This window comes from Thermobia domestica, unplaced genomic scaffold, assembly GCF_964235325.1.
Source record: "Thermobia domestica unplaced genomic scaffold, izTheDome1.hap1.1 HAP1_SCAFFOLD_190, whole genome shotgun sequence".
Taxonomy (NCBI): domain Eukaryota; kingdom Metazoa; phylum Arthropoda; class Insecta; order Zygentoma; family Lepismatidae; genus Thermobia; species Thermobia domestica.
Window position 1 is genome coordinate 6,967 of NW_027655920.1, and position 72,089 is coordinate 79,055.

Genomic DNA, 72,089 nt, shown 5'->3' on the forward strand with positions numbered 1-72,089 from the left:
AGACAATATACAATGTTGATAGTAACAACACTTTACATATGTTAGTATTCTTGGTATATTCCACTACGCTATACAACAGTTGCTTATGTATCAGTTATTTTGTCAGTATTTTTAAATTGGGAATTTGTCACTTTTAACAGAAATTAGAAGTTTATTATACAATTTTATTCGTATCTGGAGTGTATCGAATTTTTATTTTTTTGTTAACCTAATATTTTGTATATAAATATGACATTGGTGTTTTCTGGGAGGAGGGGAGAGAAATTAATTTCAAATTAATTTAAAATGACATCGTTTTCATCTTTATATTAATAAGTAGTACATATATGATTGAATTAATGCTTTATTTACAATAACTTCTAAAATAAATTATAGCATAACCCATTTTCCCGTTTCTCAATTATTTGCCTATTTCTAATTACTTGAGTGATAGACTTTGCGCCCTAAATATACTATCTCAAGTCTAGAGAAAGATTACATTCCTTACGCTCAACAGAAAAAGAATTAGATACAATCGTTTGATCTGCTGTAAAGGTACCAAGTCTCCTAGACTTGACTTGACAAACGTGGGCTTATATGATGTAATAAGCCAATGCTCATTAATTACATCGAAAACCCCTTTACCCGGCGGTCCCAGGGAGGGCTTGGACCTCTTGAATCCCCGCACTTCAAATAATACGCTTGTAGCCTTCAATACATTCCTATTGTATGTATATTAATTTAATATAGATTTTAATAGTTTTACTTGCGATGCTATCTCACGCTTACATTTGAAATCTCTAGGTGAACGGTCAAAAGACAAAAATACATGGTGTATTAAACGACATTTTTATTCGTGTTTCAAACACAAAGGTCTATTATAAAATTGTTGGAAAATTGCACTATCAACATTAATGTATTTTGTTGAGTTGAATTTCAGTTTAGCGTCCCTTTCAGCAGCGAGGCTAGATGAGACGTGGACCTACTGATTAACGTGGAATCCGAACCACATGAGCTCCCGCCGGGAATCGAACCCGGGTCTCCCGCGCCAAAGGCGCGTATGCTAACCGCTTAGCCAGGGAGGAGCTCAATGCATTTTGTTGCCACAACGGATCGTTGAAGTCATGCCCTATGTTTTTCTTTTAAGCGAATTGTTGAGATATATGAGAGAAAGGACCGACGAGTAAAACATCAGCTAGTTTATGGGATCGAGTCCTGTTTAGAGCATGGTTTATGATTTTACTGTCTCATGTTTGCATTATTTTTACCTTACACGGCAGGACCGTGGAGTTTAAAAAGATCACATTTAATCCTCCTGTTTTTCAGGTCAATATGTTGTTGCGTGTGGCAACATACAACCAGACACGCGCCAAATTTTTCTTGGAAGGATCCAAAGTCAAGAGATTTGAGCTGATCCATACCGGTTGGATCCTCGTGAATGCATCCCTGGTGCAGACAAAACACAAGTAGATCTATATCATTCAAAAAGAGTTGCGAACTTTTGATGTGGAGGGTCCGGACACAGTGACCCTTCCGCCGTGGATGCCCTGTATGTGATATCTTTCCATACTAAGTGTAGGGATATTTTTCTAATATGAGGAATATTTGACATTAGTTAGTTTTTTTTTTTTTTTAATCACCAGTGAGACCCCGGCAACACACTTGGAACATATACTACAATTGCCGCATTTACGGAATGTTCCAACTAGTAGGTGACTTGTACTGCACTTACTAGGTTCGGTTTGGTTCGGCATCTTTTTGTGAGCATTGCATACTTTATCCTGATACCATTCATTTGACACAGGAAAAAAGATGGTACACTGTTTTCATCTACGAGACGATGTCGGGATGGTGTCTGTATTAAAATAGCCCTGACCAGTCTTCTTCCATCTTTTTCCAACAGCATAAGCCAAGATGCCAGTTTGCTGTACTTAAATTTAATTCCTTTTTCTATCTATCCTCTCGTCCTTAATGATGACGTCAGCTCTTTGGAGGGTGGACATTGAATTTGCATGTGTTCCTTAATCTTCATTTGCTCGTTCCTTCCATTCTTCTTGGCTCAGGGTACTTGAAACTACATACATACGGGATTTGTCTCGTTTTTGATAGGCCTATATGACGTAAAGTAATCATGAAAACAAAATTCATGTTTTAATTAAATTCTCAAACACAGATTATCACAACCCACAGTTTCAGGGAGATCAATTAACCTTGAGGGAGGGATCACTCCCCTGATCCCGTCTGCAACGGGTCTGATGCTTCTCCGGAATATAAACCCGGAACCTCGTGAACGATGTCCTTATCTCCTAGACTTCATGACTGCCGAGGTCGACAGCCAACCAGTTTTTAGTATTCAGATACAAAGCGCCTATCTTTCATGGTTATATACGGTGTTATAATAATAATAATAATAATAATAATAATAATAATAATAATAATAATAATAATAATAATAATAATAATAATAATAATAATAATGTGATGGATTGAAATTAGAGATAGCATTAAAAGTTCAGCAATAGAAAAATTGGGACACGCGGAAATACGTAGGAACAAACCATGGTTCGACCAAGAATGCATTAAACTAGCAGAGAAGAGAAAATAGGCAAAATTACGGTGGCTACAAAATCCGAATGAAACAACTACACAAAATTTCGCAGATATCAGGCGGGAAACTTCCAAAACTTTTAGAACAAAGAAACGGGATTTTTTGAAAGCTAAAATTAAGGAACTTGAAGATAATAGTAAAAATAAAAATATTCGGGACATGTATAAGGGGATCAGCGAATTTAAGAAAGGCTATCAACCTCGTGCTTATATATTAAAGAAATCTGACGGAACAGTTCTCACTGATACGGATAGCCTCTTAAATAGATGGAAAGATTTCTTTGACGATTTGCTGAACACGCAGCCAAAAACTAATGTGCGTGGAGAAAAGGAGATACACACCGCAGAACCGTATATTCCAGAATCCAATCGAATAGAAGTGGAAGCCGCTATAAAGAAATTGAAGAAACACAAATCTCCGGGTGTAGATGAAATTCCGGCTGAGTTAATTTTAGCTGGAGGCGAAAAATTGTGGAACAAGATACACAAACTCATTCTCCTTATCTGGAACAAGGAAGAATTGCCACAAGAGTGGAAAGAATCAATCATTGTTCCAATTCACAAGAAAGGCGACAAAACTGACTGTAATAATTATCGAGGCATTTCTCTTCTGTCAACATCCTATAAAATCCTTTCAAATATTCTGTTAGCAAGATTGACCCCATACGCATATGAAATTATTGGAGATTATCAGTGCGGATTTAGACGAAATCGATCAACTATCGACCAAATATTTACCATTCGCCAAATACTCGAAAAGAAGTGGGAATACAATACCCCGGTACATCAACTGTTTATTGATTTTAGAAAGGCTTACGACTCGGTTAGGAGAGAAACATTATACAACGTTCTTACAGAACTTGGAATACCGAGAAAGCTAATTAGATTAATTAAGATATGTTTAAGTGAATCCCAAAGTAAAGTCCGGGTAGGAAAATTTTTGTCCACGAGCTTCCACGTCGAAAATGGCCTGAAACAAGGAGATGCGTTGTCGCCATTATTATTTAACTTTGTGCTGGAATACGCCATAAGGAAAATCAAAGATAGCAACCAGGGCCTAGAGTTGAACGGCATTCACCAGGTTATGGCATATGCTGATGATGTAAATTTAATAGGGGATGATAGGAGAACAGTAGAAATAAATGCAGAGATCTTATTAAACGCTTGCAGGGACATGGGTTTAGAAGTAAATGCAGAGAAAACTAAATACATGGAAGTGCTTCGGGACCGTAATACGGCAAATTGTGGAGGCGTTAAAATATTAAATAATGCTTTTGATAAAGTGGATACTTTCAAATATTTAGGATCAATATTAACAGACGAAAATCATATTCACGAAGAAATTAAATGCCGACTAAAAGCAGGGAATTCGTGTTACTATTCGGTTCAAAATCTCTTGTCGTCGCGAATTCTGTCAAGGAATTTGAAGCTTAAAATATATAAAACGATAATCATGCCTGTTGTTCTGTATGGTTGTGAAACTTGGTCGCTTACTCTGAGGGAAGAACATAGACTGAAAGTATTTGAGAACAGGATCCTGAGAAGAATATTCGGACCCAAGAGGAACGAGAATGGGGAATGGCGGAAGCTTCATAACGAGGAACTACATAGTTTATACGGTTTACCCAACATTGTTAGGGTCCAGGGCCGGCGAGAGGGGAGGGCAGGAGGGGCCAGAGCCCTGGGTCCCATGGCTCCAAAGGGGGCCCGACGGCCGAGGATAAAGAATTACTAAATGCCGGGTCTAAACAAAATCATAAATAGTGAATTAATGAGGTTTTTTTTTTATCCAGCGAATAGTAAACATAGGCTAAATTCAGAATTCTTATTAATCACTTATTTGGAGATATAGCAATATTGTTTAACATGTAAATTAAACGCATTAATGGTCTAATGAAGAGTTCTAAATAAGCCTTAATGTTCATTTTAGTGTATTTCCGTCCAAAGTGGTAAGAACGTAAGAAGTTATAAGGGAACATGCAAGGGGCCCGGGATTGCTCAGCCCCGGGGCCCGCGACCGCTCTCGCCGGCCCTGTTAGGGTCGTCAAGTCTAGGAGGCTTAGGTGGGCAGGTCATGTAGCTAGAATGGAAGAAAGTAGAAACGCTTTCAAAGTCTTGACTGGTAGACCCATAGGAAAACGACCATTAGGAAGACCTAGGCGCAGATGGGAGGACAATATTAAGATGGATCTCGCAGAGATAGGAATACAAAGTAGAAACTGGATGGAATTAGCTAAGGATAGAAGTCAGTGGAGAGCTTTTGTGACCGCGGCACTGAACCTCCGGGTTCCATAGGCCATAGAGTTAGTTAGTTAGTTAGTTAGTTATAATAATAATGTTGTATCATTGATAATAATTATATTGTCTATGTAGGATACTTGAAGAGAGTACTTGAAACTACACACAGGATTTGGCTCGATTTGACTCGTTTTGGCTCGACTCGACTCGAAACTCGAACCAAATTCGAGTCGAGTTGGAGGAAATTTTTCGAGCCACGTTCTCGAGTAGAGCTCAAAGATATCTGTTTCGAGTCGAGTCGAGTTTAAAAACAACTCGCTTGAACTCGCTTGTGGCCATCCCTAATAATAACAGCCATTAGAAAAGATATGAGGTAATTCCAATTATTACTCTTAATATTTCACGTAAAAAATGTAAAATAATTTGATCGAAAATGAAATTATTTGATGATTTTTGTTCCTCCTCTTCAAAATTAATCATGACACTTTGTACGTCATTTTATCAGGTCTTGGTAGTCCTATAAATACACTAGAGTTTATCTGAGCTCCCACTGGCTAAGCAGTTAGCATACGCGCTTTTGGCATGGAAAGCCCGAGTTCGATTCCCGGCAGGAACTCATCTGGTTTAGAACCCACGTTAAATTGTAAATCAACTTCTCGGATGCCTCGCTGCTGAAAACAACGCTAAACTGAAAATGAAATCAAACTACGGTCTATCTCTTCCGGTTGTTTAGCGGTATTTATGGGCCAGTACTCTGGACAACCAGAAAAGCGGTATTTTTTAGCCGAAACAATGAATGATAATTTCTAGTTGTTACATCCATTGCATTTCTTTTTAACTTGGATTACAGGAGGGCTTATACAGACGTCGAAAAAAATTTACTAAACTACGTGGCAAAGTTATTTTGACTTTTCTGTTTAGAAATCTACACGAGAGTATATATTTTATTACTCATTTACTCCAAAATGTATCCACTCTGTGAAAACGTTGGCAGAAATTCAATTATTCTGTTAACTAAACATCTTACCTGACATCTATTAAGTACTTGAATTCTGATTGTAACCTGAAAGTAAAGCTTATATCCACAATATTAGTTTATGATGGAGCTAAGATAATGTAATGTTATTCAAGTCAAAAGCACTGAAACATGTATTATTTTAAATTAAGAGGCTAAATATCAATTGTCATGCCTCTAACCTTAAGGAATTTCGATATATGGCAATCTTATTTTAATAATCGTAACCATGACACTTTTTTGTTTTCTTTTTCCTTGAAGATATAGGTCTATACTCCTTTTCCCATCTTCCCTGTCAATTTTCCAAAAATAATTATTAAGTGGGACCTAACATCACAAAATTTATGCTCTGTTCAAATTTTAAATTTTTATTTTATGAGGTTTGGCGTGAACGATCAATCAGTCGGTGAATCAGCTAGTCACGATTTCTTCTTTCACATATAAAGTTTATCCTTAAATGAACAATATCATATAGGAATCTTTGTAAACATATGCTCTATACTGAGCTGCTTAAAATTCGGATTTTGAGCAAAAACTCCGTATATAGGTTTTTGAAGGTGCAAGATATTACTACTTGTAGTGCACCTCAACTTCAGTGCTTCTTTCAGAAATAATGTTCCGGGCGGCCACACTTAGTATTCCGTGGAGCGCTGACACTATTCTATTTATTATAATATTATAAACGTATTATTTTGTTCATCTCTCAGAGCTACTCAGAGGTACTCTCTCAGAGTTCCGGGACGGCAGTGCCCCCTCCCCCCCAAAAAACAGGTCTGGAAGAAACACTGCTCAACTTTACCTTTGTCAAGTGGGATTTGTGTGAATGCACCAACAAAAGAGAGTCTAGAACCCTTTAAAGTGCAGAATTCGTAATTCTGTTATAATTCCAACATAATAATTCCAATATAAATAACATCAATTGTGTAGCTCACGAGACGAGACAGATATAAGATTTTATCGTCTCGTAAATTTTGTATAATTCTCGTCTCGTCTCGATTCTCGAGGAATTATTTCTCCTTTCCCATCAATTCTCGAAATATTTTCTCGTCTTGTCGAAAACTTCTCATTTCGTTTCCTGAATTAATGTACAAAACTTAAGGCAAAATATTTTCTTGATTTCGTCTAGAAGTTATCAGAACCCTTCCATGTCACGAGAGGTATGATATAACAATATTTATTATTCGATTGTATTAGCCTATATAATGACTTCCATATCTGTAAAGGTGGATAATTAAATCTTCACTGTCCTTGTACGATCATTTTATCTATCTATAGTTTTATACCAAGATTCATATAACACTAAAACTGTGTTGAGATTGGCTTAACTAGAGTTGCCTACAGATTCGTGAAGTCTCTAGTATCTTCTCGATTCTCGAATCGAAATTGAGACAAAAATTGTTATGTTGGAGCCTTGGTGGCTTAGCCATAGGACGTTTATCTTTGGTGCGTGGGGTCCCTGTTTCTATTCCAGCCTTCGCCAAGTGAACTTTGTCGTAGACAAACACTGTGTGCGAAAGTTTTCTTGGGGTTCTCCTGTTTCTTCTTAAGAGTCTTCATCCCGGCGAAATTAAAATACCGCTAATTTTACAGTAATTATGTCATATCTTCAAATAGATAAAAGATAATTGAAATATGGAACAAGAGCGCCCTAGACAATATTATTTTGCATGAGGTACCGTTATCACAAGTCACCAAGTGGCTTTCTGTTTTCGGCTGTTTAGAAACGCGAAAATAAATGCCGATTTTCAAAATGGCTCGAAATCGAAAGCAGATAAGTGAGTCGTGATAACGGTTTCTCATGTAAAATAATATTGTCTAGGGCGCTCTTGTTCCACATTTCGATTATCTTTTATCTATTTGAAGATATCACATAATTACTGTAAAATTAGCGGTATTTTAATTTCGCTGGGATGAAGACTCTTAAGTTCCTTCCAAAAACTGTTACACCATTATATAATCCATTTCATCAGCAGTGTCTCCGTTAGCTTCGGTGCATGAATGTGGGAAATTATACAATTAAAAATTCATGTTTTCGTTTCTGAAATTATTTGAATCATTTCTAAGCCCTCACAAAATTACTCATGATGCTTTGTGCGTCGCTTTACTCCACTTTTGCCATATCTTTGAACATTCTACAGCCTTTTCTTTAATGTTTCAGAGAATGTACGGTTTGAACAAACAAAAGGTATAATAATACAGAGAGATATTTATACTAGTTCAAATAATCATATTCGTTGCATTCGTATTTTAATTCTAAATAAAGAACTACATATGCAGATGTCGATGAAAATGTTATTATACTACTTCGCAAGTATACATATTTTAAGATCTTGTGTTGATACTTCTACAGCAAAGAATTTTTTCCTACGTATTTGTTCCAGAATGTATGAACTGTGTGTCAATGATTATAGAGAATTCAATTACTTTATTGACTAAAAAGTTACCTGCCATCTGTTTCGTACCTGGGTGCTGAGTGTAATCCAAAAATATATCCATAATATTAATATATAGTGGACCTAAAATAGTGTAATGTTATTAAGGTTAAAAGCTCTGAAATACGTCTTTAACTAAGACAAAAAGCCGAAATGCCAAATATCATGTGTCAAACCTTAACGAATTTCGAGATATGGAAATCTTTAAACAATTGCGATCCCTACTTATTTTTTCTACCCACCTTTTTTCTTCCCTTCTAGGAAAAATAAAAAAAGCTGCAAAAAATGTGGAGGTATTCCAAACACCGAATATCATTTCTCTAACCTTAAGAGATGCCGAGATATGACATCTTATTTTAATAATTGTAATTTCCATCTCGTTTTCCTTCCCATTTCTTTTCCTTCCCTTTTAGGTCATATATCAGTAAACGTTGACTCATATGATTATTTTAAATCAGAAGTCTATATACTAAATTTCATGTCTCCAACCTTGAGATATTCCGAGATATGACATATTACTATCCTTCTCTTCCACTCTAACCTATCGAATTTCCAAAAATTCTTAATTAATTGGTCCTTACATCACAAATCCTATGCCCTGTCCAAATTTTAAGTTTCTACCTTTAGCGGTTTGATAATCAATCTGTTAGTCAGGTCGTCTTATATACAGAGATTATCCCTTAAATGAACCTCAACTTCATCTGTGTCAAGTTGTCTATATATGCATACACCAAGGAAAAAACAATGTAGAAGCCAACAAAGTAGGCTCAAAGCACATAATTAGAATACCAAACGAGAAAAGAGAGACATGATTTGGCCGTCTCGTCTCGTAAATTTTGTATATCTCTTACCTCGTCTCGATTCTCGAAGAATTATTTGTCCTCTTCCACCGATTCTCCAAAGATTTTCTCGTCTCGTATCAAAAATGTCTCGTCTCGTTTTCTAAATTGTTGTATATACAAAATTTAAGTCCTGATTTATTTCTTGGTTTCGTCTAGAAGCTATCAGAATTCTTCAGCGAAGGGTGTGACATAACAATATTTAAACTATATTTATTATTGGAATATATTGTGTAATGGCTTACATATCTTTAAAGATGGATAATTAATCTTCATAGTGTCTGTGCAATCATTTTACGTATCTGTATGCAATGTCATTACTTTATCATTATGCTATCGTCTTAGCATTTTGCCATGAATAATCTAACAGTAAAACCGTGATTGAGGTCTAAAACTTAACTGAACTAGTGTTCCCCACGAGATTCATGAAGTTTCTAGTATTTTCCTGATTCTCCTATCTAAAACAAGACAAGAATTGTCGTGTTGGGCCTTGATGGCTTTTTAGGAGGGCGTTCATCTCTGGTACTTCGGCTCCCTGTTTTGATCCCAACTCGCGCGAAGTGGGCTTTGTCATCGACAAACACTGTGTGCGTAAGTTTTTTCGTGGTTGTCCCATTTCCCCCAGCTTCCTTCGATACACTATTATAACCATTTAATCTCATTATCACTGTCTCCCTTACACCCGGTGCATAATCATGGGACGTTAAACAAGAAAAGAATGTTATTTTATCGTCTACTCTCGAATTTAAAAATGTAGTTTCCTTCTCGTTTTCAAGACGAGAATCGGAACGAAGAGAGAAATTTTAACCCTGGTTTTCTCATCTCGTGGGCAGTATTACAAACAAACTAATAAAGCTCATAATAAAACACACTCCTATCAAGCGCTTGGTTATGACACTGGCAAGATAAAAGTTTAGATCAGTTACTTTCAATTGATAGATGCGTAAGGTAGCAGTATGCTTTTATGACCAGAAAAACCAACAGAAATAACAGGGAGAGTAATCCCTATTAAGGTGAAAATGATAGTAAAATATGCTTGATTATGATGCTCAGATGACAAGAATTCAGTGCAGCCACTTCCAACTGAAATACTATAAATCCTATTGGGTGTTTATAAAATGATTTGAACAACTTCCAAAGTATTCGAAACATTTCTGTCCCTCTACCTCAAAATTAATCATGACACTCTGAGTGGCATAGTATCCGGTCTTTGCACTTCTAAAATATAGACCCTATTTCGGTCTATCTCTTGCGGTTGTCTAGCGATTCGTATATATGGACTTATTATGCTCTGCACAACACACAAACAGATTTCTAAATATAAAGAATGAGTAGTAATTTCCAGCCATCACATCCATTGCATTCGCATTTTAATTTCAAAAACAGGATGTGAATGTTATGTTTATTGTCTAGTATCGAATTTAAAAATGCAATTTGGTACTCGTTTTCGAGATGGAAATCGGGACGAGGCGAGAAATTTAATCTCTGATTTTCTCATCTCGTGGGCTTCATTACAGGCAAAGTATGAACATAAAACTTTAATAAAAGAACCCCTATTAAACTCTTGATTACTGGCAAGATGACAGTTTAGAGCTGTTACTTCCAACTGATCGATATATATTGTAGTAGTACTGTTTTGCTAACGGAGAAACGACAGAGGTAACAGAGAGAGCAACGCCTATTAAGAAGAAAATTGATAATCAAATATGCCTCTATCAAGCCCTTGTTATACTAAGATGAAAATTCATTGCAGCTATCTCCAACTGAATTACTATAAATATGTGATATTGTCACATATTTATGATCTACAAAATTATTTGAACCATATAATAATGCATGCTAAGCTAACAAAAAATCAACATGATCCCGTCAATAGGGTACTTTAGACTTATCTTAGGAACTATAATTATATATATATATCCGCCGAAGTATATATGTAATTTTAACAAAGCTTCATTCTGAAAGATTTGAACAAATTTCTATTGACTAAATGGTGATCATAGGTAATCTTATCCATAGAATTTAGATATTGTGAGTTATCTATCATGAATACTTATAACACCCATTAGAGAAGAAACCTTTTGTTATTTCAGATAAAGTTGTAAAATTATTTGACAGGAAATCATAGTATTTAAGTCAACATAAACGTAAACGAAACTACGTGACTGATTATCTTATTGTCATATCCATTGCATTCATATTTTACCTTCAAATACAGAGTAGCGTGTAAAGATGTCAGAGAAAATTTTTTAAGCTACTCTAAAGGTGTTATTTTGAATCTTGTGTTACAATTCTGCAGGAAGTATATATTTGTTTTTGTTTATATGGCCCAGAATGTATTCACTCTGTGAAAACAATGAAAAAAATTTAATATTCTGTTGACTAATAATTTGCCTGCCATCTATTACCTGAGTGTTGATTATGCTACAGCATTAGTTTATGATGGAGTTAAAATAATGTAATGTCATTTAAAGTTAAAAATGCTTAAACATTTTTTCATGCCTCTAATTTTTATGGATATCGATATATGGCCATGTTATTTGAACAATTAGAAAGAAGACATTTTTCTTCCCTTTAAGGGAAATATTTAAAAAAAACGATGAAACACATCTTTAATTATTTTAGACGAAAAGTCAAAATAAGAAATGTCATGTTTTTAACCTTAAAGGAATTCTAAATGTGACGATCTTATTTTAACATTTTCAATCCGTTCTTTTTCTTGCTCTTTTCTCTTCCCTTCTAGGGGATAGGGTAATTCAGGATAAATGTCAAAATTTCTGAGGTGATTCTACATGCGAAAATAAATCGAAAACATCCTACAAACATGTGTCCGATTTTCGATCGTTACTGAACTGGAGCGGTTGGAACTGGAAAACTACACACATCCATGAATGATTATGAAGACAAATGTGAATATTACTTATCGAAATTCTGTGTAGACGATGTGCTGGAGAGAATAATGGTGGAACTATGAGATTTTTTTTCGTTCAAAATTAATTATATTGTATTATTTTTACATTGTTTTGTGAGGATGACTCAGTGGTAGAGTTGCACGGGATCCCTGATTCGATCCTCGGCCATGTTAAGTTTGTGGTGGGCAACATCGTGTCCGCGGGTTTTCTCGGAGTACTCGTTTCCTTCGACATTCATATTGTACCAATTTTTCCACCATCATTCACTTGCCTTAATCGTGCGTCTCCCTTAGTCTAAAGAACATAATTGTGGGATGTTAAACTGAAATGGGTTGTTAACCTGTGAATGAAGAAGACTTTTTGTTACTTTTATTTAAATGCTTCCGTTACGTCGCAAGCATGAACTTAGCAGATAATATTAATAGTTATACATACCATGATACAATTTACAAATATAGATATCTAGGAAGACAAAGTTTACTCTTCTGGCCGGGGGATCAGACCTTTCGCCTCCTGGATCCGCCCCTGAAATTAGGGAACTCGAAACCTATGACGCCATGCAATTCGTCATTTATACTACTGTATTTTGTTCCCTTACGCGGGGCAGGGGCGGATCCAGGGGGGAAAACGGGGCGATCGCCCCCAGAAAGGGAGACTTTCTTATTTTATATATATATATATATCAACCCATTACAGAATTTGTAGCTCTTAAAAGCAGCTCTAAGTAGCAGCATTACAACCCACCGCCCCCCAGAAGTCCGTGCTGGATCCGCCCCTGACACGAAGTCGACAATTTTTATGATATGCTTCCATCTTGCTCGGTCTCAAACAATACCTTCTATTAGCCCCTTTTTCTCTAAGTCCCTAGTTACAAAATCTACCCATTTTCTTTTGGTCTTCCTCTTTATCTTTGGACTTCTACTTTTATCTTCCCTACTCTTTGTCGACATCATCATGATCATATCACTATAATCTTCACTGTTGTACCTACTTTGCTTCTTATCCTTTCGGTTTTTTTTATTTTTTTTTTAACTGGTAACACCATACATTCATTTGAGCACTTTCATTTCGGCCACTTCTCTTGTGCCCTCTTGAATCCCCAAGTTTCTGCTTCGTACAGTATTTTGAATCTCATCAATACCGTACTTCGGAAAATCAGCGCCCGGGGCGAGTGAGGTCGACAGACCATTCGCGAAGCATAAGAAAATATTGAAGAAAAAAACAAACTATATTTCTTGATTTTAGCACTTTTTATTACTTTTTTCCCTTCCATTTTATATATGTGCACATGCATTTTCCTAACATGAGTAACATTATAGAACCACTTCCTAAAGCAGGAAGAGGATTTAAGTACATACTAGTTTGTACTGATATATTGACAAATCTATTCCAAGTAATTTTTCCTCTCTTTTTTAATTTCTTTTTTTCTTTTTCTTCCCGAATTTTGCGCCCCCTTACTTCGGCGTCTGGGGCCGTTGCCCCTCCCGCCCCTGTCCGCAGGGTACGGCACTGAATCTCATTACGGTTTTGTAGACTCTTCCTTTCACCTTGACACTTATCCCTTTGCCACAAAGAATACAGAAGTCTTCTTCCAGTTCATCCATCCTACATTAATTCTCTGCTTTAGTTATGCGTTTGAATTCCATTCCTTACCCATAGTGAAACCTAGTTATTTAAACGTACATGATAAATCAGAAAGATGTTACCGATTTCAATGATTATTATTTTGCTTTCAATAACATATGTGTAAACAGAGATTACACACACACATACTGATTGACGAACTCATTTTTTTAACATATGGTCATTTGGCGCAATACCGACACCCTAAGGACATTAACGCTACTACAAGATTGTAATGAATTATTAAAGAGACGAATTATAGTATATTATTTCAGCTAGTTGACAGATACAATACGTGTTACACAAAACCAATGTGTTGCTGTGGAGGCACAATTGAAATGAACGATGAAGAAGTGTCGGTCTTCCCCAACTCTATTGGGAGGACCGACAAGTTGTTGGGGTAATACCGACATCAACATTAAAACCTTACGCACTATGATCGTGTCACTAATAATTCCACAACGCACATTACTTTACGTAAAGTAGTTCATTGACTTTAAACAAACACGGGAATCTATAATGTAGAATGGAGAATTCCTTTATTTACAGCTCTGGAAAATATTAAAAAATGTCACCGAGTTACAAATGAGGGAAAGAATAATCACAAAATTTGTTCAGTTATAAGAAATATATGAAACAAGAATTTCTCTTAAAAAATAATGAATGTACTAAATGTGAACTAGTGCAGAGAGCAGAACAATTCTGTATTTCATGATAAAGTATTTGTTAAGTTATGTTAATCATATGTTACCAAAAGTGTGGTGATAGATTAAAATATTAGTGTTAGCTGCATATACAGGAAAGAGCAAACATTGTTCTCATATTTGTCTGAGATTTCACATTGTTGACACACAAAGATGGGATCATCTGGATGAAGAACACAATACTCGTTAAACCTATGAAAATATTTTGTACATTGAAGTCAATCAGCGGAATTGTTTTTGCCGTAAACTAACCTTGGCAGATAGCACAATAATTTTCTTTCTGAGTTTTCTCATTTTGTTACTGTGTTTTGCAACACTTTTTGGTCTGTACATTCTTTCATGCGTCACTAGCTTTTGATTTTTCTATCTTACTATTTTTTTGTGCAAATGTTAAAAGTTTGGCACTATTATTTTTCGCTTTACAGTACCACATCTCATTTTCTTGGATGAACCCATAACCGTCTAATATAATTCACTTTTCTTCTAGTGCGTGTTCATCTTCTTCAGTAGATGTATATTCACCAAAATGTTTCTTGCAGTTAACTTTCAATAACCTGTCCCGTAATGTTTTCGAGGGACTTGTAAAGCTCTTGAAACAGTAGCAAATAGCATTGCATTCTTTACGGCTTCTATGGCTCTGACATTTTGTTCAAATTTCAGGAGCATCTCATGCAATGGAAAAAGAACGCAGATGTTTTATTTTCTATATGTTAATATTAATGTAGTATTTTGATATATAGTTATTAAAAGTCGCAACAACAAAAAAAAGGGGGGGGGGAGCATCTGTCGAAAGTGAAAGAAATGTGAGTGTCGAAAGTTCCCCGAATGTATATGTTGTACTTAACTATATTTTTTGCAATTTAGAAACACTGCACACTCATGATCCAACTACCAGTGATTGCACAACTTTCAGCTGTATATTGTCCATTATGAGTGCTGAACAACACAACTTTTACTTCTAAACAAGAGCTTAACAAAACACTCAAATTTTACAATGACCCTTCACTTCTCACATATCTCTCACAACATACCTCATAAAGTTAGACCTTTATCGTCAAATTATTCTAGTTATTTTTAAACTTTTACAGATAAACATTCCATACACCCCACAGTTTCACTTAGTACTGATTACGCCAACGCCTTCACTTCTAAGTAGAATTGACAGCGCTTTAAGCTTAGAAATGTAGGTATTCCCCAACTGTCGGTCATCCCCTGAATGACTATATTATAAATGTTCAATATGCGATCCACGAGTTGCACGACAAAAATCTAGTCTATAATGAAGTTCCAGTCTTATTAGCATGTCAGGGTTGACATCGACCACAGCTGCAGTGATACCCCTCACGCAATTCAATCACAATTGTAGCAAGTGACGGCACAAATACCTTAAATTTTCCACAGAAATACAGTTGAACTTGCACACTTGAACTTAAAATCAAGCGCACAGAACGCTCTGTGGCCTATAAAAACCATATTGGTCACTTCGACTAAACTGCCTCCGGGTGGACGTCTACGTAACTACGCCTCTCCAATTGAAAGAGAAAAGAACTTCTTTAGATCATAATCCAGAAAAAAATATACAGTTCCAAAAAAGCTCAATACTGTTCTAAAAAAGCTCAGTACTGTTCCATAAAAGCTCAGTACTGTTCAAAAAAGCTCAGTACTGTTCGAATAATAAAATAACGAAATCGGGAACATTATTTTGACTCACCCGCTATTTACTTTCTTTATATCCTACCTTTACATCTTACAGTTCTCTCTCTCTCTCTCTTCCAAAGTTAATATATTCAGTTTTCTTCCTATTATATTTTAGTTCTTTCTCCTCCAAAATTCTGCACTCTTCTAACTATTCACTGTTCATATACAAGATAATGTCATATGCAAAAAAATATACACAAAGTTGATGCGTCTTTAGTACCTTCAGATAGGACATCTATAACTACTTCAATATATATATGATCCTTGATGTAATCTGACTCTGACAGATATCCCTGTAGCCTACGCTGCTCTTCGTTCTTATCCTAACTTCTTCAGATATATCTTGGGGGAAGCGAACATGCTTTCCTAATACACCTCTACTTCTGATACATTTCCAGATTTCGTTAAATGAAAATCAAATGATTATGTTCGTCCCTCAGTCCGTCCCATGTCCCTCAGTCAATTCAGAGAATTCCTTTCCTACTGAACACTGGTCGCCAGCTCTAAATTTCTAGTCGCCAATAGCGACCGGAAATTTTGCGTCCTGCCTTAGATGTTCTATCATGCCGTTGCAGGATGTCTACCATCTAACAGTCTTCCGTGTATTACACACGTATATGTATGTTACATACATAAGTCTATATGTTACATACATAAGTTATATGTTATGTTATATGTTGTAAGTTATATGTTACATACATAAGTCTATATGTCAGCTATATGTTACATATGTCTATATGTATGTAAAATCCTGACCACCTGACCTGAGTTCTTTCGTCGTTACGGAAAGTACATTTGTTCGGAACACTTATCCAGAAAGTACGTATAAAATACACGTTTCCAGTTATATGTTTCTGTACTTTAAATCCAAAATCTACAAGATTTAAACATGTAACCTAAGTTTTTATGTATGGCACATAGTTTTTTTCTCAGTGTATACCAAAGATTTCCGGGTATTTTATATATTTTATATTTCTGGGGAGAGATTTCAATGCGAAATTACCGAAGATGTTGATCTGCTGAAACATTATTTGAAAGTTGGATTAACATAGTTCAGCTTAGTGGCACAACTTCCGTTCCGAAACCAGGGATAAAAGTGGATCTGAAAAGGTGGGGGGACGGTAGGTAGCGGCAAGACGCCACGCCGTTCCCCCTGCCTATCTTTGCCCATTGTAATTTTTTTAGGAACTGGGGGGACGCCGTATTTATTTTTTGAAGGTGGGAGTCCTGCGTACCCCGCGTTCCCCCTCACTTTTCCCCTGTTCGAAATGAGAAAGTGCAGAGTCATTGAATTGCATAAACCAGTTATGCTTCCTTCAATAATAATTACTGATATTATATAACTATCTTCACCCAGTTCGATCATTCTGTAGACGTAAAAAGATATGTTCGTTTGACTTTAACCGCAAATAAATAAAATTATTACAGAACAAATGAGATCTCTATCTCGTATGGTGGATATAGTTAGGCTACAAGACAATTAACGTGACTCCTTTTCCCTATGTGTATTGCGTATTCTAAAACGAATATTCTGAGTAGGTTGAAGCAAGATAGTTTTAGGAAATAAACAAATACACTACATTACGATAATTTCGTATTTTACTGGGAATCTTTAAATCTGGAAGGGTAAAAAGAAAGATTCTCATTAATTCAATAGATGTAAAGAAAGGCAATGAATTTGAATAAATGGGTTTCCTGAAAGAGCAATAACTAAGAACATTGTATGTTCCAAACTTGGCGGAAGAGCGAGACACAACCTGGACAAGACGGGACCATTCTGTAAGTTACAGAGCATGTGGTTACTGCTGTAAAATATACTCCTGTCTATTATAATTATAAAGATTATTTAACTTTAATTACTTATAATTATTTATTTCCAGACTTCAATCACATTATGCTCTCTTTTGAGCTACGAGGCACGTCCAGAAAGTAAGTTCCGTTTGGTAATAAAATTAAATTGTGTACAGATACAGAAAAATTATTTATTGCAGACAATTCTACAACTCTTAAACTACTTTTCCACATAACTGACGAAATTTTGCAGGCATTTGTCATAGCGTGGCACAAGGTTTTGTATACCTTCTTCATAGAAGTTTGCCGCCTGTGTCTTCAACCAGTTGGAAACAGTTTCTTTCAGCTCGTCGTCATTGTTGAAGTGTTGACCGCCAAGGAAAGACGTGAGATGTAAGAACAGATGAAAGTAACCCTGCGGTTTTCCTGGATCTTGTCATCAATCGCGTGAACCAGAAAACGAATCATCGCTCTGATTTCACAAGCGGCGGGATTTTCAATCAACACCGACATTGTAAACAAGCACAACAAAGCGTACGTGACTGACAGCGATCTCCAAATGGAGCACGTTTCTTCTCCTTGATACAGAGCGTCTACTGCGCATGTGCGGAACTGCGATCGCAGCGCTGCAGCGGAGAAAAATTGAAACGGAACTTATTTTCTGGACGTACTATGTATATGTCCAAAAATCCAGATAAACAAGAGAAATTGTTCCAGGAAGTGAAACAGGCACTTCCAAATCCTGACACACCTTTCAATGCTCAACTATTGGAAGAGTTTCCCTACCTTAGAGCATGCATTAAAGAAACACTAAGGTAAGTATTATTTACATATTTAGTTTCTTTCTAGAAACATGGTAATATCAATACTTAGCAATCTGCTTCTTTTTATCACGCTCAATTGGTTATTATGTAGTAAAAAAAATGTATTGGCAATATCTACTCTAAAAACTAAAATTCTAGAAATGGCTGCCTGCAGTACTTGTAAATTACTATGTGATTTCAGCATCAAAGAAGACGAACTAACTGATTGAGTCCTTAATGCAACTGTTTGTAAATAGGCTATTTGTCTACGTACTCCTCTACTTTCAAATATACTAAAACTAGTGATCTGCAGCATTACTTCCTCCCTCTACTTTCAAATCTACCACAACGTAAATGGTCTGCAACATTACTACCTCTCTTTTAAATCTACTACAATAACAATGGTCTGCAACATTACTATCTCTGCTTTCAAATTTACCACAACGTAAATGGTCTGCAGCTTACTGCCTCTACTTTCAAATCTACCACAACGTATGTAGTCTGCAGCATTACTACCTTTACTTTCAAATCTACCACCACATCAATGGTCTGCAATATTACTACTTCTACCTAGGTAGTTTCAAATACACCACAAAGTAAATAATCTGCAACATTACTACCTCTACTCTCAAATCTACCACAACGTAAATAATCTCAAACATTACTACCTCTACTTTCAAATCTACCGCAACGTAAATGCTCTACAAAATAAATGGCTACTGCTATATATAAGATTTGAAAACATAGGATTGGATTAGGATTGAAATGAATTAGGATTATGCGCACGAGTCGATATTTAAGCCTGTCCCGAATCGTGTCTCGACTCGAAAATATGTTTCAGTCTCGAATCGTGTCTCGAGTCGGCAGTTACTGTCTCGAATCGACTCAAATTTCGTCTCGTCTCGAATTCGAGTCGAGACAAAATATACGAGTTAAAATATATTTAACATATCACACATCAGCCAGAACATTATGATTATCTACCCAATTGTCAATATGTACCAACTTTTTGGCATGGGTAACAGCGGTGACGCGTGTTGGTATGGGCACAATGATCTTTGGTAGGTCGCAGGAAAGAGTTGGCACCACTTGTGCGCACACACAGGTCACCTAATTGCCGTAAATTCCGGGGAGGGGGCGATGCATAATGACGTTACGTTCAATCACATCCCAGATGTGTTCGATTGGGTTCAGATCATGCGAGTTGGGGGCTAGCACATCACTTGGAACTCGACCCTGTGTTCCTCGAACCACTCCATCACATTTCTGGCCTTGTCACGTGGTGTATTATCTTGTCGAAAAATGCCACTACCGTTGGGAAACATGGTCGTCATGAAGGAATGTACGTAATTTGCAAGAAGTATGCGATATGCCTCGGCCGTCGTGGTGCCTTGCTCGAGCTCCACTGGACACATGGATGCTCACGTGAATGTTCATCAGAGCATAATTAAGCCGCCACCAGCTTGTCTCCATCCCGCAGTACAGGTGTCAAGGAGATATTCCCTTGGAACACGACGAATTCGCACCCTCCCATCTCATTCAGAGAATTTATAAAGTTCACTTTATCGCAATAGTTGTATACAAACTAGATAACCACTTATTATTATTATTATTATTATTATTATTATTATTATTATTATTATTATTATTATTATTATTATTATTATTATTATTATTATTATATTTGAAGTACAATCAAATATCAGGATTAACTGAATTAGTTTTAATTAACTGAATTGAGCTGAAAATTAAATGTTGAGCTCGAAAGATTAACTATTAAGTTTATGCGTTCTCTATATTTTGAAAGTAATAATTGCTGGAATTGGTTTCAAGGTTGTTTCTGAGTGAATACTTTCTTCAAAATAATATTAAAAATTATTGAAGGATTTTTGAGACATTCGAGTCGAGTCCAGATGTTTACGAGCAGTCTCAACTCGAAAATTCAAGTCGAGAAATAAGTTTGTCTCTACTTGTCTTGAATTTTACAGTGTGTCTCGACTCGAATCTCAACTCGAGTTCGAGTCGAGCCGAGTCGAGATTCAAGACATGTCTCGACTTGTGTGCATCCCTAGAAGGAGAGAAACGCTTCTATAGTAGCTACGAGGCGACTTTAGCTAAAATCTAGTATGAAATCTGTTCAACTGTTTTCCTAAAATGTGAAATAGATACAATTTATTTGTAATTGTATATGTTTTGTTGGAATTAATACATAGTTTCCTAAATTGAGCCTGCTCTCAATACTTAATATTTGAATATGTTTTCACGGGTTATCTGATAGAAAGTTGCGGATAGTAATTTTACGTTTAGCTCTAGTCCTAATTTTAGTAAAACTCACTATCTGAATTTAAGTACAAACTCATTCAAAGTCTTAAACTTGGTTCTAGCATTAATTCAAAAGAGATGATAAGCTCAGATAATACGGCGTATATCGTGACATCTGCTATCAATTATAACAAGAAATCCATGTTTCGTTGGGCGGTCACAAATTTTAAGCAAATCCAGAATGAATAATTTATTTGCAATGTTGCTAAAACATTAAACACCAGCTTGAGACAATCTGTTTATTTTCTCTAAGCACTTTAACGTATATCTTCCGTTATGAAATTCTAATTTCTGCTAAGATCACATGATAACAATGACAAATAAGCTGTTAGCTATGTAAGATATTACCCATAATTCTTAATTAATAATATAAGAAAGAAATTAGAAGGCCTAATGATCATGCAGTACATTCGTAAACAAATCATCATCATAAAATAAACATAATTCTTGTTCATTTATAAATTCAAATTAGAACCTAATAACCGAAATTAAAGAAAGGCAAAAGAATATCTGTAAGTAATCATCTAGGGCTAACAGTGAGAAAACAATGTATCAAGTTAATGAAATCTAAATGCCATCAACCAAAAATGTACTCGCAGTGTGCAAAATGCATTATAAATGCGCAATGTTTTATGAGTTATAAGATGAATCTACCCGACGTTTTAATAAATAATGAACTCTCCTAATACCAGCAAAGAGAATTACATGAAGTTTCAGTTTCATCCGGTAGATGGCAATTGCTGGCAGAGGTCTGCTGTTATCTAAATGCCACAATGAGTAACTTCGGAATCGAACGGAATCGGAATGAGTTGGAATCGAACCACAGAACAGTAATGCAGGTAGTTTAATTTCGGAAATGTACCTGGTGATGTCAGAATGAGTTTGTTTGGCATTAGCCATTGCATAGGAAATGTTGAATTTGCTTTTGCAGTTTACTGCAAAGTTAGAAAATGTTACATATTTTTATATTCCCCATAGCCGCTCCATTATAAAACAGCATTGTTTCAATAGTAGAAAATGGGATAAGCCTAATCACGGTCTTTAACTGTGAATATAACATATTGACTACATTACCAAACTTGTCCGAGAAAATTGCTCTTTTGCAAAAAGCAAAATTCAAAAGTTATCTTTCGTTCAAGAACTTATCCTGTAGAGCAACAGATTCACACATAGTGTGCCGTTCTCATGCCGTGCCTCGACAGGCCGCCTTAAAGACAAACCAGCCCGGTCGTGGCTCGTCGGTCACGATCCTTCGACTTTCTTCAGAGTACACGAAGCGACACGAAGTTGAGCAGAACTAAGAGAAATGGTGTAGAAAGCGATAGTGGTACAGCATGGTAAGTATGAATTATTGAGGCGTGGCACGAATTGAGGATGGCAGGGTAATAGTTAGGCACTGCACACTATGTGTGAATTAACCTTTTGGAGCACTAATGCAATACTAATCAAATCACAAACGAAATTAAATAAATACTTCTTTAAATTTATGGCCTTCATTAGTTCTTATTTTGAATATCTCTAGAACTTTTCTATTTAAAGTCTGTCCCTCCTGGCTCTGCTGTTGATATGTGTTTGACGTACCTTCCTTGAAAGAAGAGAGACGAGTTTCTCCGGCCAAGATCTGTCAATTGTTCGATGAGGAAGCGTTGCCACAATGAATTATTTCAAGAATGCTGTGCACTGTCTTCTTAGCCATTCCAAGTAGCCTACGATCTTCACTCGTGAAGATCAAATGACTAAATGACAAGTTGACAACATAGTCGAGGTTATTCACTTCTTTCCAATAAGTAAAACGAGGGTTTCCTCCATAAGAGGGTTTCGGGGGTGTAGCCCAAATATGTTTCACGCATTTTCCGAGTGCACACTTGAAATAGGAAAGTTCCAATCATTTCTGAAGAAAAAAACACAATGCTTAAGTAAAGAACATAAGGAAGATTCTATAAAAATTAAAATAAATTATTGAACTCGCCGATATTTCAGCACTAGATTCCGACACACTCTTTTTCAGTTGTGTAATTTGAATGGCATTATTATTATTATTCTAGCTTCTTATACACGTTGCTATGTAATTGACATGCAAATAATAATTAATATATTTACACTTCACTTTCAACAATACAAAGAGCATTCCACTAAAGATATTCAATATTTATTGTAGAAATATATTCCGAAACAATGTTGAATATAAGTACTTTCGATATAAAATTTTGAATAATACAAATATTTGCATTCCTTTATCTGAAAGACTATTATGTACATTAATTATTTATTTAACAATCACCAGATACAGCTCAGAGGCCATTTTATACTGGATATCCAACAACAACAATAACAATGGAAAGGATTTGGGAAGGTATCGGTCAGGGCCTGTTGAGTAGGTACCATCCCGGCATTTGCCTGGTAGGACTGAGGGGAACCCTGGAAAACCTCAGTCAGGATGGTTGGCAGCGGGATTTGAATCCACGACCTCCCGAATGCGAAGCCAACGCTCTACCACTTGAGCTACTATGCTCGGTAGTGAACTGAAACTTCAGTACACAATACTATCGGAATAATTGCTGATTTCTTCAAAATATCATATTATTTACTTAGTGACCAATAGGAACTAGTAAATATTCCTATAGTAGTAATAGAATCGTGCCATCCTATGTTACAATATCACATTGTAGGGCCTACTTGAATTTTTAAATGTGGCTTTTAGAGCGCATAATCATTTTTAGGTTAGAGATTTAATATTTAAATAAAGTTTTATATATATACGAAGAAGGCTTAATAATTATTGTCCCCGGCATATTTAAAATACTTGAGCTGGGATGGCTGGTGGAGGATATTGTAGCCTAATGTCTTAGATGCCTATATGCTAAATTTCAGAACCATAGCTGGTATATTAATATTCTTTTTGTCGTTTCAGGTGTGAGAGGTGGCACCTAGCTTGGAAAATGGAGAAACCGAACAACGAGCTGTCATCAAGTACCTCCAGAAAAAGGGGTAAAGTCCAAAGGAGATTCATGAGGACATGATCAGTGTGTTGGGTGATGGGTCTCCTTCCTACCAGGTGGTAAAGAACTGGTGCCGTGAATTCCGTAGTGGCAGGGAAAGCTATCAACAGGCCCCTGGTGCTCGTTCTCTAACAACAGCATGCACCCCAGAAAACATTGATGCTGTGCATGATACGATTATAGCAGACAGACGAATCAAGGTGTAACAGTTTGCAGACATCACGCACATCTCTGTAGGATCAGTGGAAACTGTTGTGCATGAACACTTTAGATTCAGAAAGGTTTCACCGCGATGGGTACCCAAAATGTTATCTCGTGAAGTGTTAACAGAAAGACAGAGTTCGATGTTCAAGGGCTGGTTTGGAGCGTCTGGGGGCAGACCTGAAACAGTTCTGTGATAGATTTGTTACAGTGGATGAGACGTGGCTCCACCACTATGATCCTAAGTCCAAACGACAGAGCATGGAGTGACGGCACAGCAGTTCGCCTCCCCCACGCAAGTTCAAGGTGCAAGCATCAGCACGTAAGGTTGTGGCCACAATTTTTTGGGATACGAAGGGTGTGCTCCTTATTGACTACCTGGAGGTTGGACACACTATCACGGGGGCCTATTATGCAACCCTAATCCCTAAGTTACGTGAAGCAATCAAGGAAAAACGGCACGGGATGTTGCAGCGAAAAGTGCTGTTCCAACAAGATAACGCTCCGGCCCACAAAAGCCATCTTACTGGTGCTGCAATCCATGCCGTTGGTTTTGATGTGTTGGAAGATCCTCCCTACTCACCCGACCCCGCCCCTAGTGACTTTCATTTGTTCCCAAAGTTGAAGAAGCACCTCAAGGGGAAAAAGTTTCACTCAAATGCAGCTATTATTGAAGCTGTGGAGGAATAGGTCACGCCTCAGCCAGATACTTTTTTTGAAGCTGGCATAGTGGCTTTACATTACAGGTGAAAGAAGTGCATTACTATGAAAGGAGACCTTTTTGGAAAAGTAATATATATACATATATACATACATATATATATATATATATATATATATATATATATATATATATATATATATATATATATATATATATATATATATATTTGAAGTAAAGTAGAAATACAAAATAAAAAGGTAAAAAAGTAAATGTAGTCATAGAACATGCTAGAATATTTAAAATAATGCATTTGTAAGAGAATATGTATGATTTTTGGAAAGTTTCCAGAATTATGGCCACTAGTGTAAAGACGCATTTAGAATCTATATTTTCTTTTCTTTTCTTTACAGGATTAATCCAGTCGTTCTTGGTAATGGTTATTATGCAACAATAAGTTGATACAGAATAAAAAAGGGCGTAAGTACAAGACGAATCTTAAACTCAGAGTTAAATATGAAACGGATTGATATTTAGAAATGAATTAATCTGTTGGCACAACATGAAGATTCCACTGAGATGTCCGCTATAATTACTTTCTCTAAGGAAAGGGTGATTAAATAGGACGCTTGCAAAGAATACACACGATATGGTACAATTTCTTATTATATTGTTCTTTGCATGCAGTGCTTTAGTTGCATGGGAATATATGCGAATTCAACTCACAGAAATATGTTTATCTCGAATTTTTATGTAATTATACATGATTTTATACGTATATTATTATTATTATTATTATTATTATTATTATTATTATTATTATTATTATTATTATTATTATTATTAGTAGTAGTAGTAGTAGTAGTAGTAGTAGTAGTAGTAGTAGTAGTAGTATGCATTTTCCTGTTTAGACCTATATATTTTTGAAACCATTAAAATCTCGTTCATATATCGTCTTTATATACTGATATTGCTCAATTGACTTGTGTAAGGTCCTCTCTGCAAATTATCTCTGTGGCGTCAATGTATCAATTAACGTTTGAATTTACGTTTCAAAGTGCAGGAAGTTAGGACTGAATTTTTGGTAGGTGCGAAAATGATTAGCGTTTATCATCAAAATCAACTTGTAACATAAAAACCCGAGAATACTCGGATGTTAATTTTTTTTTTTTACAAAGTTTTAAATTCCGAGTATACTCGTGTTAACTTCTGTTTACCAGTATATTTTTTTAAAAAAGGACGATTGTATTCGATTTCCTTTGTTTCTGTATGTTTTCGCCAGATACTGCTGTTCATGGTTTTCTTTACGTATCTTTCCGGTAGATGCCACTGTAATCTGCATTCAGCATTCTAGTTTGTCTTTGTCTGCAGCTAGGACTAATCACGAAGCATAAACATTGTCTAAGTACACTAATTGGTATTTCAGCACTGTTTTGTGCTTATTTTGATAATTCAAATGCATTTTCTTCATTATTTGCGCAAGTCCCAAAGGTAATATTGGCCCAATTGCGAGCACGAGTATACTCGGGATTTTACGTTAAGGATTATTCAGGTACTTGCATCTCATTGATTGGTTGTCAACATTCAATATTATCATTACCAGGGCCGCCCACAGGGGGGATGTATGGCGCAAGCTGCGCTACTGAGAAAAATTTTGGGGGGGGATTTTACTCTACTTTCGAACTAGCAATTTTACTGTCGGAATAGCATTAAAACACGATTTTGAGAAGCTAATTTTCAAAAATTTTCCGGGGTGAACCCCCGTACCTCCTGCTTCGATACTCGATGAATGAAGTACCGCGCAAGTAGCCGTATTTAAGGAAAGGTTGGTTCGTTTTAAGAGAGAAGGGCCGCCCACAGGAGGGATGAATGGCGCAAGTTGTACCATCGAGAAAAAAAAATGGGGGGAATAAAATAATTGGGGAAGAATTTTACTCTAATGTCGAATAAGTAATTTTGCTGTCGTCGGAATAACATTGGAACACGATGCGATTTTTCTTTTTAAATCTCGAGAATGAATCGCCCTACCCTCTGCTTAGAAACTCTATGAATGAAGTACCGCGCAAGTTGCTATATGAAAGGATGGCGCCAAGTTCTGGTGTACAACAGTTACAAACACTCAAGGAATCACTTTTAAATTTAGATTTGAAACTTGCCTATGTTGTCTGTTGAAAATTATAAAGTAGTTTAACATAATTGTGAGCTAGTGGTAACCATACAGACAGCAGCCAAGTTTCAAATCTAAATTTGAAGTGAGCCAGTGAGTGTTTGTAACTGTTGTCCACCAGAACTTGGCGCCTATTATTGTGATTTCAATTCTTTTTAAGGCCACTCGTACTTGGCTCTTTTACAGGAATGTTTCTTGTTGGATATCACTTCTTTTTGTAGGCTAATTTCGAGGATAACATTTTCTTTTGGTATCAAACTCAATAACTTGTAACTTGCGTCTTACTTTTCATGTACAAGGGAATCATATCAATATTTTGTAAAGAAAAAAATAATACTACTAATTGTAAGAAAAGAATACCTGTGCCATACACAGATACACAGTGTGTAGAAGTTTTTATACCCTTCAATATCCTTATAGAACATATTTAGTATTGTACACTACCAAAACTACTAATAAAAGTAATGCCATTTTTATAATTACTACTGCCTCCACTACTACTACTACAAGCATTCTATAATACTACTACAGGAAATAAAAACAACAACAAAAATAACAATTACTAGTACTATAAAAACTACTGCTACACTGGGAATTGTTTTTATAGGACTTGAGTTTTGAGGAGGGAAGAGATTATTAGTTTTGGAGGGGAGTGCGCTATCAGCTTTGGGGGGGATGGGCACCCCTGATCATTAACATTTATAATGGTCTTAAGAGACTATTTCAACTGAGTGATGAAAAAAAATCTGTTCTGTTCAATATGTTAAGAGGTTAATATTCAAGTTTTACGAGGTTTCGGTGCTGAAAGAGACGTTAAATCCCAAATAAGATAAATTTTGTTAACGGTATTGACTCTTTACGTCATGTATAATTTTAGCCCAGTGATTTATATAAAGGGAATTATTTCTTTCTATGTTTTCTTTGAATTGTACTTGAATTTTAATGGATATGAGTTTAGTGGTAAATTCTTTAAGCCTAGATATATACGTCCCTTATTTTCTGAAAATGAATTTGCATTACACATAATATTACTTTAACAAAATAATATACTTTCTTGTCTAACAAATATCACTATATAATCACTGACAACGTAAATAATTATCACGGTCACGGTCACGGTAATTTTGTGGTTATGTATAGATTATCGGGCCGGAGCCCCTGACTCCATGAGTAATATGGTATAAAGAATATATCAAGATGTGCTGGTGGTTTGTTGGATGTTACCATTGTTTTGGTATGTATGGGAGACTGTCGCAGAGTAGCTGATTATGACTTCTTTACCAGTTCTGGAGAGATTTTAAGTGCGTGGTGTTCGATGGACGTTCCGCAGTGCGCATTCGGTGCCGATATTAGCTATAGCTGGATTTATATGTCTGGGTAAAGTGCGCCAGAACTTATTGTGGAGATGCCGTAGAACGTCTCTGACAGTGGGTAGCTCTAAGTCTTCCAGGATCTGGCTGTTTCGTGTATATTTGTCGTGACCAGTGATTATACGACCAGCTCGAGTTTGCACACTTTCGAGAGTTTGTACGTGACTATGGGAAGCATGTTGCCAGGCAGGGCATGCATAAGAGATGGTAGACAGGATTATCATTTTGAAGATGTGTACTCGGACCTCATGAGAAAGGGAGCTACAGCGAAAGATGGGGTACAACGTTGAGATTTTTTGTAATGCTCTCTGTTTTATGTCTCTAATGTGTGTGGCGAACGTTAGACCACGATCTAAAGTTACACCCAAATATTTGGCGTGCGTAGCATGAGGAATGCGTGTGTTCTCATAGTTTAGATTTCGATGGATGCGGATGCGTCTCCGACTGTGGATGACAGCACAGATTTTGTCGGCATTAATTTTGATTCTCCAACGTCTTGCCCATTCTTGAAAACCTATGAGCTGGCGTTGCATGTATATGTAACACTGTGCAAGTGAGCTACTGCTCGTGAAAAAGGCAGTATCGTCGGCGTATGTTGCAACAAAGCAATGGGGTAAGGTCGGGATATCTGCTGTGTACAGATTATATAAAAGCGGTGAAAGTACAGCGCCTTGTGGAACACCTGGTTTAATAGGTCTAGACGTGGATTTAACACCGTCAACAGACACATAGAATTTTCTGCCAATGAGGTAGGAACGCAGTAAATGTAGAAGACGATCTGAAAAACCTTGCGTGTATAGTTTATAGAAAAGTCCAGCTAATCATACTTTATCAAAGGCTTTTGAGACATCCAGGTAGACTCCAAGGGTGTGTTGTTTTCTGTTGAAAGCCAGTGTTAAATGATCCACTACTCGCACGAGTTGTGTAGTAGTGCTATGTTGTGCACGAAACCCGAACTGATGAAATGGTAGAAGGTCTCTAGTAGCTACATGCTGTTTCAGCCTTCAGAGAAACACACGTTCAAAGAGTTTACTTAGGTGTGACAGAAGACTTATTGGCCTATAGTTTTCCGGGAGAAGTGGATTCTTCCCGGGCTTGGGGATGGTGATAATACGAGCTTCCTTCCAGGCCGTCAGGAAATAGCATAAGTGAAAGATGGCATTGAATAAATAGGTTAGGAAGATCAGTAGTTTTCTGGTTGGATGTTTTAGGATATCAGATCGAATTCTGTCGGGCCCGGATGCTGTCTTCGCCGGCAGACATTTGATATGTCTTTCTATTTCTCGAGGTGTAACTAAGATGATGTCATGTATAGGGCTTTGTGTAGTTAGGCTATGTAGTGTGGTTCGGATGTGCTGTTTGAGATAGGGATCAAGACGTGATCTGTTAGGCTGGAACTGTTCTTCCAGGGAATCAGCGAAAATGTCCGCTTGCGACTGTGGGTCTTGAGTCAGTCCTTGTGGGCCTTGAAGGACTCTAGCTCTGGAAGCATTTGTAGCACGCTGAAAGGATTTAGAGAATGTCCAAATTGTTCGATCATTTGCTGTGATATTTCGAAAAGTATCCTCCCAGTACTGTTGATTTTGTCGCTGTGTGAGCATCTTGAGCTTCGCACGCAGTCTATTTCATAATGTTTTGTATGCTGGATGTAGTGTGTGCTGCCATCGGCGTCTAGCCCAACGTTTTAAATGAAGATAAATCTATAGATGTAGACTGTCACATTGTGATGTGTGCGTTGGAGAGGTTTTGGTAGTGGAGCTCGCTGCCTCTGCTGTTCGAAGTGCTAATGTGATATGAGAAACCGCTTGATCGATGTCCTCAATAGTAGCTGGCCGATCTCGGAGATTGATCATAGTGTTTAGTTTTTGTTTAAAGATATCCCAATCGGTTTCTATTTGCTTAAAAATAGGGGCACAATGGGCAATGCTGCGGTGTGAGACGTGAAAAATGACTGGATCATGGTCAGAGTCTAAATCTGAGATGACATAAGGATGGACAGTAAAGGACACGTCTTTACAAAGAGCGACGTCAAGCACATCGGGTTGTCCGCCGAACTTTGGATGATGAGTTGGGTCTGGCGGAGCACTGATATTGAAGTTGGACGTGAGGAGGTATTGGTGTAAATCGTCTCCAGCACTGTTTGAAGTAATCGAGTTCCATTCTCCATGCTTAGCATTAAGATCTCCAGCTAAAATGAACTTTGGCCCTAAGTTTGCGATGACATCGAAGTCTGTGGGCTCTAGTTGTGTGGCCGGGGACCTGTATCCGGTGACCAATATTAATGGAACTCCTGGAGTTATTAGCTCAACAGCAAGTGCCTCTAAAGTAAGTAGGGGTGGTATTGTAACCAACCTGACTGGGAAAGCCTTTTTGATTATAAGTAGTAATCCTCCTTTCTGTCTGTCCACTCTATCCTGCCGATAGACAATGTAATTGGGGAGTCACCAAGTAGTGATCCGAGCAGTAAAGTGTGTTTCTTGTACAAACATGACATCAACTCTATGGTGTGTGAGAAATCTAATTAGCATTTGTTTCTGCCCCTCGAGACCATCTGCATTCCATGTAGCAAGGATAAGTGTATGATGTAGGGCGCTGGAGTTAGAAACAGCCATCGTCAACCATTTCTGCTATTGTTTCTATTACTGCTGCAGCCTTGGAAGCTGAGTCTGCTGCTTGACGGAAACAGATAATAAAACATTTAATATGCGTTATGATTTTGTGGAAATATAACCCCTTGAGGAATGAAAGAATAGACTTTAGGTCCAGGTCTTCTTTGGGGCTCTCCTGTTTTTCGGCAGAAGCTGGTTGGATGTGGGAAGCAGGAGGGGCTGCAGCGTCTTCATTGTCCGTAGCCATAGGTTGGACATTAATAATAGTGGGGTCGGGCATTGTCTCTGCTACTGGTTTGTTGACAGTTTTCTCCGCTTTATCTGGAAGTTTTCTCGGCTGCTGTGCCGGCAATTTAAGAGCCTCACAATAGGATTTGAATACTGGACATCCACGGTAATTTGCCGGGTGATCTCCCTGACAATTTGCGTAAGTGGCGGGTGTGGAGGTGTCGGATTTACTGCAGGACTGGGTGAAATGAAATTGCCCATATTTGAGACAGCGCGGATGCGCTTGGCAGGTGTCCTGTGAGTGCCCCAAGCATTGGCATCTGTAACACTGTAGCACCGAGGGAGGCTTATATGGTTCGATTTGGACCTTGTAATTAAGTAGGTTATTGATAGCATAGATCTCTTTAATAGCTGCACTTCGTTCCAGAGCAATCAAAAACAGTGGCGTCATAATTTTCTTGTTATCTGTCTTGCTTTTTTTCAGACATTTGATGAGCGCTTGTTGGTTTGTAGAACAGTCGGATAAATTCATCCTTCAGATCGTCTAAGTCAGTGTCAATAGGCAGTTTTCGGACAACCACCTTAATAGGCCTTTCATTTTTTGCTACCCCTGTGGCATACTCAGTTTTCGTTTGATCGCAGTAAGCTTCATAGAATTGTAGTCATCTTTTGTTTGCCGCTTGAATCCGAATGCGCTCCTTACTTGACTGAGCTAGAAGGGGCTCCTTCAATGCTCGTGACAAAGTCTTAATAAATGTATAGGTGTTGGTAATTCCGTAAATGAAAATCGGAGGAGGCTTGAAACTGGGTGGCTGATTTGTCGTGGCATTTTTAGTGCTAGTACTAGCATTATCTGATTGTGCTGGAGACAAGACCTCGAAATTATTACTGAGTGGAAGAGGTGGATAGTCGGAAACACTATTAGTGAGGTATGCTGTCTTGATGTAATAATTATATTTTTTTTAAACTGCAATTTCATTCCCAGTCGAAACTGGGCGGGCCACAGAAGGTAACGCCTTCTCCGGGGCCAGAGAAAAACTGAAGTGTTAGAGGTGCCTGTTTATAGATGGGATACAGGAAGTTATTGACGGTGGTGATGTATGATCATGATTATATCTTTAGATGCAGTACAAGAAGTGCAGGGTAGAAGAGATTATGGACGATAGATATGCTGATGGGTTTGATAGATGCGACGACGTGGGTTATAGGTTGGCGTGGCCTGGTCAAGCTCATGCAGTGCAAGTAGATGGTCAACTGGTGGATAGGCATGTAGTGGTCGTGCAGGAGTCTGATCGAGCAGTGCACCAAGAATTGGATGGGCCTCAGCGATACGGCTCTGTATATAGCGAGTGCGGAGACGATAGAGATGTTTTAAGAGCGTGGGTATGGTGGTGTGCCGATAGACCTCCCTAGTAGGAGTATTTGCCGGTAAGAAATAAGCGGTGCGCAGAGCATGACGTTCCAGGAGTTGTAATTTGGTGTAGAAGTGCTGAGGAGCAGACAACCAAGCAATATGACCATGGGTAAGAGCTGGGCGGACAAATACCTTATACGTATGAAGAAGAAGCCTGGTGTTGAGACCCCAGTTGGTACCGCAGAGGCTTCGAAACAAATTTATGCGGCGTCGAATTTTAGTTTCTAACTGAGAAAGGTGGGCTCTCCAGGTGAGATGTTTATCGAAAATGACGCCTAGATATTTCACACTGTTCGATAGGGTCAACGGTGAACCGAGAAGCGTAAGATGGAGACGCTCAGGATTTCGTGTTAGACAAAATTTGTTGCGGTTGCGGGCAAATAAGGCCAATTGGGATTTTGGCGGGGTTTAGTTTAAGTTTCCACTTCAGACACCAGGTGACCAACTGATCGATTGCTGGTTGGAGAGTAGTGTTAATACGATCCACAGAAGAACACACAGCGAGATAGGCTGTGTCGTCAGCAAATTGTAGTGCATGGATGGGTGGCCGAGGTTGTGGCATATCTGCAACATATAAGATATAGAGTAAGGGGGAGAGCACGGAACCTTGTGGCACCCCAGCACGAAGAACAAAATGGTGAGACTGAGCCTGGTTGATTTGTACAAAAGCTGGGCGTTGATGAAGGAAATTGGCTATGAGGCGGACGTACGGTATAGGAAGAAGATGTAGCAGTTTAAAAAGAAGGCCTTGATGCCATACCGTATCAAATGCTCGCTCAATGTCAAATGAGATTAGGACAGAAGGTAGTCGTTTGTTGAAGTGGTTAGTCAAGAGGCTCGAGAGCTTAAGCAGCTGATCCGTGGTGCTGAAAGATGGTCGGAAGCCGGCTTGCGTTGTAGGCAGATGATGATGAGTTTCTAAAAAAGGATGAAGGCGGGTGACCAAAATGCGCTCCATGGTCTTACTGAAGACGTTGGTGAGACTGATTGGGCGATAGGAGCCGATATTGGTAGGATCTTTTTGAGGTTTCAGAAAAACCACAATTTTGGCGAGCTTCCAGAGAGGAGGAAAATAGCCAGTTGTTAAAATAGTTGTATACAACTGGGCGAGAACATGGTGGAATGCCTCTCCGGCTTGCCGAAGTTGGTTGTATGTAATAGTGTCGGCACCAGGAGCTGTATTGCGGCTTCGATGAAGCACAATGACGATTTCAGCACTAGTAATCGGAGCTGTCAAAGGATTAGTGTGATCAAGTTTATGGTCTATTGCTGGTGTAAATAACACTCGCTCAGGATTGCCCAAAGTGGTAATACGGCGGTGAGATGGATGGTAAAATAATGGAGCATTATGTGGTGTGAAGACATCCTCAAGGTAAGTAGCAAAGGCGGTCGCTTTTTCGGAATCGGTAGTAGGAACATTGCCATCGCTCAGAATAGGATATTGGGAACCCCGGCGTTGATAAGTGAGCCGTTTAAACAGGTGCCAGAATTTAGTGGCATTGGTTTCATTGCGCAACTCATTGCAAGAATTTCGCCAATCTAAGCGTTTCCGGGCTATGATGTAGTGTTGGACCATGCGTTGAAACTATCGATGGAGTAAAAGAAAGTGTCGATCGTGAGTTCGCCTGTATTCGGTCAGAAAGGCATGAGACCGGTGAAATAGAGTGACGGCATGATGTGGTAGGCTCGGGCAATGCGAGTGTAAGGTACGTTTAGGAACTGCGTGTTCAGTAGCGCCTGCAATGAGAGTACTAAGAGATGTGGAGACATGGTCAATGTCAGATAGAGACGAGACTGCAGTGGAAGTAGAAGCTAGGTTCTCCGTGATGTACATTCGATATTTCTCCCAGTCGGCCTTGGCGAAATTGTAGGTTGCAGGGGAGGCTGGTGGTTCCCTGGATTGGGTGTTAGATGGAGTTATTGTAAGTAGTACCGGGAGATGATCACTGTCTACGGAGCTAAGTACCTCCACAGAAGATTTGGGCAGTAGGTTGTTACTGATGATAACCACGTCAGGGGTGGTGTGACTCGCAGGCCGAGTGTGGTGTGGCAGAGGAAGACAAGAACTATGGGTAGTTTGAAGGAAGTCCTGGAAACGCTGCTTTTGCGCCGCAGTACGTGAGTGATAATTGAGGTCCGCAAGAACTACGTATGTTTTAAAGTTGATATCCAAGTAAGTGAGAAAGCGGTATGGCAATGGTTGAGTAGATCATACATAGATGGTTGCTAGGGTCAAAGTAAGAGCTGAAAAATAGACGGTACTGATAACGTGTTCAGAGTATTGCTCAGAATATGGTGGGATGATAAGACGACGAGGTAAAGAGTGCCTGATGGCAAGAGCGGCTCCACCACGAGCAATGTTGTTAGGGAGATCACACCGTAAGAGGTGATATTGTGGAAAGTAGTACCGATCAGTAGTTTTCAAGAAAGTTTCATTGAGTGCAATACAGTCTACATTTAGGGAGGATGCCATGGTTTCAAGTAATACCCGGTTTGTCTTGAGCGAGCGGATATTGGAAAATAGGAGCTTGACTACCTTCTTATTTTTGTTCCCCGCCATCTGGAACAGAAGGAGTAGATTCAGAATGGAAATGAAAGTGAGAGTAGAGGCCAGAATAAGTGGCTGCCATATGGATATTAAAGATGTCGTATGCAGCTTTTGTTGCATGTGACAAAATGGCTTCACGTTGGAACGGGAAGGCATTTTGCAAGACTAGCGTGATAAATTGTAAGATATTTTCGACTGTAGGAGGAGGAAGTAAGGATGTTTGGGTGCCAGTTGAAGTATTGACAGGAGTGGAAGAAGCGTGGAGGCGGAGCGGCACGACTGTCTCGGGTTTATCCGGCAGCGGTTTCGGTTTGGTTTTGCATTTGTAAGAGTAGGTAGCATGGTCGCCATTACAGGTGTTGCATACCGGAGGTTGTTGGAGAAGTGTGCAGTTTTTAATCTTGTGTGGGCCCTTGCAGTGTGCACATTTAGGTGGAAGAGTGCATTGAGTGGTCATATGTGAATTATATGTTAAGCAATTTTCGCAACGCCGTGAGAGAGGAGGTGGCGTGCGAGATGCCTCGACGCGATGGTGGCAACGATAGATAAAGACACCATTTTGAAGAAGATCGTCTATAAGCGCTTGGTTGTCTGTAAGCAGTCTCACCATGTATGTAGGACCTTCGGCGTTCTTAATACGAATTGCACGACTCGGATGGATGTTATCGGCTTTGAGTTCTTCCAGCAATTCCTGTTCAGTAATACTAGGGTCAACCCCACGAATTACGACAGATAGTAAAGGAGAACGTTTGGGTGGAGGTGGTGTTTTTAAGCCAGGAGACTGTAAGAGCTGAATTTTTGTATTGGTGCCGAACATGGCTGGTCCAACTTTGTAAATAAGATGTTGGTACAGATTTGGGTTTGCAGTTTTAAGGATAATACCATTCTTTGTTTTAATGAGTTGCTGTAAATCCAGGCGAGTACAGTATCGGAGCAGCTTCAGATAAAAGGATTTAATATTATGAAGAGACGGATCTATCTGAGTAAAAAGGATGGTAGTTTGTGCAGGCGTCGGATTAGTAACATCCATAGGTTGGGCGACAGAAGCGCTGGCAACAGAAGAAGAAGAAGAATCAGATGCAGTTGGTTTAGACTTAGGAGGACTCTTGAGAGCCTCAGTATAGGAAGGGTTCGTGGGGGAGCGAGAGCGCTCGCGATCCCTAGGTGGAGAGCCATCGGATGATTGGGAGGTGCTAGCAGGTTTGGTGCGTTTTTGAGATCGGGCCGTCTCTACGAGATTCCCTAGGTGGTGCCATTACCGGTAAGCCTTGGTGTTTGCCCTGGGAAGAAAAGTCCGGAGTCTTAGGCATGGTCGTCGATAAGTGACTTCAAAAAGGCAGAGCCTTTCTTCGGTCGAGCGCCGCCGAGGAAGATAATATAGATTACGAGGAGCTTGAAGTAAGGAAGCGTATCGCAAAACACTGAAGTGCTTTCGTCCCCGTCTAGATGTTAGTAGATAACCTGGCGTTTCACTGACACAAAAGTGCTGGTAGATACCAATAAAATTAACTAATTACTAAAATTAAATGTCAGTGGGTAGTAAAATTAATCAATTTGTAGAGAATTTATAATACATTCAGAATGTGTTATACGGGAAATTGCTCCACAGCATGTATTAGCAGTAATCATTGTAAAAGCTATTTTATTAAGACCTGTCATAAATACCTTTTCCAACTAATGTATACAGCACAAGGATTTTTCTGCGCCATCTCTTCACCAACTTTTGTATTGACTTGGTTTTAGATTTATGGTATACTAATAAGTAGGTAAATACGAATCAAGCAGGATAGTGAAGAATATTCGTCTTTGATAAAGGTTTATTGAAATCTGTTTTGCTGTAGTTATTACGTATAGATGTATACATATTTGGCACGGTTTAATTTTTATATTTTTGCAGTGTAATACAAAATTTCTACTTGCAAAAGAGGTTTAGCATGATTGAATTTATTTGTGCGAATGGATTAATGTTTCATTATAGTATTTATGTGCATGTATAAATTTACTATGCAATATATCATGTATGACTAAATTAATTTATACGTATAATTTTATAGCGCATTTAAACATAGATATAGTTTTATTTATACAAAGAAGGCCATGGTAAGAGGTCGGAACTAGTTTAGACATCTTCCTCGAGTCCAGAAGTCTCTAGGATATGTTTTGATTCTTTCCGTGGCCTGCATTAGGTTGTCTTAAGTAGTAACATTAATTCAAGTTTATACAATTATAAAGAAATTAAATTTAGTTATTAAATTTTGTGGTACGATCTACAGTTGCAAGCTTATAGGACTAAAAAGTGATTGTTTGTTCGGAAAGACATTGAGAACCGTAGAGCATTGAAGTGTCTCTCTCAGTTCAATATATTGATAATTTTGAAATTATAAATAGTTTATCAATAACGGTATCAGAAATTTTGAATGATATAGCATAAAAAATTGGAAGTGATATTAAATAGTATTAAATGCAATCAATGGTGTTGTGTTTTATAAGACAATGACGTTCAAAATGTTCTCTGTATCTACGAATGCATGGACTACTCTGGACTTACTTCAAGAAAATTTCGCTTCCCGGATGTGTTTGGTCGAAAAAATGGTGAGATATAATCCGGCCGCCCATATTACATGATCTCTCCCTCACCTGGGATTGTTTCTATAGTTTCACCTTCAAAACCTCTGGTTTATGACAATAAGCCATGAACAATTCGTGAACTGAAAGGAAGCATTGAATGCACCACTACGAATTTACCGCTCAATGTTTGTGTGCAAAAGTTATTCTAAATTGGACTTTTCAGAATTTATTCCCACTTGTCAAAGCAGAGGACTTTATTTTCTAAACATAAATGTCATAATTTGTTTCAATAATATTAATAATTCATTACTGCCTGGAATTACAATGTGAGAACGTCCATTCAGGAGACTTAGATGTAGATGGGAGGACAATACTAGGATGGATCTCGCAGAAATAGGGATACAAAGAAAAGTAACAACTGGATAGTGTTGTCTAAGGTTAGAAGTCAATGGAGAGCTTTTGTGAATGCAGCATTGAACCTTCGGGTTCCGTATTCCATAGAATTAGTTAGTTAGTTATAATTAGGGTTGCCAGACGTCCCGGTTTCCACTGAAAGAATTAACTGTCCCGAAAAAGGCTTTTGGGACGTCTGTTTGTCCCGTTTTTTCTTGTTCAGATTGAAAAAAAATCAACTTGCATGAACTAGTATGTCTAGCCTAAAAACGGAAGGTTTTCGGAATATTTTGTGTAGCCAATTAATTTTATTAAACAAACAACATGGTAGAGACCTGCACGGGTCGGGCTTGGGCGGGCCGACTCTATTATTTCTTTGGGCCGAGCCGGGCTTGGGCGGACCGACATGGATTTCTCTTCAGGTCGGGCCGGGCTGGGGCCGATTAATTGCAATTCTTTAATAATTATTGACATTCGTTAAACGATAATTAGAATAAAGGCAATCGTTGAACAAGTGTGCCCGTGAAAAATGTTACAAAATGAAACTTCGAAAATTTATCGGGCCCGGGCAGGGCCTGGGCCAAGAATTTTAAAAACTTATCGAGCCGGGCTGGGCTCGGGCCGAAAATCTCCAAAACTTTTCGGGCCCGGGCTGGGCCGGGCCTACGTACATTCGGACTGAATTGGGCTCGGGCCGAAAAATTCGACCCATGCAGGTCTCTACAACATGGTGTTTGAAATCGCGTCCATTCTTTCGTCCTATGTGTTGTTTAGCTTCCAGAAGGAAGAAAAGGATTTTTAAAAATGTTCAATAGGGGACATATGTAAATAATTTCTTGAAAATTACTTTCAATAGAAAAGAAAAGTATTTTTCCCTGTGATTGGCTTTAACTACTATTTTATACTTCAATCGGCAGCGCAGAACTGCTTTAATCAACTGTTATAAGTTGCTCGATGTTAACAGCATTTATACTGTCTATTTCAACTTGACGGACGTCTTCTTAGGCACAATTTCTTCTGAGAACTGAGTTGTCTTTAATATATTTTCCTATGTGTGGATAAATATTTCCAAAGATGCTGTGCACACATTCAATAATTTTGGATTTATATTGTTTCGTTTATCTGATAAAATTTTCAAAAACTTACTCTAGCACAAGAAATGGCAGTTAAACATATAAAGATAAGTCTTGTTTAATTTTGATACCGGATTTTGTTTTCTGCCAAACTTGGAGAGGCTGTGTAAGTCTTTCAAGATGTTTAGTTTTTGTTTATCGTTCTGAATTTAGCCTAAATGTATTTTTTTCTTGCTAAATGCTAAATTTATATTTCTTTTAGGTGATTATATATAGAATATCGTGTGTATATTATATTAGAACCTGTTAAACACAACAAATCAGAATTCGGAATCAGAGACGCTAGGCAAGTCTTACATTATCTTTTCTCCTTCCTTATACATCCCTTGTAGGGCTCCATTTGTGTTAACTATGTATAGAATGAACTGAAAAATTGTAAGTAATGACGGGGGAAAAGATAGATAATTAATTGAGCCTGACTAGATGAGTAGGAAACTTGACCTTATATACGGTGGCGAAGCGTAATCCCAACGAGTTGGGTAGGCCTGATAAGCTTAAAACAAAAATAACATTTAATGTATCATAAAATGTTTATAATCAGAATTCTATTTTCCTTATTGAGTTAAACAAAAGAAACTACCAAATTTATTTATTTTAAAGAACTTTCTTAGCTATATTCCTAACACTGTTTAGAGTTTACTTTATGTGCATGTATACATAGTAGTTTTTTTTGTTTAATTTGATAAGAAAGAATGAATAGTTATATAAGCAAAAGTAAACGGAATGTACTGTATTATTATTATTATTATTATTATTATTATTATTATTATTATTATTATTATTATTATTATTCAACATATATTTACATGGAGAAAAACATGCGTATGTATTAATGGAATATTCCCATTTAGCTCCACTACAAATATTTTGAAGTGTAGTTCATATTTTCTTCTCTCTGGGATTTGCAAGGGGGATGAGGGAAATTTCTTCCTCACTTGCTGTTTCCATTTCCTGCATATTTGTAAATGGAGGGAGAGCAAAAGTAAATACATTCTTACAGTTAACTGTCAAATTTCTTGGATTAGCGTTTGTTACATCTACCTACTTTAAAGTAAGTACAATAATGCATTTAATTAATGTATCACGTGATAATTACTTCACTAGAAACGTTAATGTTCAGAAGGAACTTCATTTGAATCAACGCAAGATATTTAATATTGTATTCTATGCAGTGGCATATTTAAGGGGGTGACTTCCGGGCTTAAGCACTCACCGAAGTTTTATCCAAACTTTTTATTGTTTTATAAATATTGCAGAATTTTCACATTTCAAGGTATAAAGTTTGCTAATCCCTTCCAGAAACAAGCAAAGTCTCCCGAAACAAAATCGTAAATACCCCACTGATTCTACGAAATGGAAAACTCAACTAAAACTACACACAAATATAATTATTTTATCCTGTACGGTAGAGTTTGGTAACTTTATATAAATTTAATGTATCAGAGTTATATTCTACTAGCTATTATGGTTTAGGCCCCATGTAGGAAAGAAACAGCTACGCTGAATAACTTCTGAGAGTATATACGTAAATTAACAGATTATCACTAATAGAAATTCATAAGTGTACACAGAAACTTCTTACTCTGTGTTAAATAAATCATTTTATAACATATTAGCATTGGAAGATGCCTTTAACGCTAAAATTAAACTCCCAGAGGCGAGAATTCGCACCTTCCCAAAATGCGTGCAATTCTCAGCGATACTAGCTTCGCTCATTGAGCAGCATTGCTCATCATAAGCCTATCTAGCGAGCTGGCGAGGCTCAAACGAAATGGTCTCGAAATGTTTCTAACCTACTGTATTGTTACCGAAAAAAAACAAGAACGAAATGTTGAAGTATTGACTTTATTTTATGAGAAACTAAAGATAAAGAAAATAAACGGTAAAAAAACAGGTTAGGCCCGGCCTCAGAGCCTCATAGTATGCTTCGCCACTGCTTATATATAGTCTGAAATTGGTGTCCCGGTTTTTCATTTACAAAATCTGGGAACCCCTGTATAATAATTCATTATCCTTTATTGTTTCCATTTCATCTCATTTTAAAGTTCGGAGTTCTTATTAATAAACCGATCATATGTCATTATTATGGGTTTTCGTCAATTATAAACCTAATTCTGACATATTGAATAATAGATTAATATATTTGTTTTTTTTTTTGAAACTATTTTTTTTAATGGGCTCAGTAGTGAGGCGCTCATCTTTGCTGCAAGGGTTCCTAGTTCGATCTCTGGCCACGAGAATATGTGGTGGACAAAGTCGTGTCCGTACGTATTCTCGATTACTCCCAGATTCTCATTCCACCAATTATTCCATTATCATTCACTTCCACCAATCACTTGCCTTGTTTATCCTCAACGACATAATCGTGTGACGTATCAAGTTTATTTCATTTTTTTTTGAAATTTAAAGAATCGTATACAGTACAAGTAATTTATATACTTATAATTATATCTTATCTTATAAAAATCTTATAATATATATGTATAAGGGGGAAACTTACTCGACGCCGATGTCTTCAAGATTCGTCGAAGTAACTAGCATTTAATGTAATGTCAAGAGACGCTGACCATTCCGTTCAGGAGTTGACTGTGCGGAATGAATATCCATCAGAGTAGAAAATTACAATATTCTGTCAGATGAAGAAAAAAATCTAAGAAGAACCGTACCATTGGGGCTTGCAAAAGGTCTAATAAATCGGTTTGTGGAACATGCAAAACACCAATACAACACACTTGTGTAAACTGTTCTAAGTAATTACGTAATGAAATGGAACTGACAATTATTTTTGTGTATATACTTTGAAGCAGGCCAGTATCCAGGGCGGATCTAGGGAAGCCTTCCCCACCCTAAAGTTTTACAGGTATCAATAAAAGTTTCACGGTAGACTTGCAAATGAATTATAATGTGGTTGGATCGGGCCCCCCATACATTTTTGGGCTGACTACGGGCCTACTTTTAAGTGTACTTTAATAAATTACATATTCATTATTCTCAGATGTTTATTCTGTAAGAAAATACAGTTTCCTTTTTGTAATATGTGCCTGTGAAGACGAAAAAAATGCAAAAAATTGTCTGTTCCAATACATTACAGAAAAAATAGATTTGACGAAATTTCACTTGTTCCAGAAGGACTCAAAATGACTCTATCGGACACCGGGAGAGGGAAGCTATATCCAGATATCCTAATATTAAGTGTGTCTTAACATAATTGTTCCATATTTCCTTTCAAGTTTCTTCTATTTTTTTCGAATTTGGTTTGTTTCTTCTGTGTTTTTCTAACCTAGTTTGCACTATGATTGGATTCATAGCGTACTGGTATAACTTCCTTAGCTTCCTAGTATTTTATTTCAGTTTTCATAGATTATCGGTCTAAAATGCTCGTTTATTTATTGGTTCAGACTTACTAGTTTTATGTGTGGGACATTCTATCTTTTCAGATTTTCGACGGTAATTTTAGGAAGAAGGATAAAGAGAATTTTCGTATAAAATTAGCAGAATGTATTTGATTTTTTATATATTTATTTCTTTGACGTCTATAGAATTCTGTATGAGTAGGGTGTAGGTTAATGACGCTTGAATAAATTTGAAATCAGTGCTAATTGTCAAATAATTTTGTTGTTAGGAAGTGCATGTTAGTGAGAAATTTATGTACGAACTTGTGAATCTCAAAAAAAAAAAAAAAAAAAAAAAGCACAAAGAAACTTAAACTGTAGTTTGGAGTTTGAAAAAAAAATCACGACTGATGGAAAGTAATTTACCTAACGACAATTTCTAAAACGTGCTACATGAAGTAGCTGGGGAGTGAAGCTTACCTAATTTTATATTTAATAGAAGATTATAGCACAAAAGAGCGATGGAAATGCTAAACGTTGATAATATGTATTTATTTTCATAAACAATTTCACTAGTTCTTTTTAAAAAAATAAGTAAAATACTTCTAGAGTTTAGAAGATATGATCGTACGCATAATTCACTCACATATTCAAGAAAGTAAGTGAGGTACAGCAGTTTCAATTTTCGTATTTTGTAAATTTTGAAAATTTTGTAATTAATATAGAGCGTGGGAAATTTAAGAGCCAAATGGGAATTTCTGCTTTTTGAGATGGGATTTTATGAGGTCCAAGTTTGCTATCAATGATTAGTATTTTGGTTTATTTATAGTTGGGTTAACTTACGGTTTTTGTAAACTTTTGCCATTTCATGTGTCTGGATCGTATTTTTGGTGTTCATTATCTGCTTCTTGTTAATTTGTTGCTTCCGTTACGTCAAACATTGTGGTCGCTGCTTCTTGCCGTATCTAGGATTTACCAATTATCCATTTATAATTTTTTTTTCCATCGTTATGGTAATATCTATGTTCTACGCATTCCCTTGCCTGTTTTTGTATGTCAGCGGTTCACCTTATTTGTTTATTACCGTTAGGTAGTTACAGGGCCGTGCCGTGAAAAATCAGCGCCCGGGGCGAGAGTATACGACGGCGCCATATACATATATTCCAAATATTTTTTTTTCTTTTGCCTCTTTTTCTCCCGATATTTTCGCCCCCTTACTTCGGCGCCCGGGGCCGTCGCCCCGCTCGCCCCCTCACGAAACGGCCTTGGTTAGTTCTAGTTTATAAAATATACGAGTTCTCCTTTTCATCCGTTTTCATAATAAGGATTTTGAGTTTGAATCTGCTCATATGATGTCATTATTTTAACAAACTTTACATATATTACTATATTTGTGCATAAAATGTTTTCTGTCCATACTGAATTGCCAATAGCTGTTTACTAATATAAAGCATTCTGTTCATGTTTATATTTCCAAGCATTAAGTCTACATGTCTTCCGTTCGAAATATGTTCAGTATTACAGATATTCTTATCTGTAATCACAAATGGGATCCATGCAAAAACATCAGCCAGTAGAAGAGGCCCGTATGGGACTACCAATAAACGTATCGCCTAAGATGCTTGCTGAATTCGTCCACTTGTAGGCCTGGGGAATCCGCCAACTCAGAGTGAGTGGAGTGTACCGTCATCCATAACTTCTTCCTACAACATATTGTTGAACGTAACACAAACTGTTGGAATCTACTATAAGAAAGATACTTGGGGGAGGAGGGGATCAAAATGGAAAACAGTTATCAGATTGGATGAGGCCAACATTTATCTCTCGCATAATGGAAACATTTGGGCAATCAGCTACCATGACACTTCTGGCAAGAGACGTATCGAATTTTACCGCCAGTGCAAAGTTCCTCGCAGAGTATTGTGATTATTAGCGGATACTGTAAAGATGGGAAATTTGAGGTACGTAATTAGGACTAAAAGATGATCGTGAATGTTGCATTCTTACGGGAATCTATCACGACTCCGAACTCCCTTGGAGCTCTGTAATCTTTTGTGCCAGAGACCAGAGTTTGATTTTCTGTGGGAGCTCATGATGTTGGGATCCATATAAATCTCTAGGTCTTTCATACTACGTCTCTCTTGGTCCAAGTCTTTAGGTCAACTATGCAACTGAAAGGCAACTGAAAGGGCAACTTAATTCCAAGCAATCCATCGTGACTCCAATATCAAAAAGACACTCTTCATTTGTATTGAGTCAAGGACCAGGTGCGGACCCACACGGACAAAGCCTCTATCACTCCTTTCGGTTTTAATCATGGCATAAAACAGGAAACGGGGACCCGTGCTTTTCTTTTTCATGACATTCCTGTCAATAGCCGTGATGGATTTCTGAGGATTTGAACTGTTTAATTCAAAGTCTGTAACCCCCTCCCTTCCCTTATTGTCTGTGAGAAGAATGGGATGTAATTCCTCCGCATGTGCTTCAACGCTGTTTGTTGCAGTGGAAATTCGATTTCGAGAGAGAATTCACAGTATTGGTATAGGTATAAGAAGAGGAAAGCTAGTATTCGCCCTCAGAACATTGTGTCCTCTTAGAATAATGTTGGATTACAGGCTAAAACTGCGTTCATTGGAAGATTCTTTTAATTCTCAAAGGGTTCCAATAGGACAAAATCGGTGCGGTCTGACATAAACTGAACAAGAAGTTCCGAATTGGAACTTTTGCTGACTTGGAAATTAACAATAATCTCCTTTTTATCTCTTTTCTAATATTTATAATTTGGTCATCCCTATATAGTAGAAATGAGTACATTCTTTTAAACTCAGTAAACTTGGAGAAGAAATATTCAGTTCCAGTTTAAGAAGTTTTCATAGTAACTTTGCACACTCTTCAAAGAACTGAACAATAAACGTGTGTTTCGTACTCTTTCTTTATTAATATTTCAGCTCAAAAACATAAATGTTTATAAATTTCTTAGGTTTTCTTTTCTATAATTTTGCACCTATCTTCCGTATTGACGATATAGTAACATACAGTTTGGTGCATTATCGATTGACAAGATTTATAAGTACTTTCTCATAAAATTGGTATTTTGTTCTTGAATTCTACAGAATGTGAATATTCTCAAAAAAAATATATATATATAATAAGACTGACTAGGCCACAAGGTATTGAAAACTGAAAAGTTAAAGGAAGTAAGAAATTTTTTCCTTGAAAAGTTACAAGAAAAATACTTAAATGAGGGTAGGAAAGGTGTGGGTAGTAATAGAGGATGAAAGCGTATTAAACTTTGCATACCAGTGCCCTCCCGTGGAGAGTATACAACGGCGCACCCATACATATATTTCAAGAAATTTTCTTTTCTCTACCGAATTTTGCGACCCCTTATTCGGCGCCCGGCTCCGTCTTCCAGCTCGCTCCTCACGGCACGGCCCTGTTGTATACAAAAGGCTGCAGAAGCACCGGTAATAGTAGATTACCGCGAACACAAAACGGGTAAAAAAGGGTTGCAGAAGAGATGTTGCAGAAAATTAGGGACAAGAAGACGTGGAAGCAGGTTTGATACGGATGAAAGAAGAAAGATGAACAGAAAGTTAAACACACAGAGCAACAGAATGGTTTAACCAAAGAAAAAGCGAGGACACAGAAAAATGACAACGAATGGGGTAATATGAGGAAATGTAAAAGGAGGTCAAATATACGGAAATTAGGAGGAAACAAGAAGGTATTAGGATGGCAGTAGAAAATAAGAATGGGAAGGAATCAGCGAGAGAATAAAGGCTTAGGAAGATACAAAGAATATGTTTAATACCTATATGAGAGTAGGGATAGACAATGTGGCCTAGATATTGAAGTAGAAAATGAAGCAGGCGAAGATGATAAAGGATTTAGTTCTTCGAGATGAGTTTGAAAAAGAAATATATGCGATATTGGAATGGAAAAGCACCCGGGAAAAATTATATACCAATCGAATTAATTAAGAATATGGGAGACAAGAAGAAGAAATAATATTTGTTCCGACAGTGCAATGAAGTATACGAAACAGGAGAGTGGCCAAAATACTTCCTGACGACGATCATAGTAATGATGGCTAAGAAATCGAACCCAAACAGATGTGAGCATTATACAGGGTGTCTATAAAATCTGAGTACATGGAAACAAGCACATTTTATTCAATTTAATGTTAACTAATATCATATTTTCAACATTATTTATGTGCTGTTTAATGCATAATTTGGTGCGCTTTGCAAGAGCAAGGTGCGCTCGATGAAATAGGTCTGAATTACTGTCGATTTCAGCACACTAACTTTTAATGCATTCTGTCAGATGGTTCTAATTTCTAATATTCATCGAGTAAACTTTCTCTTTCAGCATACCCCACAAAAAGAAACGAAGGAGAGAAAGGTCTGGCGAACGAGGGGACCACTTCACATGACCAGTAGCGTAGCGTGGTATTCCGAAATAGGGATGCAAAAGTTAGTTACTTGTGCGATACAATACTACTGTAGTCAGCAATATATAGCTATTTCGAGAGGAAATATAGGGTTATAAAAAATTAGGGCCTTAATTGCGGGCGTAGTGGGGCATACAGAAGCAAATACGTGTATTACGTTAGAAGCCAATAAGCTCCTCAGCTCCTTCTAGCGTCTGTCGTTGTTACACACACACACACACAAAAAAAAAACGGCCCCATTGTCGTATGAACATTGTTTTCAGTATAGTTCCCTTCATTTCTTTTTCGTGGGCAGCTTCTTTCTCCCCATACCATACTTCAATCTCGTTCTTAAAAAAGGAAAAAAAATACGTCGCCCCTAGAAATTTGTCATCTTAGATCTGGGTCTCAAACTCCCATTCGTCAATATGGGGATGAATGTATATCTATTACGTTCTCAGATATACAGATACTGAAGGGCCCAAGCAATTTTTTCTAGGGGCAGGGGGTGCTGCCTCTCTTGGCCTACCAGATCGCTGACCGTGATTCTACAGAATGCTTTATATTTATGCTTGTGTGTGTGGGCCCCTGAAAGAGTTTCCTGCTACACCACTGCGCATACTATGTATTTATGATGAAGATTAATAGTTTGCTATTCATTACGATTACAATCACAATGCATTTAATTACGTTTAAAGCATAGCTATATTTATACTATCATTTACATAAGCGACATGTTTCAAAGAGGCGTTGAACTAATTAATCATTTCTGTTTTGTTCTATTTCCTTGACGTTAGCGCTCGCATCTTGTGTCCAGAAACTATAGCTTAGTTCAAAACAGATAGAGTTGGTGATACTTGCGAATACGCCAGCTTTTATCTAAAGCAAATGTAGGGGTGGAACGGACGAGGAGGAGTAAGAAACATGTAGGTTGGACATGCGCATTCAACAGAAAGCAGACGAAAACCCCGATGCTTGCAGTAGGCCTGGAAACCCAAGAAAAATGGATACAAAGGGAAAAAGTAGAAAATGTGCATGTGAATGATGCGCATGCGTAGGTTCCGCTTGTCAAAGGAAGGCGAGAGACCGCATCCAGAAGATTGCAGTGGAAATAATTGTGATAATTACAATTTATATATAATGAAATACGTACATTTTCTTATTGACAGGGGATGCCGGGCATCCCGGCGTTCCCTTGTGCTACGCCGCTGCATATGACCTCTTCAAAGAGTCTCTAACAGCTGTAGCAAAATGGGCAAGGACCCCATCCTGCTAAAACCAGTCTGGAAGTCCCTCACGAAAACGCTCAATTGAGGTATCAATTTCCCCCCCACCATGTTCAGATAAGTCTCACCCGTTACATTTTCATCAAAGCGGTCCTAGCACATGAGCTTCCAACAAACTACACCACACCATCACTTTTTGGCAGCCCCGCTGTTTGAATGAACTCATCCAATGCGGATTGCCTTGAGACCAGTGTCGAAGATTTTGTCTGTTTACTTCACCATTGACATAAAACACAGCTTCATCACTGAACAACACACAAATAAAATTGATATTTTTTATACAATTTATCTGCACACCATTCACACATCTGCATATGTATATCGGTGTCTTCATTTAAGTGATGCAATATCTGTAACTTGTACGGATGAAACTTCTCCTCTACCAGGATTTTGTGGATGGTTGACCTTGGCACACTCATCTCCGTGGATGTCCGACGAAGCGATTTCTTTTGGCTAGCATAAATCTTAGCGAAGAGAGACACTTTCGTTTCGTCTGAAGTCTTTGGTCGCACGGAACGGGGTTTGTCCAACACACTGCCTGTTTCTTTAAACTAGGTGATTACTTTCCCGACGGCAGTAAGACAAATAGATTGATGCTGATTGTGTCGAAGGTTAAATTCTTCCGCAATTTTGCGATACGGCCATACTTCTGGATAACTTAAGAGTACCAACTCGACTCGTTCTTCCTTAGACATAGCCATCATTGAATCTAGAAAAATAAAATAAAAAAAATATTAGAATTCCTCATGTACCCAGACACTCTAGAACTAATAGTGTCATATCTCGTGCAGCAAAAATTTTAGTTCGAATTTTGAACAGAGGGATATATGGAAGAACAAATGAAAAGGGTTGACGAGGATCAGTTGGGGCCCAGGAGAGGTAAGGAAACAAGAGATGCAATTGGATTATTAAGAGTGATCGGAGAAAGGCTTATAGAAAAAAAGTAAAAGAGGTGTTTGTAGTATTTATTGATCTAGGAAGGGCTTTTAATCCCTTGAACTGCAATTGTTGTCTGAAGTTTTAAAGAAAGTTTTCTTGGAATGGAAAGATTAAACACTGATAAGAAACTACCAACAAGTAAGTGTTAGAAAATGGGACGAAATGACAGAGGAGAGCAACTGGAAGGAGAGTTCGACAGGAATGTTGTCTCCCTCCAACATTATTTAATATCTATCTAGAAGAGATAGTGAAAAAGAGCATACAAAGTGAAAATGGGATTTCTGGCTGAGGTAGAATGATTAGGTGTATACGGTTTTCAGATGATATGGCGCTTGTTGTGAATCTGAAGAGAAAATCAATACAATGTTAGAAAACTTGAGGAAGCGTTGGAAGGAATATGGGATGAAAAGAAATGTTAGAAAGACAAAAACCATGATGATTGGAACGAACCAGTCGGTGTCAAATATAGAAGAAGGAAGGGAGCAAATAGAACAGATGACTTGTTTTTGATATCTGGGTAGTATTATTAGTGATGATATGAAGTGTGTGTAAGTAAATAAGTTTTAAAAATATTATTGGATTGTTTAAACTTGATCTCTGCCAATTAGTTAGCTTGAAAATCGTATTCCACAAAGTGTATTACCACTACCAAGCCACACTGCCGCTACACTAAAAAAACTCAATATCTTGCTATGCCTCTTTATTCTTAATCTGTGCGTATATATCGTATCATTCTCTTATGTATCTAATCTATAAACTCATTTTCGTATATCATAATCACATTTCTTAATATCTTATTAATCTTCTTAGTAACCTTAAATCATGATCAAACTATTCAAACTAAATCAATTCTATCTTATTTTCACAGGCTACTCTAAGTTTATATGGTAGCAGCAAGTCTCACATTTATGAACACTTTGTGCCCAACTCATCTTCCAACATTGTGAACGTCAAATAAAGGCAAAGATAGGAATGGCGAAAGAAGCCTTTAGCAGGAAGAAAATACTATTTTGTAGGACCTTGAATAAAAAGTTGAGGAAAAGACTTATAAAATGTTTCGTGTGTTGCTCTGTATGTGTCAGAAACATGGACATTACGGAAAAATGATGAAAAGCGATTGGAAGCTTTCGAAATGTGGTTGTGGAGAAGAATGGAGAGAATTAGCTGTGTCGAGCGGAAAACAAATGAGAGGATGTTAGAAATGTTAGGGAAGAAAAACAATTTTAGACATTATTAAGAAAAGAAAGAGAAATTGGTTGGGACATTGGCTAAGAAGGAACTGTATCATGAGGGACGTGCTAGAGGGTATGGTGGCAGGAGGGAGAGGGAGAAGTCAAAGGACACTACAGTTAATGAACGACATCAAAACAGAAAAATTGAACGTGGAAACGAAGAGGTTAGCGGAAGACAGTGGAGCATGAAAGCTTCAAAGTTGCAGCAAGTGGCCTACTAATAACGGCAGAATACCTATGATGATAATTTCAATTATTAAGGAAACAATATTTGCTGAATTTGAAATGTGTCTTATATTCACATTTAAGCATATTGGGTGCATTGCATTTAATTAGAACTTTCATTTTGCAGCTACTGTAATTTGCCACACTGGTAAAATAAAAATAAAACTGGAAATACATTAAGTCAGTGGTTCCTCTCTTTTTTCACTACCGACATACGTAAACAAGGGCGCCCATCAAGGGGAGCAAGGTGGGGCGCTCGCCCCCCTAGAGGAAATTGTACTTCGGAATATCGAAAATCCAATAGAATTTTTAGAATAGTTACATCAAAATTTCAATAGACCCTATATATTTGAAATGTCACTTATACTTGCCCCCCCCCTTGGAAACCACAACTGGACGCCCTTGTACGTAGCGTACTATTTTCCATAAAATTGCGATGCACGCATTCAATTTTTATTAATAATATATCTCATTTATTTATTTATTTATTTATTTATTTATTCAGTTTCGTTTAGTATTAAGCGAAGTTGACTGATAATGAACAATATAACAATAACAAATAAAATAAAAACAAACAATAAAAAATAAAAAAGAAATACAAACCCCAGAAGACACACCTCTAAATTCACAATGTTCTCTTTAGCTGTGTTCTAAAGTTTTGTTCAGAATTAAAAAAATATTACATCTTGTTAGCAATGTATTGTAAACATATGTTAGTCTATAAAACAACAAGTGTTTTACAATTGATAATCTAGGTGTCTCGTAAGTTAGCAAATTAAGAGAACGAGTTCGCTGGGGAGGAACTCAAAAATTAATCTACGATAAAAATTCAGAATCAATTTTACCATTGATAATCTTATATAGGCAGTGCCGCATTTACATATAAGCTAAACAAGCTGTAGCTTAGGGCCCCACTCGTGTGGGGGCCCCAAAAATTTAATGAGAAAACTGATTGTAATGTAATTTCGAAATAATAAGAAAAAGTAAAAAAAAGATGAAACGCACATACACGAATGGTGTTTTGTATTATTATGTACTAGGCTTTTATGAACCAATAATAGGGCTTTATTTCTCAAACTCACTTGTAATGAGGCCAGGTCTGTAGCCAGACCAAAAATTTAGGGGGGGGGGGCCGGTAGAAGTTAGGAGAGCCCGACCCTATCATATTATACTTCATGATCATATTATAGTTCATTTGCAAGCCTACCGTGAAACTTTCAAAGGGGCCAGGCGAAGTTTAGGGGGAGTCGGCCCCCCTAGCCACCCCGTGGATACGGGCCTGAATGAGGTCTGTGTCATCCAGCCCCCCTTATAATGGAGCTCATTTTGCTCAGCCCTGCTTGTAATATGCCCTTCTATTTAGATATCCATAAAATCCATAAATTAGCATATATTCAAACCTGAAAAACGGTGACATTTTGTCGCTGAAAAAGAAAGCTTGACGTATAAAGGACCTCTTTCAATAGCTTAGGGCCCCTTCAAACCTAAATTCGGCACTGTATATAGGTAAAGCAGGTCTGCAGCTCGGCGTTGTTTCTCTGGGGTAGATACATAAGTTCATTACAGACAAGGGCGCCCATGTTATGGTTTCCATGGGGGGCAAGTATAAGCAACATTTCAAATATAGTTTCAAATTTTGCTGTAACTATTCTAAAAATTCAAATGAGTTTTCGATATTCCGAAGTACAATTTCTTCTAGGGGGGGGCGAGCGCCCCACCTTGTCCCCCTAATGGGCGCCCTTGATTACAGACATTATTTCTTGTCTCGTCTGGTCACGTAACTTAGAAATTCTAAATCTAACTATGGCTATAAAGAAGTTTAAGAGCGAGTCAATTCGTGATAGGTTTAGTAGGTACTGCCAAGACCATGAAAATAAAATTCCTAAAATTTGTCTAACTTTGCAGGACTTGGCGTTATAACCGGAGGTGGAGTATATTAATATGGTACACTAGACATAGGAAAAAATCACATGGGAGGAAGTAGGGGCGAGGATAAATTAATATTGTTTAAGACTATAGGATTAATCATACCTAACTGCAAGTAATTGTTTATTAGTGTTCGTAATTTTTATTACGTCCTTCGTTCAGAATTCAATCAGAATTCAATGGTGACAACTACAGTATTTAACAGACTATTTTTTACGAAAGCGCTTTAGTTTTCCACGATCTTTTTTAATGATATATTAAATTACAAACCATGCAATTTACTTATTTGAATTTCCTCAAGACACTCTGACAAAAAACCTTGAAGTACAAATATAGCGCTCTATTCAACGAGCCTTCTTACATTTTCATACGCCAACTTTTATGCCATGTGGATTGTAGTTCACGGGCAATTAGAATCTTCATTTATACAAGAGATATATATACTGTATATTGGATTCTTTTAGTGCATTGTAACTTAACGAAAAGAAATTTGTACTCATTGTCAATCTTAGAGATGTTGTAATCGATTTGATAAGAGTGATGTTCTTTTTACTATAAATTTAATTTGACTATTTAAGTGTCCCTCAAGTTTGTCTACGAGCAATCCCTTGACCTGATTCTGTCCTGCTTATTTGTAGGTTTTTATTTTTGAGTCTTCAACTCGACTATGTTTATTGGTTGTTTTATTTAGTTAAAAATGTCTTATGTATATAAAAATATATATGTTTTTGTTTCTTTGCTAGCAAAGGCTTGTGTTATTAATCTGCAACACCAGTAAATTACAGTGACTTATTGTAAAATTTAAAATTAAACGATTACTTTAAATTTTAAATTAAAAATTTACTTTAAATATAAAAACGAATAAATATTTAGCCCATGACTGACTGTTTCAATATTAAATTATAATATGATATTGCATGTAAATTTAATTGTGTTCGTACGTTCGTGTAGGATTGAACTGAGAACAAGCTAGCTATATTTACTAATACAGGGTGATTCAAAAACACGAGAAATTTCAAAAATTAAATAGTTTCATGAAAGCAAGTTTTTGAGGAAAGCTATTTATCTCATTTCATAATAAAAATAATACCATAATGAAATAATACCATAATACATATAGTACAATTTTAGTAACCAGTGGTTATTGGTTACTATTTGGTACCAAAATTATAACCATCCTCGGGTATTGATCAATACAAGTATAATCTCTCTATGACTTACTGTTCCTAAGATTTGACTCCTTAAATCTCCGGAAATCGGAACTCTTTATGGCCACACTTTGAATCTTCTACTTTGATTATTATACATGTGAGAGGTAACATAGCGATATATTTTGATTACTTGTACAGGGTGTTTGAAAAAGAACTCCCTAGTTTTAAGTATAAATTTAATTGGGAAATGAATGAAAACTTACATCAATGAGTACATATCATGAAAGAGAATTCCTTCAAGTTTTGTTTAATGTTGCTAGACTTCAATGTGGGATCCATTTGTGGTCCTGCACACGTCGAGACGATATTCCACTTCTCGCCACGTATTCACCAACATTTCAGATGTAACTGTCCCAACCGCCGCGACGATTCTTTCCCGTAAATGATTGATGCCTCTGATCTTTTCACTGTACACAACATTTTTTATGTAGCCCGAAAAGAAAAAGGCCATTGGGGTTAAGTCTGGGCTTCGTGATGGCCAAAGTATTGGGCCAGCACTGCCTATCCACCTTCCTGGAAAGCGAGTGTCAAGAGCCGCACGCACATGGTTACTGTAATGAGGTGGGGCGCCATCTTGTTGGGAAAACAAAAGCCACTTTTCCGCCTCAATATCGTCCATTTGGGGAAAGAAGTACTCTGTCAGCATGTCATAGTAAACGTCCCCGTTTATTGTTTTTTCTACAAAAATGAAAAGGCCAATCATACGATATTTTATCAAACCGCACAAGACATTAAGTTTGGGAGAGTTACGTTGATGCTGAATAACTTCATATAGATGGTCTGCCCCTCAAATTCTGCAGTTATGACGATTAACTGTTCCACTGACATAAAATGTAGCCTCATCAGAATTTTTTTTTTTTAATGACATAATCAATTCTGTGTAGAAAGTCAGCAGCAAACTCATACCTTTCGATTTTAGCAGTAGGTTTAATTTCATGTAGCAGTTGCAATTCGTAGGCGCGCAACTTAAGTCTTTTATGCACAACATCATACACAGTACCTTTCGGCACTCCTAATTGTAGACTACGTCTGACCAATGACTTCTTCGGGCTCCGAACACAAGAAACACGGATCTCTTCAACAACATCTTCAGAAGTTCTCGGTCTACCTGGTTATTTTGCTTTTAAAACACTACCGGTTTCCTTGAAAGATTTTAGTCACTGACGGATAGTTTTTGCTGTAGGTGGTTCACCACCATACTGACGTCTAACATTACGTCGCACTGTTATAACTGACTCAGTTTTCACAAGCCAAATAACACACCGAGTTTTCTGTTGTGGAGTACGCATTGTTGCTGAGTTGCTCTGCACTGCACGTCTGCCTGGACTAAACTGAGGAAACAGAGGATAAAACAGCATTGGTGCCATCTCAAGGTCAAGCAGACCTGCCAACTGCAGGGGAGCCAAACTTGGAGAGTTAATGAATCAAATACCACAAACTAGAATAGTGTGTCACTTTGTACAGATTCTAGGACACATTAATACTAGGGAGTTATTTTTCAAACACACTGTGTTACAATACAATATTAAATCAAGATTCTATAAATTGATTTACCATAAACTCTGAAAACACTACAAAATGTAATTTTCATGAATTAAGAACCCGCTGTAAGAAGAGTAATTTTATTTCACTATTTATTAACTGTGAATAGTGATAAAATTAACAAAATATAATTAAATGACTGTGAACAATACAAATGATGAATATCAGGAATTTTGGGACACTTAGAATGTGTAACAAGGTAAAAACGTCTACACATATACTTTGCTGTCGTTTATTAGGTTAGCTAGTTAATTGGAATCTATCATAAATAACTTCTTTTAACTATAGCAATGCGTAAGAGGGTTTCTAGCTCCATCTCTCTTACTACTTTTTAAAATTTTATTTCAGATTTGTGATAAAAGAAGTAATTACCAACTCAAAGCTTGATGATAAAAATTACTTTTGTTGAACCGTTCCATTTTATTTGTTATTATGTAGGCTACACACTTATATTTTTATAGTATGATATCATTTCTATATACATAATTTTATAGCATATAAAAGTTTTTTGGCATAGTTTTTACGCATTTGCAAAGATTTGGCATAATTTAATTCATTTATGTATATACACTAATGTATCATTAGCGTAACTACGTGTATAAATTTACTATGAAAGTCATTATGGCTGAATTAATTTATGCCTTATATATATGCATTTATAATGTATTTAAACATTGATATATATTTATTTATTCAAAGAAGGATATAGAAGGCGGACGGAGCGCGTTTTTGGCCACATCACATCCTCTGAGTCTTGAAGTCTCTAGAATGTGTTGATCCTTTCCATGGCCTGGGTTAATCTGTTCTAAATTGTTACATTCCATTATTTTTATAAAATTCTAGAGTAACTTGATGAAAACCCGTCCCTCGTGCAGGATTCTAGTATGTGCAACATATGACACAACATACACTTAGATACCTACTATACGAAGAGAACCAATACCTCTGACAGGTGTAAGAATGAGGGAGATGGCCATTAGCGAGAAGTTACCAATGAAAGACTGACAAGGAGCAGCTATGAACGTGTCATCCGGATATCCGAGTCAAACCTAGTCCATTCGATAAATATAACATTGATATGTTCATGCACAAACAATAAGGTACCATGGACAAAGGAGTAAGTCCCAGGGGCCCATTAAACTGTTAATATAAAGAAAATCATAGACTCGCAGTGAAAAAGCTATTGCATTAACACTAGTCATTGGAAAGTCATAGTTTATAGTCATAGTTTATAGCATAGTGGCTCAGTGGTAGAGCGTTCACCTCCGGTGCCCTAGTTCGGTCCCTAGTTCGATCCCAGCTCGCGCCGTGTCGAGTTTGTGGTGGGCAAACACCGTACTTGTGGGTTTTCTCGGGGTTCTACTGTTTCCTTCCACTTTCTTCATTCCAGCATTTCTCATCATCACCGTCTCCTTTAGCCTAACCGGCATAACCGTGGGACATAAAACTTAAAGATTTCATTTTATTTTTGCAATCTGTCCAGAATTGGTGGTATGTACTGGTCACCCAGATTCTATAATTTTTCCCTATGGGTTATTTTCTAAGGAGATTATCTCAAGTCTCAGACTTATGAGAATAACCCACGAACATTTCGTAAACTGAAAAGTAATATTAAATGCACCGTTGCGAATTTACTACACCATGTGAGTGTAAAAGCGAAATAAAATTGTACCTTCAGAATGTAACGTGATGGTGAACATACAATATATATTCGGCATGTACAGTCCGCAGCAAAAAAACCTGCAACATGAGCATGTAAGGTTATTGTGAAATGTCGAATGCTTTTGCTCCAAAATAAGTGTGCAAAGGGAAGACGCCTAGGTTTCTCCTGGCGTGATTCGTGCCACTTAGATGTTATGTTGATTCCTTACATGCTCATGTTGCAGGTTTTTGCTGCGGACTGTACAAACATGAAAATTTCCTCAACCTTTTTCTCAAAAGCATTGTTGCATATCACATTCTATATCATTTGCTTTGCATAATGGTTGCAGATGGATCATGGTAGACTCGCATACTTACTTGAAATTGCACAAAATTCACCAATGAAATAGGGTAACTAAGGAGAATATCGCCAACTCGACAATATCGCCGCTGATACGGAACAAATTAGTTTGAGAAACTACCTACACAGTCGAAGAGGTATTTTCTTCTGCTTATATGTTGGTTGTTTGCTGGTTCGTAATGACGCGTTTTCGGGAAATTCCCATTCCTTTATTTCGCCGGAGGCCTTGTAGAAGATTCGCTGCGTGATTTGAAGCCACAAAAACATCGTCAATTTTCAAGAATATTTTAAGCAAGTACTCTGCTATTCTCTTTGCTTCTATAGACATAAATCCGTTTCCGTCACGTAGGACTTTAGCTCATTGCAGGTGTTAAAGAAAATGTATTTCCTTTCATTAATAGAAGTATAGTAACGAATAACTAAAATAGTATAATGCAGAAAATACCGCCATATTCTCTTGTTAGCAATATCGCCAACGGACATCGCAGTTACCTGAATGCATCTGCACTTAAATTGGCTGTCATGTTTGATATTGTGATGCTCTGTCTTCCTTCCAGTTGTAGACACGAACTCCAAACACTTGATGCGAGTTGTTTCAAATCCCTCAAAGTACCCTGGAATAAAACCATAGACAATGATTTCGATGAATGTATCCTTTGAAATCATTAAGCATGCAACAGTTTCGTAGAATTTTTGCTCGAGTATGGTACAGGGCCGCAACTCTTGAAAATGCTATTTCAGGGTTTAGTGAGTCAGGAATCAATCTCTATGATCCAAACATGTTTCTGGAAACTGCCTTTGCTCCAAGCTTAATATCCGAGAAAGAAAGTATGTCCCCAAGGCTATAGCTGATCACGAACTTAATGATACCACTTCAGAGAAAAATAAGCCTTCCAACTCCGTCAGACTTTCACGGATCACTGCGAAGTCCCGAGGGTAAAGTCTCATCCCAAAGGATCGTGGCTATGATTTTGTCAACATCTAAAATTAAATTACAAAAGTTTGCAGAAAAATCAGTTAACAGCAAAGCAGTTGTTCTGAACAGGAATTGTTGATAAAATGTGAAGGCTAAATCGCGGTGGCTCAGTGGTAGAGCGTCCACCTCTTGCGCTTGGGGTCCAGGGTTCGATCCCAGGCCCCGCCAAGTGAACTTTGTGGTGAAGAAACTCCGTGTGCGTGGGTTTCCTCGGTGTTCTCCTGTTTCTTCCCACTTTCTTCATTCCACCATTTCATTCATTACGGTACTATCATCACCGTCTCCTTTAGCCTAACCAGCATAACCGTGGACGTAAAACTCAAAGATTTCATTTCATTTCAGGTGATCCGCAGGTAAGAAACCCAGGTATAATACGCCTACGAACTTGTATTGCTAGAGGGTGAGAATTTAGCTTAGCAAGTATTTCGCTCTAATAACCAGAGTATATTGATAATTATTGCCACCTAGCGGTTATTCCACCAATTTTTAGAGCAGAGATTCCATTTTCATCTTTGCTTTATAAAATTTATATTATTCGATTTGTATGCAACAAAATTCCATTCCATCCGCCAATGTAGAGGAGGACATTTGAACGATAGTCTCTTCAAAATATAATGTCATTGATTGCTTTTAACAATAATAAAACAATAAAGTTTTTATTTCTGTTTAAAGTTCAAACTTCCCATTGAGTTTTCCTCAATTGTAAATGTAGATCTGACATATTTAGTAATTTACAAGTGTAGTTTATTTATTTTTTGATATCATTTTGTAAAATATGTTCTCTCTGTAGCTCTGTGATAGAGAGGCACTCATCTCAGGTGCCTCTACTTCGATCGCGGCCACGAGAGTTTGTGGGGGACAACGTCATTTCTGTGGGTTCTCCCGCTTCCTGACAGATTCCTTTCTACCAACTATTTCATTACCATTAATAAGCGTAGTTTATCCTAAATGGCATAACTGTAGAACGTGAAACTAGACAGTTCATTTCATTTAAGAAATCGTATGCAGCATATATAAGATTTTATGTAATAGAATATTATAAAGATTAATGCAATGTTTATTTAAACAATCAAACATGCTCTTTTCTCTACGTCATACATTACGTGACAAGTAATCTACCTTCCATACTTTCTTGAACCGAACGAGTTGATTCCAGAAAGATACATGAAGAAGTCAGGCAGTAATGAATGTCCAGTCTCTGAACAGAAGGTTCACGTATTTGTGACCGTCTACGTTTCAGCTACGGGCGAAAAGTGTATTCAGGAAGAGAGTTTCAAGAAGTAGAACTCGAAATCATCCTGGCAAAGTGAATTAAATACCAATAATAATTTGCATTTGTAGGTAAACCTATTAGAGTATATCAACTCAGGATATTCAGTTACATAACCTTGAATTTCACTATATCTCTGAGATTAACAAAACTTATAATTAAAATTTTAAGGTCCCTTTCGAATATATATTTATCTTGTAACTTTAAACTAATGAACGAAAATGTTCAAATTTAGAAGCATTCAAGCGTCAATAAGAGACAATATTTGACATGTAATTTGCAGTGCCATCAGGTAAACATTGAAGAAAACTTTTTTTTTTTAAATGGCATTAAGTCAAATTAGTACCGTAATTCAAATCTACATGATACACGAAAACTTACACCACCATAGTTGTTATTCAGTGTTGCAAACTAAAGGCGCTACAGAAAATAACCGTGATAAAACAACCAAATTTTGAAGGTTTCTACATCAGTAATAGCGTAACTCAGACGGATAGGGCAATGCACATTGAAAGTAACTTAGCGTCTAATATTATGGTGGTAGCATGACTTATTTCGAACAATTACATTGAAAGTTACAAGAAATTTGAAATATTAGATTTTCAAACTGCTTTATATATGTTTAAAAAACTGCTTAAATAAGTATCATACCTAATCAAGTATATGTAAAGATTATAACACCGTTTACAACAATTTGATATTTGAAACCATTCCGGAGAAAAGGCAAATAATCATCATAGGTATTCTGCCATTTTTGGCAGGTCACTTGCCGCAACTGAGAAACTATGCTGCACAGTATATCGCTAATCTCTTCGTCTTCACGGACGATTTTTCTACTTTGATACCACCCATCAACTGTAGTCTCCTTTGCCCCTCCCTCTCTTTTCTGTCACGATATCCTTTAGCACATCCCTCGTGATAACGTTTTTTCTTAGCCAATTTCCCAACACGTTTCTCTTCCTTCTTTCAATAATACCTAAAATTGTTCATTTCTTCCCCACCATACCTAATACCCTCTAATTCCTTTTGTTTTCGACCCACTTAGTTCTCCGCATTCTTCCCCAAACCCACATTTTAAGTTTTCAGTCGTTTTTCAACACTATTACGTAGTGTCCATATTACTTTGTCCAAACAATACAATTCTCCACACGAAGCATTTTATGAGACTTTTTTAAAATTCATAATTCAAGGCCCCACAAAACAGTATTTTCTTCCACCTAATGACCACCATTCCTATTCTTGCTTTTATTTCTCGTTCATGCTTCATATAATCACTAATTATATTACTCCAGATATCGAAAACTGGTACCCTATTAAATTTGATTTCCTGCTGCTTCTATATGTGACACTGACCGCTTCGTTACAATCACCATTGCTTTTGTCTTTCCAACATTAATCTTCATCTCATATTCCTGACAGATATCCCTCAAGTTTTTTAAACATATTATTGATTTTGTTTTCAGATTCTACAAGAGCCATATCATTTACAAACCGTATATAGCTAACCATTCTATCTTCTACTGAAATGTCGTCTTCATTATGTAGTCTCTTTCTCACTGCCTCTTCTAGATAGATCTTAAATAATGTTGGATAGATACAGCATCCCTGACAAACTCTTCTTGTAATTGCACTCTCCTCTGTGATTTTCTTCCCTATTCAGACATTTACCTGTTGGGTCATATGCATTTCTTAAGGGGGCAGACTACTAAATATTTTTCAAAAGCTAACAAAGTTTCTTTTGCCCGTGTTTCGTAAGTGAAAAGATATAATTAGCCCTAAATGTAACTTACCATAATAATAGATAATGGTATTCTACATCCGAAAATATGAATCGGTAGAATTATCAGTGTTGCCATCGATAGAAATTGTAGTGTGTCCAAAATTTGAATTACTCAAAAATCTAGGTTAAGACAGCGACTAGAAAAATGAACCTAACGGTAGTTGATTAATTATCATGTTGTCTTGGTTTCTTGTTTACTACTTTTTAAATAATATTTGTATTTATTTTGTAATAACTTATTTATTTTGTAATAACTTCTGTAAGTATTTACAAAATAAGTACAAACATTATTTAAAAAGTAGTAAACAAGGAACCAAGACAACATGATAATTAATCAACTACCGTTGAGTTAATTTTTCTAGTCGCTGTCTTAACCTAGATTTTTGGGCAATTCAAATTTTGGACACACTGTAATTTCTATGGATGGCAACACTGATAATTCTTCCGATTCATATTTTCGGATGTAGAATACCATTATATATTATTGTGGTAAGTTACAATTCATTATCTCTTTTCACTTACGAAAAACGAGCAAAAGAAAATTTGTTAGCTTTTCAAAAATATTTAGTAGTCTGCCCCCTTAAGAATATTCCAACCCAACTTTCTGTAGAACTCAAAACAACAATACCAATTCACGTAGTCAAAAGCGTTTTCCAGATAAATGCAAGGTTTGATCAATAGGTCCTTAGATGACACTCATACTATCGAAAAAGGTTTGCGATAGTAAGCGTCATCCTTCACTAGATCACTGTCAAAGTTTCAGCTAGCGATTGAAGAAAGAAACTTGTGTTTATTTAGAAAAATGAAAGGAAATGCATTTCGTGCAGTTATTAAACACTTTTATTTAAAAGGTATAAACACCGAAAGAGATTAATGCCGAGTTGGATTAAAATTCATGGCACATCTGCTCCTGTGTTTATGACTGTTTAAATTGGGTAAATGAGTTCAAATGTGCCCTACATCAATACATGATGAACATCCAATGGAAGTGGCATCCTCTAAAATCATTGACAAAATCCATGATATGGCTGTGAATGATCGACGAATCGATGTACGCGAAATAGTCGAGGCCATAAGCATATCACAAGATACAGTGTTTCCAAGTTTAGACGAAAAACTGGGTTTGAAAAAACATCTTTGCAAGATGTGTGCAGCGATTGCTTTCAGTGTACAATAAACGAAATTTTGTGATCGATTCAGAAGTTGGATTGGGGATTTCTCGTCGCAATCTCGACGAGATTTTTCGTCGATACATAACAATGGACGAGACATGAATACAGCACTACACTGAAGAAACAAAGGAACAATCGAAATAGTGGGGTTCTAAAGGCGATCAAGCTCTGAAGAAGGCGAAGGTGGGGAAATCGGCTGACAAGGTGATGACAGCAGGTTTTTCTAGTTTTCACGTCTCTAGTTTTTTTCCCTGGCACTAACTTAATTACTGTTGCACCAGCTTGAGAAGAATATTTTTCACCCCTCTAAAAACTTTCCTATCAATTTTCATACATTTTTAGCAACACAAAACATTTATCCATGGTTGTTCTGCATAACAATTACTTCCAATTCTATTAATTCCAGTGCCAAGTAAACAGAAATACTGGATATGAAATTCTATATCTCGCGAATAGTCTTGTGGAAAATATCCAAATTCAATTTTTCTATTTGGAACAAGGGGGGCATACACGATAGGCTTAGGGACCAGGTTGCGCCCATGAAATCTGTTTTGCGGAGAAGGGGACATAAATTTACATTCAAAATGGGAAAATCGCACGTCTAATTATAACATAATTTTACTTTTAAGAACACCAAATGTGAAGGAGAACGAATGTATCCTCTTTGGCTTGAAAGAATAAAATTATGGTTGAACGTGGAAGTGAACAGAGACTCATGATGTTTATGAACAATGAATATTACCAAGCAGTGGCATAGCCAGAAAGTCTGGAACCTCCAACATTTGTATAAGTTGTTAAAATAAGGCCTAAGAGTAGAAGAGATCTCGCGATTGAGGTTGAGATTTAAGTCGCTTTCTCACCCTCGACACTGGCACAAACATATGGATTCAAATGGGTATGCTCATGCAGAAGATGTACTCTACATCGCCACCTAGAGGTCGACCGCGAAGGTGAATTAGTGGTCGCGATGATAAACAACCGAGCTTGTTTTTACATCGATGTTCAGCGGAAGCATCGCTGTGGCTTGTGTTATCTTTGGTTCTCCCTGAAGCACTGCACGAAATAAAGTCTTCATTTGTTGAGAATTTCGTCTGCAGAAGATTCTGTATGTCTATGTTCAAGAGGTTTTACTGCACTATTAAATTTGATTATGAAAGAGATATTAATGGAACTAGTAGCAATAAGGGATAAGAAACACAAACAACATCCTAATATACACGTTTTAAATAGAGAATGGAAGAAAATAGCAACTGAAATGTGAATGCCATTTAAGTTATTCATATTTATTTGAGAATTGCACTGTAGTTTATATATTATATAAGGCAGCGGCTGTTACAGGGAGAGGGATTTCGAGCTGAAGTCCGTAAATTGTGGAATTTCTAAAGAAAAAAGAAACTACTCTTAATAATATCTATGCTAAAAAAAACCCCACTCCTCCCCCCAATTTTGAGATTAATAAAAAAGGATTTCTTTTAAATTCGTTAGTGATATAAGATAAATAAATACACGTAAAGACAGGCACATATTCATAGGGAGGAAATGTCGGACAATGGAATTGTAGTGACGAAACTTCATTTGCTGAAGTTAATACGCCACCAAATCGAAACCTGAAGACATGCTGTTTTTATCATTTATTTTACTGCGAAATGATTTCTCGCCTGAGTTCTGAATGAGAGAATTTCTTCACAGAAAATTGAAAAAATGTAAAAGTTTTTGATTTATTGATAGAGATGGACAAGAGATGAGACTCAAATATTTCTGCGAAACAAGAGAGGAGTCTTTAACATTTCTCATGTTTCATCTCAAGTCCATCTCTCTTCATAAACTGCTTGGTCCTTTCAATTTAAAACTGTTCTTTTGCAGTGATTTTTGTGCAATAATTTCAGACTTTTGTATGCAGCACAGTGCCTATCCCCTGGTATTTCTGTGTATAATAACAGTCTAGCTGTGCAATTATAGATAAATGATACGATTGCACAATGAACCAGATCTGGAATGTTTACAGCACCTACTAACCCTATATCAAAACGCCTGTGGCGCGCAACTTAATAAAGTAAAAGCAAAAATATTATGTATACATGAAAAATATCACTTCCTGTATAGATTGGCTAATAGTAATACTGAATAGAACACCACAGAAACGTGTGGTGCACCCAAGTTTATATATGCCTTTGAACGATGTATATCTACTCTCAAGGTCAATCGTAGGAAACATCCATGTGTTGAGCTACGAATTGTGTCACCTCCGATACTTCTGATCTTGTCAATGAATATTTAGTAAGGCGTAGAAATGTGCTGCTTTAAATAAAGAAAACGAAAATTTTACTTTAACAGAACTCGAACCTCTATCCGTGGGACTACAAGCATCATGTCTTAAACACCTGCGCTATTTTGCTCACATAGTAACAATTCATATAAACCGTGAAATATTTGATGATCGATATTGTTCTTTCCGTCAGGACAGAAATTTTGAGCTAGTTAACAAGAGCAAAGGGGGTGGGGTAATAATAGCTATTCTTAAAAAATATAATGTGTACTATGTAAGTTCCTGCGATACAAATCTAGAGTGTGTTCTTGTTAAATTAGTATTACATTCTTTAGATGTATTTGTCTGTGCCATTTATATTCCACCGGATTCAAATTTAAAAATTTACGGAGACTTTTATCAATTTATCGAGAGTAACTGTCCACCAGGAAGCACAATTCTCTGCATCGGAGATTTTAATATTGCAGAAATTACAAATTCTTGTTTTGATCTTATGTCCTCAACAACCAAGTGTAAAGATGAGTATAACTTTATGTCCTTATACAATTTATCATCATTCAACGACAAACACAACACAAATGGCCGCACATTAGACCTAGTACTTTTTAATATCAAAGATGTAGTTGTTTCTAAAGAGTATCCACTTGTTCGAGAGGATAGACATCACCCAGCAATCGTAGTGTCTTTAACGCTTAATCATATTACTAAATTAAAGCAAGTTCCTAAAGTAACTGGTTTCAACTTTAAAAGGGCTGATTTCACAAAATTATATATAGAATTGTCAAACTTATCTTGGGATTGCCTTTCTCAAAATGATGATGTTAATTGTACTGTTTCAGAATTCTACGACATGATTTATAACGTATTCAGCCGATGCGTCCCTGCTAAAAAGCACGTCAATGCCAGTTATCCGTGCTGGTTTACCTATGATATAATTAAAAAAATCAAACGGAAATCTTACCATCGTAAAAAGTGGAAAGAGGGGCTAAATAATATTGCACACCATCGTGAATAGTTCCTGGAACTACGAAAAGAAATTAAATCAAATTTCGAGAGCGTACAAGGCATTTATTTCACATTCTGAATTTGCTGTAGAAAAAGACCCACGGCAGTTCTGGTATTTTATTAAAAGTAAAACCAAGCATCTTTCGTCAGATTCTCTAACATATAATGGTAACGAGTTAAAACATAACAAAGAAATTTCTCAGGCATTCGCGCATTATTTTCAGTCGGTATATAGTAGTGTACCTGCTAAATACGACACAGATTATCTAATAACAAATAATTCGGAATGTAGTATATTAGACATCTTTCATATAAAGGAAATAGAATTAGAAGAAATTGAGCAGGCTATTAAAGCGCTGAAACCCAAAACATCTTGTAGTATAGATGACATTCCACCGTATGTGGTGAAGAGCTGTTTAGATATATTCAAGCATCCACTCCACATTCTCTTTAATATGTCCATTAAAACCAATATATTTCCGAATAAATGGAAAAAAGGTCTCATTTGCCCTATTCCTAAATCTGGAAACAGGAATGAGTTAGAGAACTTCAGACCCGAAGCCATCCTATCTCCCTTTGCAAAAGCTCTTGAAACCATATTATACAACAGAATTTTAAACCATGTAAAGCCTGTCATATCTGAACATCAACACTGATTTTTAAGGAATAAATCCACAACAACCAATCTAGTAATAATAACGGATTACATAGCAATAGAGTTAGACAAAGGCGGTCAAGTGGACGTCATTTATACGGATTTCAGTAAGGCTTTCGACAGAGTTGACCATGACGTGCTACTACAGAAATTGGTATCTTTCAATTTTTCTAAACGAGCAATAGAGTACTTCGCTTCCTACTTGTGCAATCGAGAGCAAGCTGTCTCTTACAAGGGATATATTACCACGAAATTTATCACATTATCAGGTGTACCTCAAGGATCCCATTTAGGTCCGCTATTATTTCTTCTTGTAATTAATGATATTTCAACCTATGTTAAAAACTCTCAATTTCTGTTGTTTGCCGATGATCTCAAATTATATTCTAAAATAAGCACAATAAATGAATGCACACAACTCGAGCAGGATTTACAGGGTGTTGGGCAATGGTGTGCCAAAAACAAACTTTCATTGAATATCTCTAAATGCAAGTCTTTATCGTTCTCAAGGAAAGAAAATCCCATCAATCATCTGTATATAATTAATGGCATATCTCTGTGTAAACCAAATTCAGTTAAAGATTTAGGAGTAATTTTTTATTCAAAATTGACCTTCTCTCATCACATTGATGCAATCTCTAACGCTGCATTCAGAAACCTGGGTTTTATCTATAGAATGAGTAAAGAGTTAAGAAACGAGTCACCGTTCATTAAACTTTATACGTAAGGTCCCGATTAGAATATGCTTGCGTTATTTGGACACCGAATGTAAATAAATACTTACAAGCGATAGAAAACATACAATTTAAATTTCTAAAAATGCTTACGTACCAGAACAGCTTTCTATCCCAAACAGATTCCCTACGTGGACTTAGTAAGGAGTTTGAATTTCCTAACTTTGACGAATCGACGAAAGATGTTTGATTTACTATTTTTATATAAAGTATTAAATAAAAAAAATGACTGTCCAGAGCTACTCACGAAAATATATCTTAGCGTTCCAACAGGCAGAACAAGACCAGGGAATACTGGTATATTTTTCTGTGAAAGGGCACGAACAAATATTCTCAGTAAATCTCCATAGTGGAGAATGTGTGACTCCTACAATGAATTAAGTCATAAAACTGATGTATTAGATATATTCAGTATGTCAGAATATGTATTTAGAAACAAGATTATTACCGAGTACCTGACACTCGAAGTGCATTGATTAATTGTACGGGTAAAAGTATATATGTATGTATTATACGACACTATAATTAGGCATTAAGCCTGTTATGTTGTTTTTTTAAATAAATAAATAAATAAATACGGTGTAAATAAATGAAGTATTGAACTGTTCTTTTACCTTGTGGAAAATCATTGATAATACGACTAATTTATTTTTGTTGATATCAATACTTTGATTGAATGGGAAATGTATTAATACACAATGAAATTTCATAACGAGTATTAATTCTTTCGTGTTTTAATTGTTATTTCTTTCTTTTTTATATTTACTTCCGTTCTTTTTCGAAGTGCATTTATTTTTGTTGTTCGAATTTACCGTATGACTTAAGAACATCGGATGTGCATCATCACACAAGCAGAATCTGTTGCAAGGAGATACTAATACATGAAAATAAAATAGAAGTAATTAATTCCTGTCTATATCTCCCATACGACAAACGTTTGGGAAACAAAACAAATACGGCGAAACTGCTCCAAGAAATACCAACACGACTGAAACAGAATTATCACTCGATTGACCTTGAGATTGATCATGGATGTTTCCTACGAATTGTGTCACCTCCGATACTTCTGATCTTGTCCGAACGCATATCCAGCTCACACCACTGATGTTGGAGAAGCGAACGTTTATAGTTAATAGTACATATCCACAAAATATCAAAGAGTATAATCTGTAATAAAATATGGCTGCCAGCGTGAAAAATGAGTTTGCATATAAATATGTTATTTCTTGGAATACTGTGACCAAACTACTAAAGCTTGACGCAGTTCGATGTACTGAAATGACTTACACATGTTTGGTACTACTTGCCAATCTTGCAAATTATTTTTTGTATATTTGGTATTGCTTCAATTATTGCAATCAAACCAACGAATGACATACAAATGTAACCATCAAGAATACGTTACAATAGAACCCCAACCTACTGGTACAGCAAGTTCTTTCTGTATGAACTACGTATGACAAAATTAGAAAAATACCCGAAGGTATTCAACTTTTGTTGAGCAGTATGAGTAGCAAGTCGGAGTTCATCGCATATTCGTTATATTCAAGTAAGTAATGTCGAGATAACCGTGGCGAACGTGCATTGAGAACAAAACATACATGTGTTTTTACCGAATGAAATAATACTTGAAGTGAATCGAAATTCAATTGTTCTTTAGTCTTACTATTATTTCTAGATACATAATAGATAAAAATAGAGATTTAGATTTGTACTGTTATGAATGACATAGGTTTTAAGCGGCCATCTTGTATTCAAGGTGGCCATAGTTTTTCAATTAAGCTTTTGTTTACATTTTGATTCGCCGCAATTTTTGACAGGGTTGTCGTAGAAAGTCAAGACGTGCTGCATCTACTTTCGTTTAACAAGATCTTTCAAACGATGAGCTTCTTAACCTCCCTTGCCATTTGAAACTTTTTAGTTGGACCCCACCTGGAACACTGTGGGCACCCTGAGACAAGACGCTTTAACTTAAATTGTTGTACTTTGAAAATAATGCCACACTTCCTTTCCTATTTTCATATTTGTCTCACCGTTTCCGATTTATAGGGGTAACCATGGACTTTTCAATTAAGTTTTTGTTTACAATTTGACTCTCCGCCATTTTGCATAGGGTTGTCGTAGAGAGTCGAGGCTTGCTGCATTTTCTTACAACAGCTTTCAAACGATGTGCTACTTAACAACCCTTGCCATTTAAAAAAAAATTAATTGACCCCGTCTGGGACCCTGCGAGAACCCTGGGGCAAACTTGTTTATCGGAAAAAGAGTGTGCTTGAAAAATGATGGGATACGTATTGTCCGAGATATCCATTTACCCAACCGTTTCCGAACAAATGACTCGGTTCAAACTATTCTGCCAGCTTTGTAGTTTTTATATTACAAAATATGTTGTAACTCACGACATTCCTCCCGGTGGCACGTATAACTTTGGGATTTGTCTACTTATAACATATCAAATACAAACACAATTGTCTCGTTCAGATCTCAGCGGAGCCACTGCGTGACCCTTCCTTGTTAGTAGTTGTAGTTTGTTGTTCTTAAGAGAATGTATAAAAATAAAAAAAAATATATAACAAAATTGAAAATAATATTTAAACACATTTTCCGACATTAGATTCTAGTTATATTTATCTGTTTCGCTTATTTTCGCGATCCCTATGAAACCCTGTCGCGAATCCCCAGGGGTCGCGACCCTAGGTTGAGAAACCTTGGCTTAGCTTCTTACATGTTTAGTTGTAAAATAAAGGATTTGTAACTATGGTGTAGAAGTTACTCTGTCACCTGTAGAGTTTATCTTCAAATACTTGCCCTGTATATGATGCGTGCCCTAAAACGAAATAAGATTGGGTGCTTGAAATCTCTTGATTAATTTTTTGTACCCCACTGCTCACAAGATGAACTCAAATAAGTAAAATAAAAATGGAATAAATGATAACTTAAACTGTAAAATATATTACTTACAATAAATTTAATAAAGATTTTCAGTTAGCTCATTTAAAAGTTTATAAAATGATGAACATGATATTTTCTACCATAGCGAATTTGTGTACATTTTACATAGAGAAAAGAAAGTACAATTTACAATGTTATTGTTAGATGGCAGTAAATATAGTAATCTTACGTTCTGGAAAGTTAGGAAAAAATTTAAGATATATTAGACTTTTGTAACAGGAAAATAAATAGCATTATTTATTCTGCATTCGGAATGTATGCTACTAGTAAACATATACCTAATTACATTATACAATAAGCGTATCTTTTATTCCTATCCACAGAAAGATAATTTAAAAAATTATATTATCACATTCAGCTGTTGGTCGAATTTACGAACTGGCCACCTGGAATCTCTAACCAGGTAAAAAAATAGGGTATCCGTAGCTGGCGGAGAAAAATAATCAAGTCACTCAGATATTCCATCCCCATTGGTTTATTTTAGCCGCGATCTTCTCATATACGGTTGGAATACTTGCCTCTTTGAGGTTAAGAAAACAACCGCCGAATTGATTATAATCCTCCACGGAGGTAAACAGACGTACTTGCTTCTAAGTTGACGACCTTGCTATTTCTTTGGTTTTTCGATTTAATTGATTCTCTCCTCTTCGGAGGCGGAGCTACTGGAAATCAGTTGTGTGCTATTTATCGCTTGATCTTCTAACCGCTTATTATTACCCAATTTTCGACAAGGCAGTACTTAAGGAGTTTCTCTAATGCCGGGCTCTGATCCACCGGACCGTCGAGTTGAGAGGCATAAGCTACCGCCGACTATTATGGGTCCACCACTAGACCGCCCACGGGCGCGTGCACGTACGGCATGTCATTCATCTACCTCTAGCCTCTCACCAACTCGCGAACCAAACCGAGACCGTTCACGCTCACCTAAAAAGCTTAGATATACTGATGCTTTGCGCAGTCCTCCTAGAACCAGTACAGCCAGCATCCAACTTCAATCTACGCCATCTACTTCAGAAGATACTATGGACATTGTTCCTACTCTAATTTTTACAATTCTATTTACAAATCTTCCGGCTGAGCTCATGGACATCAAAAAGTTTTACCAAAAACTAATACGATACTGTTCGAGACTGGACCTCCATCAATTAAACAAAACCTCTAATGGAATCATCCTAAAAACAAAGAACCCCGATCTTTATAAGCATCTCATCTATAAAGTGGGACCAGCAATGTTTGGCGTTAACGCGAAAATTCAACTCCTTAAAAGTCCTCATATCAAAACACCACCTCCGCCCCGGCGTACTCCATTACTCTCTGTAGTTATCCGGGGAGTTGATCCTACCTATACCGAACAAGACATACTAGAGGAACTAAAGCAAGATGGGATTCAACCTACTAGAGCTCTCCGTATTAAGAATGCAAATGGCCCTACATACATGGTCAGACTACTAACAGATGATCCAACACTGGTAGACGATCTTCTCAATAACGGTGTCTACATCTACCGTTGCCACCATCGGGTGGAGCCTTCGCGCACACCCCCGCCTCTCTCACTACGGTGTGAAAATTGCTTAACTTATAATGCGCATCCAACGAACAAATGCACAAATCCTTCCGTCTGCTCCCACTGCAAAGGAGATCATAAAATAAAGGAGTGTCCTAAGATCAACGAACCCTCCAGATGCAACACTTGCGACGGAGAACATCCAACTTACTCCTACAAGTGTAAGGGCAAACCTAAACCACTTCCAGATAAGCCCGAGACTGTTGTACCTCTACGCATCCATGTGTCATCACGTCCGACTAGTACCACAGCGACCACACAAACATCTTACTTACCACCACCTACTGTGGAAAGTATTTTGAAGTTCATCACTATCGTTCTTCAAAATGCA